Consider the following 72,089-nt stretch of genomic DNA (forward strand, 5'->3'; position numbering starts at 1 on the left):
CCTGCTAAATACCAAGAAAGAAAGAAATGATAAATGAATAACAATGTTAATAACCTATAAGAATTTGAAGAAAGCCAATTCTAATCATCCTATAAATAAACATTTAAAAGGAAGATTTATTAAGCAACAGATTCAATATTGAATTACATTTTTGGAAGATGATCCTATTAATAGAAGATTATCACTGGGGTGCCTGGGTGGCTCAGCCGGTTAAGCGTTTGACTTTGGCTCAGGTCAGGATCTCGGCTGGGATCTTGGGATCAAGCCCCACGTCAGACATCAGGCTCCCTGCTCAGTGGGGAATCAGCTTGTCCCTCTCCCTCTGTTTCTGCTCTCTCTCTCTCTCTCTCTCACTGAAGAACATTTAAAGGAACTGAATGGGGACAAAGGGATTAAGAAACCATGATTGGAAAAAAGAACCTCCTTGGTTTAAGTGCTTTTCAATTGTTTCAGTCTGAGGAGAGGCATGGTATCAAAGAGAAAATGTAAATTGATGAAAGGTTAAATTGCTGTGATAGCACCAGAGAGTGGAGCTTTCACTGAGATTATATTATCTGTGAAAGGAACAGGAGCGAAAAGTGAAAATCTTGCACTAATATCCCCTTTACCTGTGGGTCTGGAAAGCCATAATAAGTGGAGAAGGCTGGAGGGGCAAGGAGTCTGAAACATGGAAGCTTTACTCTACAGACAATACACAAAGGTTTTGTATTTAGTATAATATTGCATTTTATTTACTTCACATTATTTAAACATTGATTTCCAGCTTTGCTTCCTAATTACTAGTGGTGCTTTAAATTAAAAACAGCGTTGTTATGAATTTTTTTTCTTAATGATAATATGTACTGAAAGGAAGTGAATTTGAAAAAAAATGTTTTTAAATGTGGTTAGCATTTGTGTGGGTAATCTACTGAAAAATAAACGGAAATTTTCTTTGTTACTGCAATCCCTCCTATAAAGGAAAATGTGCCCTTTAGAAGACATAACACATCTATTTGATGTGGTGCTCATTTGAGATTTAAAATATATGAGTTTAGCCTCTTTTAGGCTATTTAACTTTCTTCATATTTCAATTCCCTGCTAGTAAACCAAGCAGGATAATATTTTCACCTCTTGGAAACATTGTAAGGCACATTTTTTTTTGACCCAACTTAACACAAAATGTTCTGAGGAAGAATTTTTTTTTAATTTAAAAAATGTTCCAGCAGTTACTATTTGATTATTCTTTTTTTTTTTTTTTTACACTTCAAATGCATTTAAATTCTTTAATCTACTGGGAATATGGTAGACTTCTTTCTTTCCCATTACAGGCCTCAAATTCATTCCTTTTCCGTTGTGTTTTTCTTGTTTGCCAAGCCAGCTGAATGTTCCCTCTTTATCATTCAAAGCTCAAAACTGAATTATCCTTTCATGAAGGATATACTTCATGCAAAGCTTTTGAACATATATGTAGAACAGGACTCTGATTTATGGACAGTTCTTTAGCTTTACTTTAATTTTCGTTTTATTTTCATTGACAGCAAAATTTTCTGGAGAGTACAATCAAGATAGTGTATTCATAGAAATAACATTAATAGAAGCTTGGTCATAAATGAAAACAGTCATAATAAAGATCTCCTTTACGGAAGCATTCCACACAGAGAGATAACAGCACAATAATTAAAGAATTTGTTGTTTGTCACACAACAAATACAACAGAATTGCAATAACAAAATCATAATTTTATAAATGGTCTTATACTAAAAATAAAAGCAAAATACGAGATCATGCACTGGAGACAAAAGCTAAAAGTGAATAGTTAGAGCAAAAACATTGCAAAAGATAAAAATGTTCAAGTATTGTGAGAGGAGAGGGAAGATTCAAATAGAACAGTTTCAGAATAAATCAATTACATTTACGACCCTAGGAGGGACACCGACATAATGGTTTTCATCCACTAATACTTTCTGCTGTTAGAATACATACTGTTACTCCTTTAAAGGACAGATTCCATTTCCTTGGAGCATGTTTACTGTTACAAGGATGGAATGAAATTCATTGTTTACCTTGATTACAAATAGACAATAATACTTCAGGAGAAATATTCTCAAGAAAGGGCCAGTGTGATGCCCCAGAATAGTAGGGCCCTGGGGGTTAGGAAGCATTGACTCTAGCCCTAGTTTCATCATTGTCTATGAAAGGTACTTCCCAGTCCTAAAATGAAATTTCACCTCATGTTTCAATTTTGCTGTAATTGAACTATCAGAACTAGCAGAGAGCAGTAAAAATGATAATAAAATAGTTTAATATTTTTATTGATGCTTAATTTTATTTTTTAAGCATTGGAAAAAGAAACTGGATCACTTAACGAAACTAAGAATCATATAATACTTTAGTGGGGTTGTTCCTACAGCATAGCAATTTCTTCCCCAACACAACTAATCTACACAGTGCCTTTATACTTTGTGGTTGACTACTATATCCTATTTGAACAGTGGCTAGTTTCTACATGATTAGGAAAGACATGTTTGTCATGGGAGTAAAAAAATAAAATTTGTCTGTTAAATTACACATAAATATAAGGTACAAATGTATTTTTAAAATACAGATTAAAATAATCACACTTGCATTGTGTACATACGAAAATACAGTATTTAATATTCAATATACACAGACACATTTATGATAAATGCAACTATTTGGCAATGCCAGTTCTTTCAGGGTTTTCTCTGTTCCCTATTTCCATATATATGGAAACAAAAATGCTTCGCTACAATCTCCTAGCTCTGGCGGACATCTTGAAGCAGTTTGTTAATCTCAGCCACTAGCTCACTAGCATCCATGAGTTCATGTTTCCCGTCGTTGAGGTGGTTGAGCACGTTGTCAAAATCATCTTCTTCATAATTTTCGGGGATCTCCTCCATGGCTGGCAGCCATTTCGAAGAAGGCTGCACGCTGGAGTGAGTTCCAAGTGGGGGACCAGAGTTGTTGGTGGGATTCTGAAAATGTGTACTGGCTGCCCAGGCAGCCACACCTTGCGGGTAACCCACCGTCTTGGCTGGCAAAGGTCCCTTGCGGCGTTCCAGGGAGTTGGACCGATCCACCTCGCTGCACTCAGCATAGGTGTCCAGGGAAGGGGGCAAGAGGCGCTGGAAGACGCTGCTCATTTCCGAGAGCAGAGAGGATGTGCTGGTATCCCCGGAGTCCTCCTCGTTTGGGGAGTCCTTCCCAAAGGTGGAAAAACTCTTCTTCTTCTCACCTGAATCTGCAGGCTGGGTGTCCTCCTCAGGACTCTGATGCGGATGCTGCTGCTGGGGTTGCGCTGGGAATTCCTCCCCCGGAATGAACATGTTACTCCGATAGTCGGAGGATGGCGAGGGCAGCGGTGGCATCCAGCACTGGTCAGAGTGTCCCAGGACCCTGCACTCCTCCGTGCAAAGCCTCATAGCTACCCCAACGGAAACAACAGGGATTCACGATCATACTTAGCATAACTCAAAATGATAGGAAAATATGTAATTTCATTTAAAAAAAATAGAACGAGACAGTTTTAAACTACCACCACGATACTCACCCGTTATTTTACACAGTAAATGGACTACACTTATGGATTTAATCTGAATATCAGTTTTATGGACTTTTTTTTCCTGTTTATCAAATAAGGAAAGGAGGGTTATGACTCACACACTTCTCAGGAATATTATTTCTGTTACTCAGGTAATAAGAAAATGGATTTATAACTTATACATGAGGACGACTGAAAAAGAGCAAAGGTATGGGTGATGAAATATTTGCTGAACATAAATTCTCAAAAACCCAGGGCTGTAAGGTGAAATCCATAATTTTAGAATGCCACCAGATAATTTTTGAGTAATACCTATGAGTAGCTTTCTAGATATTGAGGTCTACCTAACTTTACCTTTAATGGAAGCATTGGGAATATAATAAGCTATCAGGTCATTATCCTTATTATTCTCTTTCCGAAGTATTCTGGATTTATTGATTTGTTACTTAAAATAGCAGTGCAAATTATCCTCAACTACCAGGCATCCATAGTTAGTTTGTTAAGAAGTCTTCTTTTTAAAGGTTTGAAATTCAAATAGATGGAAAAGTCATCAAAAGCTGAGGAATATAAAAAAATCCATTGGTTATCTCTTCCAGTTGTTATAATGCCCTATTGGAATGTGAGTGGCCACACTCATAGAAAATAATAGATGATATTAGAAAAGCAGAAAATAAAGAGGAGAAAAATTTCTAAATTTGCCAAATACATAACTAAACTACATAACAACAAAGGAATGCAAAAATGTAAAATATACTCCACAAACCATCTATCTCTTTCAGTGACAATATGGTCTGTTTGGTATAATGATTTTATTTTAGAGCAAGTGATAGAATGCAGAAAATGCAAAGTAATTATCTTACATTTGAATGAAAACTGGATTGATATCAACCATTCCTCTCTGTTCAGAGCTAATTCTCTAGATCTGGCCACTGAGGAAAGAGTTCTCTTCTTCCCAAATTATTGCGAAAAAGGATGATTCTTGAACAATGTCAAATCCTTTATAAGGGGAAGCAAGTAGTCTATTGTGTTTATTGCTGTATCCCCAGCACCAGGTAAAGTGTCTGCATAGAATAAGCATTCACTATATATTTTCTTTTTTCTTTTTTTCTTTTTTCTTTTTTTAAAGATTTATTTATTTATTTATTTGAGAGAGAGAGAACGAGAGATAGAGAGCATGAGAGGGAAGAGGGCCAGAGGGAGAAGCAGACTCCCTGCTGAGCAGGGAGCCCGATGTGGGACTCGATCCCAGGACTCCAGGATCATGATCTGAGCCGAAGGCAGTCGCTTAACCAACTGAGCCACCCAGGTGCCCCCCCTTTTTTTTTAAAGATTTTATTTATTTATTAGAGAGAGAGAGACACAGCGAGAGAGGGAACACAAGCAGGGGGAGTGGGAGAGGGAGAAGCAGGCTCCCCGCTGAGCAGGGAGCCCGATGTGGGGCTCGATTCCAGGACCCTGGGATCATGACCTGAGCCGAAGGCAGATGCTTAACGACTGAGCCACCCAGGCGCCCCCACTATATATTTTCTAATGATCAGAAAAATGCAAATCAAAACCATAATGAGATATCACTTCAAATCTGTCAGGATGGCTGTTAAAAAAAAAAAAAACAAGTGTTGGCAAATGTGGAGAAATTAGAATACTTGTACACTGTTGCTAAGAACACAAAGTGGTGCAGCCACTATGGAAAACAATATGGAAGTTCCCCCCAAAATAAAAATATAACTACCATAGGGGCACCTGGGTGGCTCAGTCGGTTAAGCAGCTGCCTTCAGCTCAGGTCATGATCCCAGGGTCCTGGGTTTCAGCCCCATGTCGGGCTCCTTGCTCGGCGGAGAGCCTGCTTCTCCCTCTCCCTCTGCCTGCCTGCAACTCCCCCTGCTTGTGCTCTCTCTCTCTCTCACTATCTCTCTCTCTGTGTCAAATAAATAAAATCTTAAAAATATATATATATAACTACCATATTATCCAGCAATGCCACTTCTGGGTATTTATCCAAAAGAATTTAAATCAGGATCTCAAAGAGATATTAGCACTCCCCTGTCCCCTGCAGCACTATTCACAATAGCCAGATTTGAAAACAACCTGAATGCCCATCAACAGATGAATGGTAGAGAAAATGTAGTATATGCATACAATGGAATATTATTTAGCCTTAAAATAGGAAGAAAAGTCTACATTGTGTGAAAATATGGATGAACCTTGAGGACATTATACTTAGTGAAATAAGCCAAGACAAATACTGCATGATCCTATGTATATAAGGTATGTAAAATGAACAAGCTCATAGAATCCAAGAGTGGAATGGTGGTTGCTAGAAGGTGTGTGTGTGTGTGTGTGTGTGTGTGCGAGGGGTTGAGGAAATGGGGCACTGCTCATCAATGGGCATCAAGTTTTGGTTAAGCAAGATGAGTTAGTTCTGGAGATCTGCTATACAACATTGTACCTATAGTTAACAATACTGTATTGCACAATTAAAAATCTGTTAAGAGAGTAGATCTCATGTTCAGTGTTCTTATGCAATAAAATAACATTTTAAAAAAGATTTAGATACAAAAATAGGAAAGTGAAGAGTAGCTGTTTCCTTTCAGAAAAAGAAAAATGGGGCACCTGGGTGGCTCAGTCTAAGTGTCCAACTCTTGATTTCAGCTCAGGTCATGATCTCAGGGTTCTGAGATTGAGCCCCGGGTCAGGTTCCATGCCCAGCTTAAGATTCTCTCTCCCTCACTGCTTCTCCCTCTACCCCCACCCTCCCTCTCTCTCTTTAAAAAAAAAAAAAAAAAAGGAGAAATGGAGGACTTTATTGAAAGGAAGGGGTGGAAGTCACTGCCCTTCACTTAAACTTTGAAGATAGTTCAGCTTTATACGTCATCAACTCTGGACCTCAGTTCTTAATAGAGAAGGGGTTAATCTGAGGAACAAAAATGATAGCAAGTATACTGGGTGAGAACAAAAGTCTGATTGGCAGGAAAGCTAAAAATACAAAGTAGGGAAAATGCAGAGATAGCGTGAGTGCTAACTGTGGGTAAGACAAAGGGCAAATACTGGGAATCCTTGTGTACTTTTGCTGTGAAGAAAGGCTAAGTTTAAATAAGGATGGATGATTTAAGAATAAAAGCATGTTTAGATGTACTGACTTCATGCATTATTACTGCTTGGAAATATTTACCAACTATTGCTCATCATTTAATGTGGACAAAACCAAAAGGAGTTGAAAGTAACTAGAATGCCTTAATAGCAATGAGGTTTTCTCAGCAGTGAAATCATTCTCAAAGTGGTAATGAAGTTTTTTCCCTAATTCCCTGGGTCTCCGAAAATGGAAAAGAGATCTGTCTATCTTGTCTTACACACATCCTGTTAGAAGGAAGGGAAACAGATCTGGTGACACCTTTCATTTGTTTTCCGGCCTTCAACTCTGTGGGAAGGACTTAATTGTTTGATTGATTATTTGATTGGCTTTGTTTTCTTTTAATATTTAATGACGGGGGGGAAAAAGGAAAGATTACATAAGCTTCTAAGAATCCTGCATATGATCAATTTTCTAGAGACCTAAATACAATGAACATATAACCAAAAATACAATCTGGATGATTAAAATGACAGTCCATATTCAAAAGTAATTTGGTTACAGGAATTTTTAAAACAAGGAATGCCATTTTACAACTTTGCAGTAAATAAGTGGAGCTTTAATTATAAAATAATAAATTAACATACAATTTTTCAAATTCATAAAGTAGGAAATATTGAAGAAAAGCTAATGGAGAGAAGGTTGGGAAAAATTAATAGAGATGGGGGGCAGTGGCACAGAATAGGGCATTTCTGTTTCATTGATATTTTCAAACTTTTCCCTGGAGACTCAACTATTTAAAAACATTCTCAGTGTACCCGTAATTCAGTGCCACAGAGGTTTCATACCACATCCAATAAGTTAGAACTTATTGGCAAGTGGTGCCTGTGGTTAATCTTTCTGTCTCTTCTTGAAAGTGGCCAGGGGGTTAAATTTCCTCTGGGAAGGGGAGGATATGAGGAAGCCGAGACCTCTTCTTTCCAACCATATGACTATCAATTTTGTGACTGTACTGTATTTTATAGGTAGATCCTAACGTAAGAAGAAATAAAAAACCTGGGCCTAACGTCTATCAAGCCATTAGTTACAGAGTAACCAATTGGTTATGTCTTCAGAGCCTGTCATATGTCAAGTGAGATGATGGCTCCCTGTCCTCAAATGGTTTCCGATCCAGTTCTGAGTCAAGTGTAACAAATGAAGCCCTAAATGCCCAGTTAAAATGCCAGGCTATATGATGGTGAAGGCATGTCAAGAAAAGAAAAAAAGAGGGAAAGTCGAGGCTGCAGTAGGTAAAGGAAGAGAAACTTGAAACAAATTTTGAGAGATGAACGGGACTCAGATAGACACAGTGATGAGAAGCCAGATTTTTTCAGGAAGAAAGGCAACATAAGCAAAGGACTGGTGTGTTATGTAAAGAGATGGCTCTGCCTATTGCAAAAGACATACACAAAAAAAGCCAAAATGGAGATTTAATAAGCTAGGAGTGGATTTTATTGGCCTTGGAATGCCAAGGGAAGTAGTTTTATTAGGTGTTGCTGGGCAGCAAAAGTCAATTACTGATTTTGAACCAAAAAAATGTAAATTAAAATGTTCTGAAAAAGTTGTTCTAGCTGCATAAAAGAAATACTTGACAAAGGGAGGAGGTGTTAGAGAGTGAATATCAGCTTGTGTGCGGGTACAGTAAACCAGCCATGGAAGAAAGGCCAGAACTGGGATACCAGCCATGACAATGGACAGAACATGGAATTGAAGAGAAATGTTTGAGTTAAGTAATCACAGATGGCAGATTAATGAAAAGTGGAATGAGCTCAATAAAAGAGTATCACAAGAATCAAAATCAAAAGCCTTTATAAATCATTCTGGTGTGTCTGATAGATTGGGAAAATGGAAATTTTGCAGGAATATGTGTAGCACTGTAGTTCAAAGTTGAATGAGTAAGGAAGAAAGTATGTTGACAAACATGAGCTAACAGACAAAAATCCTTGCTGATTTTACTGCTCAGAATGCAGGATATTTCTGTGGGAATTAATAGAATGAATGACCAGAAACGACCTTGTTGGCAGGCAATGCAACATAACATAATCTATATTTGATCACAGTTTAGTGCAGAAAAATAGTTGGAATAAGACACTTAAGTCCTAAAAATATACATGCTTTTGAAAACTGCACTGATTCTGTTAATGGAATTCAGATGTGGACTTGCATTTTTTTTTCTACTTGGGCTATTTCCTGGGAATATAAGTTTACAAAGCACAAGTTTTATACCCTAACATGCTGGCAGAAGCTGCCAGAATGAATAATAATGAAAATGGTTGAAGTATCATCAGAATGATGGTCATAATTAAAGGATGGTTATCTCTGTTTAGATACTCAATATGCACATTTCTTTCCATACTAGCCAGACATGAATAAAGCTTAAAATACTTTATAAATCACTGGTAATATCCCGGTGCTCTATGCCACCAGAATGCTTTCCCCACATGGAGGCAAGTAGCCAGTAAGAAAGAAATGTATCTATTGTAAAACAACACCATAAACCTACAATATAGCTCTCCTGCTACACACCTAGATTAAGTATGATTGTGTAAATACAGAATTTTTTCAAGGACTATCTATATATTAAGTGGTGCTATTACTGATAATATAAAAGTGAACCTCTAACTTTGAAAAGAAATGTTAACTTATAAGGAATCTAAAGCCACTCACTAAGCAAGACTCACTATTACCTAGACTTTATATCTACCCATTGTTTCCTCAATGGCTTTACTAGCATTTTCTAAAGCAATCATTTGATAAGTCTTCTGCCATGAACATATCTGGTCTTGGTAGCTTTGAAAGAGTGAAAGAGAAGTCTTGCCTTTTTCTAAAACAGGTTAGCTGTTACAATTATGCAATTTCAGAATTAAAAAGGATTTTAGGCATCATTTAGGCCCCCAAATGGAAGGGTTATCTAAATAGGGAAAGTTCTTTTCCCTTTAACTATGCCAATGAATTCAAATTTCAATGAATAGACTTTGTACAATTTAAAAAGTAACTTATACATTATAATATTGTTGTTATGCCCATTATACTACTTTTCTGTTTTATGAAATAATGTTATTTAGGAAATCACATTATCCAAAATTGGGGACCAATCTTCCAAATTAGAGTTCCACCAGTATCACTGAATCATAGAAATTTAGCCAGACGGTTCTTTCATTTCATTGGTAAAAATAATAAAAGTGAGTCTCTTTGAGCAAGTTTTCTGAGGTTGTATATATCCCACTAGATTTTCAGAGATTTATTTTCTTCCTTTAAATAGGGAGTCTATGAATAAAACAAAGAAACAAAGACACTACTGTGCAAATATTGGTTCTCGTGTACACTGTAGCCCTCAATGTTACTAGAAGTCCTTTCCACAGGTTCATCCTGCCAGAGATGCAGTATCTAGTACTGTCATATCATAAGGAAATAGGCAGCATTCAATCATTTCATAGACGGTAGTGAGACTTAAAGAACGTAACAACAAATACATTACTAAACTTATCTTAAAAAAAAAAAAACTGTTGCTTCGTATTACTCTTACTAGGTTAGTGTTTAAGAGTGTGGGGATTGATTCAAATCCCACCTCTACCATCTATAAACTGCCTGATTTGGGACATGTTTTTTAACCTTTATAAGCTTCAGTTTTCAAACCTAAACAAAAACAAAAACAAAAAAAAAAACAAGAACACTACCCTTACTTCCACCCCTTACTAATTCCTATGTCTGTCGAAGTGTTAGGAGACAGAATGCAGGTACCGACGTCCTCATGGGGCCTGGGTAAGTGTCAGGACCCTGTTGGTTACTACCATTGGCAACTACTAGAACTTTCTATGCAGTGCTTTCACCTGCATTTCCGTGGCTCTCTGAAGCTGCCCCGCAACTATTTCCTAAACTCTCTTACTTATCTATGTTTAGAAAATGGATGTTTGATGGAACTCAAATGGGTCATAGTTTTGTTCTGCCTTTCTTTCATTTATGGCAGTCATTGGATCAACATTCCCTGGAATTTAGAAACATAAGTAGCCAAAGCAACATTACGTGTTCCTCCGAGTCGATTTAATATTACAGTCTCTAGTAACAGGGTTGCTACAGTGATGTAGTCAGGATTTATCCAGTTGGTTCATAGAGTTTCTACTGCACAACTAGAGACGGGGGACTCTAAGGAAAATGTGGCTCATAACTTACTAGGATCTCCTCCATGTAGCTATGTACTTATAAACTCCCCTCTTAAACTGCTTTCCTTTTCCACTACAGTGCAGATAGAAAATGAAAGGTGGCAAAAATATCCTATGCTTACCACGTACAAAGACGCATTCTTTGTCCTATTTTTGGTGATAGAAGTGGACCATTTTCTGGTGTATTTTAATCTCTGATTCTCTGAGTTGGTTCCCATCACAGGAAATTTGCGTCCTCCAAATTATAGTCTAGTTCACCACGAGGCACCAAAACAGGCTGTTTGAATAACAACAACCACCCAGTAATTTCATAAAGAGTTGCTCAAGAGTGTCCTGTGGCAGTCCTGTGGATGGGGCAGGAAGAGGAAAGAAGTGGTGTGGTTTTCTATCCTCCTTTCCCCACTCCTTTCTTGTCCTGCTAGGCTCTTTTGCTTACTCCTTCTCTACCACCTGCTTCATATGAGTTCTACAAAAATGATTCTGAAGTGTGCCAGGTTATATTCATTGCTAATAGCAATGATGACAGATAACTTCCATGCAAAAGACAAAGAAGAATCGAAGCATGGGAGAGACTGTTCACTTCATTGGTGGAGTAGATCTGAAAATAAGGATTTACCATCTATCACTACTCTCTTACCTGCTGGAATTCTTCCATCTGTAAGAAACAGGTCACTGAATCCTTCACCCAGCAGCCTATCTATTGGTGAATCTCGCCCCAAATCATAATCACTGTCTCCTGCTTCACTGTCACCACGGCCACTGTCTTTCAAGCTAAATTTGTCCATGTCTTGGAGGGCATATCTAGAAAGATGAATCAGAGAAAGTATGGTTTTTACTCATCAGCATTTGTGTCGGTGGGACTCAATAGGTAGCAGGAGGATAATTCATACCTATAGCTCCTGGAATATTTGTTTCCTCGAAAACTTGGCCTTGGCTGATATTGCCCCTGGTGAAGCATTGAAAGAAGCTGGGAAACCTGCTGGAAACCAAATAGACAGAACTGATTTCTGGAAACAAACCCCCAAATACTCACAAGCTTTAAGCAAGGAAAAACAGTTGCTCACTATTTCATCCTAATTAATTGAACATGTTATCTCTGGTTTAAAGATTTATACATGCTGGAATGTGGCAGACTACGCAGCCAGCCACCACACATAACTGAATCTACCCCAGAGAGATTTGAATGATCTCATACACTGACTTTTTCTTTTGGAAAGAGAACTCCTTGATAAATAACAGATTGATTTCCTTTATTTTTTAGTTCAGATTAAAGTGATCAGTTATAAAGATGTGTGGAAAATGTTGTAAATTACAACAGTTGAACACATGCAGCTAAAATTATGTCAGGAAAATGTCAAAAGTTGAACAAATATGACATGCATTCAGATGGCATTCTGGAGGCCTCAGTTATTTGTTTGTTTTGTTTTGTTGTTGTTTTGTTTTGTTTTTGGGGTAAGAACCACAACTATGAGAATAAAACAAGTCCTTTTATTTTTGGCTTCCAGTATCTCAATCTGGGAAGTAAGGGTATTCTAATTAGATAGTCATTTTGGGAGCTTCACATTTATTTTTCAATATTATACATAATACATGCAAGCAAATTCTTTAAGAAAAACAAAACAGCCTGCTAAGGTATGAATACTTGCTACGTACACAGAAGGCAACTTGCATCCTATTTAATTTGAATATTGTTAATCGTGTTTACTTCTTAATGGAAACATTTAAGAACTAACACATACACCACTGCTGAACACTCACAGCTGACTTGCTCAGTGAACTGGTGCAGGGTATGATCTTACCTCAACAGCAGGAGTGGCATGGGTGAGTTCTAATGAGAAACTCTCTGGCACGTGGTTGGATGAGATCGTCACCAAACTGTTGAGGGACTGGTGACTGTGGTGACTCTGCCGGCTGCCCATCTGCCCTCTCTCCAAGGTGGGAGACGAAGACGGAGACGATCTGTGATGAGATCTGATGGGCAGAGTGCCATTCATGGTCGGCACCAATGTAATGTCCCCTTTGTGAATCTGCCTGGATGGCCTTTTGGGGTGGTGCTGGTACGTGGACTCTGCTACCCTGCAGTTGTAGGATCTAGTGTCTTTCTTTTCTCGGTTACACCTAGTTGCAAACAGCACCATAATAACCAACAACACTGCACAAATTGCTCCCAAGGAAATAATTATAATCATGGAGACATCCAAAGATGCCTGGCTTACTGAGGTCATTGCTGTACTCGTCACTGACTCTGCATATTCAAAGATCATACACTTCAGAAGGACTTTGGTATGAAGCTGAGGATTGCCTTTGTCCTGGATGATGACTGAGAGCTCCCATTCTGTGTAGGAAACAGATTCCATGCTCACATTGGTATGGATGTCACATGATCGTGGATCAATTAAAAAGATATTCTCTTCATTACCTGCTACGATGGAGCAACTGAGTTCAGCATTCACACCAGAGTCTCTGTCAATTGCCCTTATTCTCGTGACATGAAAGCCACTTTCGGCCCCTTTGGGTATGGAGATTTCTGCAGTATTATTGCGCAGTGCAGGCCCTATAACCACAGGGACGTTGTCATTTTCATCAATGATGGTGAGCACAACTGTGGTATTGCTTGCTAGTTGCTTTGGACTTCCTCCATCTCTCGCTTCAACCACAAAAGTGATCTGACTCACTTCCTCATGATCAAAGATTCTGAGGGCATAGATGGCTCCATTAGATGGGTCAATGGTTACATATGTAGTTATGGAACTTCCCAGGATAAAACTCTCCAAAATGGTATATGTAACCTGGCCGTTTTCTCCAAGATCGGGATCTGTGGCTGTAACAGTGGTGATATACGCCCCTGGTGAGTTATTCTCTGAGATTGCAAATTCATATCGACTTCTCTGGAAGTGGGGTGGATTGTCATTTATATCGTTGATCTGAACAGTAAAATGTTTTACTGTAGAAAGACTGGGTGTCCCCTTGTCCTCAGCGATTACGGTCAAACTGTATTCAGATCTCTTTTCTCTATCCAGTGTGGCATTCGTCAAGATTAAATAATTGTTTTCGTAAGTCTTCTGAAGTTTAAAGTGACCATGTCCATGAAGCTTACAAACTATTTCTCCATTCAGCCCAGAATCCTTGTCCTGAACCCTGACCAAAGCAACAAATGTGTCAATAGGATCCCCTTCAAAGATATAAGATATTTCTTCTTTTCCGGGGGACATGAGGTTTATGTTAATTTCAGGCTTATTGTCATTAATATCCACAACCTTAATTATAATTTTGCAATGAGCTGGGATTGAATTTGGACCCAAATCTTGAGCCTGAACATCAATCTCATAGGATTTGGTGATTTCATAATCCACTTGCTTGAAAAGAGTCAAATGTCCTCTTTCTGAATCGATTTTAAAAGTCTCTATAATTTTGGGAGACACATGACTGCTGAAGGAATATACAATTTTCCCATTAGCGCCCTCATCTGGATCAGTGGCATTCAGATCAAGGAGCAAAGTGCCAACAGGGGAGTTTTCTAAGAGTTGTATTATATAAGACTGCTGCTCAAAAGCAGGGCTGTTGTCATTGGAGTCGGAAATGCTTATTTTTAGTAGGGATGAGCCAGACCTCTGAGGCACCCCCATGTCTGAGGCAGTGAGCTGAAGCTCATAGCTTGACTTCAGCTCCCGATCCAGCTCTCTGACCACTATGAGTTCTGCATACTTGGCTCCATCGGTCCTGGTTCGAACCTCAATATTAAAAAAATCATTGGCAGAGAGAGAGTAGGTGTGGAGGGAATTTTCCCCAACATCTGGATCAAATGCACTGTCCAGGGGGATGCGAGTCCCAACTGCTGCACTCTCAGATATTTCAATAGGTATGACAGATCTTGAAAACTGGGGAGAATTGTCATTAATATCCAGCACTTCGACTTCAATATGGAAAAGCTGCAGATGCTCAGTGGGTAGAGTGATCACATCAAACTCTATGGAACAGTTCAAGTTTTTCTGGCATAGTTGTTCACGGTCGATTTTAGCCCCTATGCTGATTTCTCCGTTATCCTCATTTACTACCAGGAGAGGAGAATTTCCCCTTTGCATGGCTCGAAAGCGAACAGTGGAAGGATTAGGTAGCTTAACTAAAACATCAGCCACATCCTCTGATAGTCTTGCAATTACGGATCCAACCCTCTGCTCCTCATAAATCCTGTATTTCAAATTCTTGCCCAGTACATCATAGCTGAAAGATACCATCAGGAGTGCAAAAACAAATCTAAAGTGCATTTTAGCATTCATTTGGCACATCGGTCAGTTTAGGAGATTCCTCACACAGACCAAGTTAAAACAGCAAAGCAATTCCCTCAACTTCCTTTGGCAACTTAAAGCTAAGCTACATTTGGTACTTGAAACTTGAAAGCGTCTCTTAATAATACAGCACAGCAATTAACAGCTCGCAAACTTTTGTTTTATACACACCGTGTCACGACTTCCAGATATTATTGGCGTTGAGTCCGATCCTTGCATTTGTTTGGCTGTCCTCTCCGCAGGCAGAGAAGAGTGTCACCTCCGCGTCTCCCCCCTCGTGTAGTCGGAATCCATCTATTGCAGGGTGCTGGAGGAGTCTGCAGTGAATCTTTCTCGAGCGATTCTTTCCCCTTTCTCTGCTCGGCTGCAGACTAAACACACCCGTGATTGCTGACTCCAGTCTAAAATCTGTACAACTTCACTTCAACTCAGACAAAGCTCTCTTGCCCGGCGTGTGTTGAATCGCTTCCAGCCAATCAGCGTCCTTCCAAATCAAAAGCTGATGGAGTCCCCAAAGCGAGGGCGGTCGAGAGTGGAGGGTGGAGAGGGAGAAAGACCAGCTCGGAGGAAGGCGGGGGCTGGGGGCGCGGCGGGGAGAGCAGGGAGGAGGGCTGGGGGGGGCTGGGGGAGGAGGCTGGGAGCCGCTCCTTCCCTGCTCCTCCCTTCCTCCTCCCTCCTCCCCCTCCTCCTTTCAATCTACAGCATTCACTTTCCTTGAGCGTGCCACGACAAAGGGGAGACAAATTACAGAAGAAAAACTTTAAATCAACTTCTGGTCGCCTTTATTTATATGGCATTTTAAATTGTTCTGGTTTTCTTAATTGCCCTTTCTTCTTCCACAAACATGCAATCATCTTGCTTTTCATAGTCTTTAAGTACTGGTTTAACTTAAAACACCTCTAAGTGCATTTTGTTGGTGAAGGAATTTAATAACATTTGAAAACTTGCTTCTAATTATGCTTCTCAGACCGCTTCCTTCCCCTCCCCCTCTGTAAATACTTGGGTCTTTCTCCTGTGAGCACAAGCAGATTTTCTTGGAGCCCTGTTTGAAAGAACAGAACAAGTAAGGAGGTTTCATTTTCTGCTTTTCTTTCATCTTTATTCTTTGAAGATAAGAAAAGGGCTATTTTCCACTCTTGATTTCTCTTAATTAGCAAGATTTAAAGGAGCACCTTAGGATTTGAAACTAATTACCAATATAATTCTGCCATATAGCCCTTCTTTCTTTGAGTTGGGGCAAAATTGGCTATGATATTTCTTTGTTTTATCCTTCAAAAAATCCTGTTTACCTTGAGTAAAAGATGTTTCATGCTTTAGCGTGCCAGTTTCTACCAAAAGGTATTATCTATACATGGTGAGTCTTCACAACGAATACTGGGGGGACATGGACTCAAGAGTTTACAAGTCAAATTTTTATAACATATGTATTATTTATGAAAGCACTTTTCAGATATGTATTTTAAGAACCCAAAGCTTGTTTACATTGAAGAATAAAATGCCTGAGCTGAAAATTGCATTTTGTGTGCATCAAAATGCTAGGAAATATCATGGGAGGCTTGTGCCCTATCCAGGTCACAGAAACTGATATGGTATTCTTATTTGAAAATATGATTATTTATGATGTTCTTTCTGCTCTGCAATTCCTTTTAAGTTTATCATCATGGCTCTATTGCTGCCTTTTTTTTTTTTTTTTTTGGTACCTCTTGCATTATTCCTCAGCTGTCTTCATCCACTTGCAGATTTGCTGTTTCACATAATCTCACTGTCACTATTTTCCATTTATTTTCTCCCACTCTCTATTTTGCCCCACCCCAGAAACATATAAAAAAGGTAATTTTCTGATTTTTCCACTTTGCTTACTCTCAGCAGAGCTCAGCTAAAGTCACTAAAGAAGGTTCCTTCCAAGAAAAAAAGCAGAGTAGTCTCAGCGTGAACTCTCCTTCTTTTTAGGCATTCAAAAGCATTTTATAAGCCATTGTCTTCCCCTCCCCCCCCCCCGCCCCAGAAACCAGCGCTGTGTGGCAAATTGTGCAGAATAGAAATGCCTATAATGAATGTATTTAGCACTGGGTCACGCTGATGAACATTCTGCCCCCATGAATAATACTGTTTTACAAGGTTGTAGACCTTTCAAATTGCTGATCCCCAAACCCTATAGGCAAACTAGGGAAACTACCACAAGCAACAGGGACTTTAGAAATCCATAGCCATCTGGCCTAGATCTCTAACAATCTGAGCCAATAATTATATCAATTCAGGCTTTAGCGAACCCCTTTGCAAACACCAAAAGAGCAAAGAAAGGAATTAGTGACTATTCAAAGTTGGGGTGAGAATTCAAAGGTAATCTAATTCCACAAGTTCTAGGCGAGTCTTCCTTGTGGATTTGATAAGTCTACCCCCAAAATCTCTAAGAGCAATGGACTTGATTACTTTAACGTAGAGGACATTTTTCTCTAATGCTTAAAAAGAAAAAATAAATTTAAAAATCTTTCTTTTACTTCTGACATGAGTTTGAACAGACTGAATCATTGTCAAAATAGTTTCAGACTACCTTACTGATATTTAGAAGAGCTGTAAATTAATATATACTCATAAAGAATGTGTTCCTGTGAATAAGTCTTTAAATAATTTGGAATTCTTTAATGGAGAATGGCTTGTTTTCACTTGTGATATCATCCTTATCAAATACCATTTCATGTTCAGCTTGTCAGTCCCTCCCTGAGAAATTATATGTACCTACTTAATAGTATTGGGCTTTTGATTTCTCCTTAGTGTGCACTACTCTGTTTTTTAAACTTGTTTTCAGAAAGTACAAAGTAGAAAATAAATCTTTCCTTTGCACTTTTGATTAGCTCCAGCAATTCAAAATGTCCTTATTTGGTAGCCCTGCAAAGAAAACACCAAAACAGACAAACAAAAACCCTCTCTCATATCATATGCCATGTGTGAAATGATTTGTATTAGGGGAGAATAACTGATAAATGTCTGTTAATTGTCATCTAATGGTGATTTGATTGAACTTGCTCTGTCTTCTAGAATTTTACAAAGTCATGAATAAGTAGTCATGAAGAAGTTTAGACCCTCTAAAATTACTTTCAGCTACCCAGTGAAGGAGGATTGAATGCTCCTTAAAGTCTATCTCCCTTTCGTAGGGCAGCCTTTGTTGACAAAGAAAGAGATGGCTGCACCTCTTGAGGCCTTCATTCTGAGTGATGTTATGCAGGAGAGCAACATGCTCCTAGCCACCTGGAAGAGAATCTTGGCTATTTCCATCCTGTAGTGTGTATTTTATCCACAAAGCTCCTTTTAATGCTTTAGCCTAAATTGGTTGAAAATTGCTAAACTAGAGAAAAGATACTCGTTGACATTTGCAATACATCCTGTCACCTCTAATAATAGTTTTATTATGCCATTTATTTTGATTACTTTTGTTTTAAAGAAAATGAAGCTTGGTAATTCTAAATCTTTAATGTTTTCCTTCTTACTGAAGAGGAACGGGAATGTTAAGTTTCAACTACAGAGCTCAAATGTCTTTCCATTACATGAATAGCGTCTTTTTTGATACTGAAATAGAAAATTAAAGTCACTAAAATTTCTTATAAGCAGATATGGATTTCTTAAAAAAATTCTTAAGTTATTTGTATGGTATTAGAGCATATGAAATGCAAAAAAAAAAACTAAGTAGGTGGATAAATATTCACTTCTGTATGACCATATCATATCTTTTCCATCATCAAAAGAATAATAGGAATCTCAACAATCTTCTTGTAGATTGAGATAACATTATAATCTTTCCTCATAGCATTTATTGTGAAATGCTTTGTAGGAGAAATTCCTGGTCCTATTTGATACCACATGTCCTTAACAAGCCTAAAAAATTACTCTACTGTGTATCTTGGGAAATTAGATAAGACCCAAAGTTTTACCAGACAAAAATTAGTAGAGTTAAGGAATCCCAGTAATTTGGAACTGTTTGGGATAAAGAGTTTGACTTTTATATGAGCCCAATATATGTGTGAATGCAGGTACTACCAATTGGTAGCTGTATAATCCTGAACAAATTATTTAACTTCCCTGAGTCTGTCTAAACCTCTGGGAATAATAATGATAATATGCCATAAAAAATTCCTGTAAGAATTAAATAATCAGAGCTTCCCACAGAGGCTGTCCAAGAGTAAATATACAACAAAGATGAGTTTCTTTTTCTTAGACTATGTGGGCCTGTTTTCTTCCTAACATGCACTGAAGGAAAAAAAAGTGGATTATATTCACAGTCCTTGTTGCTTTTAAACTTGGTTTAGATGCTTATATAATTTTATGCTGGAAAGGTGAAGCTCTCTCCATTTTTGATTTATGAATGTCACCTTTGAAACATAATCAACAAAACTAATAGTTTTTGAAAACTTGCTGGCTCACTGAAGAAAATTTTGAAAGATCTATCGAATATACCGAAGCGTACCTCCAGAACTTGACTATAGAAATATATCTAATAATACGGTTGAAAGAATGCTATCAGGTGCTTAATTATCTCCTTTATTTGGCAGGATACACATCTAGTATTTGCCTGTTCTCACATAGTTTGAAATGAACACTTGTTTGTTTGTTTTTTTTTTAAATCATATCGCACTATACTGGGAAGGCAAAAGAATATAATTTGATATGATATCTTGGCAATGACAAGGAAAGATAAAACTTATCAAATAAGATTTTCATTTAGAAAGCACCATTAGACCTTCTATCAATCATATTACATCTCTTTATGTTGTTTTCCTTGTATTCCATTTACTAATCTGTTCAATATTATACTAATAAAAAAATCACTGAACAATATGACCTCTTTATTGGAACAAAGTTATCAACGTAAGATCAAGGGTTGGGAAATGAGAATGGGCCCTAACCTCACATTAGACTTGTAGAATAGAAATAGACTTCATAGAATTTTGATCAAAACTGAATGGATTAAATGCCCACAGGAGGGTCACACACCTGGAGGCATAGCCCTGCAAGTGCCAAGAGCGGGCCATCAGCTGAGGGCCAGGGAGAGTTGGAGTCCATGAAATGCAGTGACAGATGCTAGGTCAGTTTTGTCTGAGTAGGCAATCAGTACTTGGGACGTCCTGCCAAAGGCAGCATGCCAAGTTCCAGCAAGTGACTTAGGGCCTGGCCACAGGTCATCAACTAAGTCTGGACATGAGCTCACGTAGGTGAGCTACTGCTTGTCTTCGGACGTCAGGCCTTCCCAGCCAGACAGGTTCCAGAATTAGAGATTAAAATGAGAGAATAAGACAGGCACCCAAGATCCAGTGTTCTGAAAATGGGCACATACTAGGAGCCAAGTCAAAATCCAAGACCAGATCACAAAGTTAAACGAGATGGCAGCAAGGTTGATTTTAGAATTAACCATGTGAGCTGTTACAGTCTCTTAAATTCCTTCTCCTCAGGGCAGAATCCTGAGGCAGAAAACTAAGCCTATAAATTGTGTTCCAAAATCTGCTGCTGATGTGAGGGACTTCGCAGGGAGGTGGGTTAAGCCCTTAAGTGAGCTGAGTCTCAGTTCCTAGTGGAAAGCATTGCCACACACTGTAGGGTCCATAGAGCTGCAGCATGGGCGTTATCCCAAAGTTTGTTAGAAATGCAGAATCTCAGGGGTGCCTGGGTGGCTCAGTCGTTAAGCGTCTGCCTTTGGCTCAGGTCATGATCTCAGAGTCCTGGGATTGAGCCCCACATCGGGCTCCCTGCTCCGCAGTAAGCCTGCCTCTCCCACTCCCCCTGCCTGTGTTCCCTCTCTCGCTGTGTCTCTCTCTGTCAAATAAATAAATAAAATCTTTAAAAAAGAAAAAGAAAAAAGAAATGCAGAATCTCAGACAGCACCCCAGACCTACTCAACCAGATTCTGCATATTTGTAAGATCCTCTGCTGATTCCTATGCACATTAAAGTTTGACACACATTGTTACAAAGAGTAATTTATTGTCTCAAGTGGTAGAAATCCTGAGGTACAAGATGGTACTCCCATCCTATGTGCTGCGAGGTTTTGCTGCTCCAGAGAGTTTGAGCAATTAGCGTACGGTGAAGATTACCACAGAAAAGGCCAGGTTTAAATACCAGTTATTCAAGAACATGAGTGGAAGTGATATAAGAAAACTTCTTTATCTGGCTAAATTCATAGAGAAGGGAAATGAAGCTTTCCTCTGGATCCAGTGTTTTATATCACTTATCACCCTGTCCTCAACAATTTAGGCAGGAAATACTCAGAAAAAGAGATCTAGTTCTTTTTGAAGAGTTATTCCTGAAGGCAAAAATATTTCCAATGCCATTACATACATGTGCATTTTTTTTTGTGTATATATATATATGTGTGTGTGTGTGTGTGTGTGTGTGTGTGTGTGTGTGTGTGTATATGCTTAGGCATCACGGGTTGTGTGTTTTTGCATCGAGCAAGTACATATGAATGACAAGTTTACATTACATTTTCTTCATGCCAGTATTCCTTCACCCTTCAGTGGTGTGGGAAAACAAATCTTGGCACACCCATTTATTTATCCTTAAGTATTTCTAGCTCAGAATTAAGAAAAGAAATTGAAGCGTGACAAAAAGTTTCTTTCCAGTGCTTCCATTTCATGTACAGTACTTCTGGACGCCTCCAATAAATATCAAATATATCCAACTTGTTTTTCAACTAGAAGCATCCCACTATCCATAGACTGGTGTCTACTCTTAAGACAAAATTTCTGAAAGGGTAAAGGAGAACTAATCTGACTTAGAAATATAAGCATCCATGTAAGTGATGCAAATCAAATGAATGCCATTTTGGATATATAGATTAGATTAAAACTTTTTGAAAGGAGGCTTTAGTATAGTATATTTAGCCTAAATAAATGTCTATTGAATATTAGCTTCAATTATGTACAAAAATGTACTGTTAGTAAATTCAGCTAGGTTAAGTGTGACTTTGGTGTCCAATTGTTTATTTACATAGAAGTTGTGGGAAATTATTTAGTTTCCGGTTACTATCCACCAGTTGAGCCACTTTCAGTGAGGATTTGTAGTGTATGAGGAGCAATATTTATCACATTGTGGGATGCTTAATTTTACTAGGAAAAAGAAAGTTTCCAGGTATTCTCTCAAATAGCAACTTTTATCAAGAATAATTAAAATTTTACAAAATGAAGGAAACACTTGATTTATAGATTTAGAACATAGATGCCTAGCTATACTATACTATCATCTCAACAATGAAATGTTTGTAATTGAAACATATGCGATACAAGTTTACTAGCACCTAAAGTGTCAACAAGGAGTTTATCACCCCAAAACACAAATCCACAAAGATAGGACATTTCTGACACAGAATAATTAAGCAGCTCAGTAATGCCATCATGAACCTGGTTTCTCGCATCCTTCTGCTCTTTTTCCAACGTGCTGCCTTATCCTCCTCACATGGGTTCCTTCACCTTCCCACGATGGTTGTTACAATTCTAGGAACTGTCTCTCCACTCAGCTGAATAGAATTACAAAAAGGCAGTATTTTCTTCATAGATCTTGTTTCATCAAGAAAAAAAGGATAGACCTAGAAGGTATTATGTTAAGTGAAATAAGTCAGACTGAGAAAGATAAATACCATAGGAGTCCACTCTAAAGTGGAATCTTAAGAAAAGAAAGAAAAAAAGAATAAACAAGCAAAAAGCAGAATTGGACCTATAAATACAGAGAACAGACTGATGGTTTGGCACAGTGGAGGGAGGTGAGTGGGAGGGTGGACAAAATGGGTGAAGGGGAGGGGGAGATAAGGCTTCCAGTTATGGAATGAGTAAGTCACGGGAGTAAAAGGCACAGCATAAGGACTACAGTCAATGATACTGTAACAGCTTCTATGGTGACAGACAGCAGCCCCACTGGCGGTGAGCACAGCATAATGTACAAACTTGTCAAATCATTAAGTTGTACACCTGAAACTAATGTACCATTGTGTGTCAACGATACTCAAATTAAAAAAAAAAAAAGAAGAAGACAAAAATAAATATGTTCTAGGAACCTTCCACTGATACCCTTTTGATGCTCATTGGTCAGATTTGTATCACATGACCATTCTTTAACCTCCAGCAAGGAGAGTGGAATTGCTGTGAGTGGCCTAGATTAATAAAGCTTTAGGCCTGGGTTATAGGAATAGTTCCTTCACACAAAATGCTAAAATATTGGGGTTCAGTTAACAAAGTACAGTGGAGAGTGGATACTGAGTGGAAAGCAGAGGAAGCATTTTCTGCCACAGCAATCCTAGAACAATTTTATGATAAAGAAATCAAGACTCACAAGTTTAAGTAAATTTTCCCAAAGCTAAAATATAGTTGATATTGAATTATATATCTATATCTGCCTCCAAAATCTTCCTGTACAGTAATAACTACTTTTTGGGTATTAAAAGAGAAAGGCTGTCCCATTTTAGAATTCTTTCTTTTTTCAAAACTATGGAAAAGGTATCAGTACACATCAAGGTGAGTTGCCTCATGGAAAACTATTTTCACCCATGCAACAACAACAAAAAAAATGATCACTGCTTTGTCCTTTGGATATTATCCTTAAAAATGATCAATGCTACAAGATTAATTGAAGCAATTCTTAGGGGAGGCTGGGGAAAACAGAGGAAGCAAAGGCAGAGGTGATATTTTTCTGACTCTAAAAATTTCAGATCCCTTAGGGCATTTTCACCTACCAGGTGATATTTCTTTAAGACCAGGCTCGGCTAGAAGGAAACACAGTTGAATTATCTGTAGATTAAAAGGTATAAATAGAAAGTCTGGGAAACTGAGAAAAGGAAAGTAGACATTCAGAATCACATATGTTGTAGTCAGAAACATTCCAGTGTTTGAGCAAAAGCTAACCAGGGGACTGACACAAGGGAGTAGCATAATGCAGTACAAGAGATACTGAACTGAGATCAAAGAAACCCACTTCCCACTCAACAGCTCTTTGATGTTGCATCATTGTTCATACAATCACCAGTCTTCCTAGCGATAAGTCTCCACAAATTTCTTTCCTTTTTTTTTTTTTTTGGTATAAAGTAATGAATCCTAAATTTGGGAGGAAGACATAAAAGGTGCACCTGGGTATCCTGCTTACATTGAGTACTCAAGAGTATATTTTTTATTTTGACAAACTTTTCTAGAAACTCTGCTTTCTGTTGTGAGGCTAAATGAAAGACACTAACATTCCTGGCAAAGAAAATAACATAATTTAAGGCAAGCAAATGTGCTTTATGTTGCTTGGCCAAAAGCATTGAATTTAACCATCCAAATAAACAACAATAAAAAAATCTTTCTTTAAATTGTAAGAAGCATATATGGTCTGCACATCAATTCTATACATCAGATTTCTGAATTTCTAACATTAACTTAAGGAAATAATAAAATAATATTCACTTTCTTCATGACCTCCACTACAAACTTTCTTAGACAAAATGGCTGTACATTTCTTTTTAATGGATTCTTCCAGTAATAGGAATATAGAAAAGCAAATCTCATCTCCCCCCATATTTATCCATCCAAAACACAATGAAGTTGTTTGAAAGTGATTTTTCTGGAGAGTGTTAAACTTATAGAAATCCTTGATGTACAAAAAAGTAAACATATTTGAGCTTTTTCACAAATAATCAGCAACTACAACACTTGCTGTGGTTCTTTCTGTTTTGCTGTAACTCTACAATGTTTTAAATTCAAGAGGTTTCTGCTAGAATTGGATTATGATTATTATGCAGGAGCATATCCCAGTATAAACAGCTTGCTTGGCATTTACATATTGCTCCCACATGCTTCCATATCCTACTCCTCAGTAAGTCAGAAGCACATATTTTATTGTTATGAAAAGAACACAGTTTTTTTTTTTTTTATTTACTATAGAACCTTGGGTTTTTACAAACAGAATAGTTCAGCACCATAGAGTTTATAGAGCTAAAACCTGAACTGATAATAATGATACAAATGTACAGAGCATGCAAATATTTCAATCTAAAATCTGTATTGTTAATGCAAGATCAACAAAGTTTATCCACAATGAATGCAGACATTCCAGCCTAACTGCTTTTATAGTAATGAGGGTCAACCAGCTGAACAAAAAGTGAGAACCTAAGCAGCTTTTGTTGAACCTCCACAGAGATATTGAGCCCCTCTCGTCCGGCAGTATAAACGTGACAAATCTACCAGATCTGCAGTCTCAATTGAAACAAACCCTATGTCCCACTACTGGAAATAAATCCACTTTTTCCTAGAAGGAATATAATACCAATAGTATAGGTATATATATCTTCAAAAATGAAAGCAACTAATGCATAATAGAGTTTCTTACTGTTTTATGCTGTTCTGCTGTCCTCATGGAGAATTCTAAACGGCCATATGGAAAATACTGCCACACAAACCTAAAAGCATAGGATGTGAGAGTCCCTTCTAATTTTGCTTGCCTCCATTCTGATCGTTTATTTTCCTAAGAAAGGGCATGCTGGCCTTCCTTGTCTTAGATATCTAACAACAACAACAAAATTACTCAATGACTGGTGAACGACCACGCTAACTCAATAAAAAAACAGAACATGTTGGCTAAGGCTATTCAAAAGGTCAAGTGTTTTTATTTTTATTAAGAAATGAATATTTATAAAAATGCTACTTCCTAACCTTTTTCTCTTTTGATTGTTCTGTAGGGACAAAAATGGCTCCTTTTCTTAATGTCATCAAAAACCAAGTGGCCTTGTAAATCTGCTGCAGAATTAATCGCCTAGGGGGGTTGCAGGAGGAAAAGGCAGGCAGGGTTTATCAGAAGAATATGTATCATATACTGACCATCGGTCTTTCCATGTGAGTCCTTAAACTGTTTGGGGTGCAAATGTTTCCCTGTAAAGAATCAGATGTTCCTTTTCCTTCCACCCCTCCAGCATGGTAAAACCAGTGCCACAAAGTCATTGCAAAAGACAGCAAACAACTTTGTTATTGTAATGGGCCTTTATTTTTTTTTTTTTAACAATAGGTCTAGCAGGTGGCATGTGGCTTTGGCTGGGTCTATCTCCATCTCCAGGGTGCCAAGATGTCCCTCAAAGTTTCTGTGGGAGGAATTTGTTGGTGGGATTTGGATTGTAAAGGCACGCGAGCATCTGCTGCCTCCCTGGTCTCATTACCATTCACACAATTAACTCCTGTGGCTCTGGGCTCAGCAGCCAGAACCAAGGACTCAATTTTACTGCCTCTTTGACAATGCTCATTATCATTCATCTGAACTTAAGAGTTCTCAGGCTTTGAGCTCCCTGGAAAGTTTTCTCAGGAAAATAGATCACACAGGAAAGCATTAGGAATGGAGAGTGAAGGAGCAGAGAAATGGCTAAGGACCCAAAGAAACACCTGGAAGGAGCTGAGGTTCTGGAATGTGGAATTTTATTTCACTTCATAACAGCATGTCACATCTTTCAAGACTGTATCGTATTTCAAAGGCCTATGTTTGATCTAATATTTTCAGTTAAAGAACTGTGATTAGTTAACAACAGTTGTGTCAACTGCTCTCACTGATCCCAGCTCCAATTTTGCATCCTGCAGAAGCTGTGGTCAAGACTAAAACTCTGTCTCCAGAAGGGTTTTGAGGAATTTTCAGTAGAGATTAAACAGAGTGTCTTGAAATGCAAGGAGGGAAAGATTCACAAAAGACATGACAAAATCAGGCCTGCCCATCTTTTTAAAGCCTCAGTCAATCTGATTAATCAGTGTTAAGTCGCATAATTATCAAGAATGCTACCTGAAAATTAAAACTGTACTGTCTCTTTAACCACTTGTCTCACGATAAATATTCGTAAACTGCAGTTATTAACAAGTTTATGTTGGGCCAGATCGAGGTGATAATGTATGACTTTTTTTTCTAGCTTAAATAGCAGAAATCTGTCATTTATTGACATGTAGACTACAAAGAGGTTAAAAGAAAATCTCCTTCCTTGTTACTAAATAAGTGATATAAAACCTGCACTTTCTCTTAAAGATAAAACTTAATTTTGAAGAAGAAGCATTAAAACAATCTGGCTCAAATGGAATAAGGCTCCTTTGTTTGAAACAACAAAAGAATGATAAGGCTGTTAAAAGCGAGCGAAGCTATGTTGTGTGGTGAAAGCTGTGAAGCTTTATTTGTAATTTTATTAAAAAATTAACTTGTGAGAGAGAAAGTTTACAAGGCGGTCTTCCTGCAACAAGTAAAACTTTATTCCAGTGACTACAATTGGGAATAATCATAATATTCGTGATATCACTAAAAAATTTTGCTTTTATTGAGGTTTATATTGTCTTAGAAATGGGAAACCATCTTATTGATCCTGATTATACTGCTTTTCCCTTTGAATTTCATAAGTCAAAACATACAATTTCATCTCTCTCTGTATATATATTTAATTTGGCCTTAGAAATAAAGACATTTCCTTTAAGATTATAAATTTATTGTTATAAATTTAAGTTACCTAACATGACATACCATTTTATATTGTCTCCAAAATACCCATTTTCTCAAGTAAAACACAGGAGAAAATAAATGTTTAGGGTGTGATATAATTCAAACTCACCATCATGTGAATGGAGAAAAAAACCCTCACTTTAGGAATTCTAATGCTTACTGTTTGTTATGAATCAGTCATGTTTGGGGGATAGGTAATATATAGTGGAATCTGAAGAAAATGCATTGCCCCCAGGCTGCTTAGACAAAATAAAAGTGAGTATCTGAATTCCTTCTGTCTTGTCTTGATATAAGTGATAAAACTCTACAAAGAAACTTCATGCACCTAGAATTTCTTCACAGCTTAGAATAAAATACTTGAAGTTATTTCTGTATGCTAGGGGTCTAGCATAAATCTCTGGTACTTACAGAGTCCACATAGGCTCTCACAGTAAGGCTGTAGACTCAAATCCCGACTCTATTCTGTAGAAGCCTGGTTGCAGATTGTTTTAAAACTTGCATCTATGGGAATGAAATTTATGTTATTTGTTTATTGAATTCTGGTACCCATATGAAATGTTGTTTGGTTCACAACTTTTGTATTTCTCTTGTTCCGCATCCCCACCATTTGATCTCTGTCCTTGTTCCCCCCCCAGAGCTCTGCCCCAGTGTATCTGGAACCAATCTTGTCCTGAGTCAGGATGGATGTATGAATGTTGGTGTCCACCAATAACTGATGCTCTCTTGAGTCTGACCCTAAGTCTGCTCTCTTGAGTCCGACCCTGGTCCCTGGCTCTGACTAAACTTTTTTATACCTGATGTGTCCTCTACACTTACTGCTCCAATTCTGAAGCTGACCTTCGGATGCTTCTTAGTTTTATTCTCGTGCCATTCCAAATCCATATTACTCCTTCTTGCTCCAAACTTTTTTGGTTGTTGCCTTTTTATCAGCTGGTAAAATTCTGTGACACTGACATTCCTTCGGGAATCTTCCCTGAAATCCTCATTGTTTGCACCACCTACCCATGAAAGTACTAACGATCTCATTGATGCTGCCAAGTGCTCATACAATGGCAGTTTGTGGGCCACTGCCAGGCCGACTGATGTTCTGCCCACTGCACTGGATCTTTGTGCTCTGGATGAGACTCCGGGAATTTGCTATGCTCCAGTAAGAGGTTCTGTATATAGATTCTCTCCCCTCATGGTCTTGGGCTGTGTGGTTAACCAAGCCTCAGTTGTCATGCTTGCCTATGTCCATAACATCGATGAGATTTTAGTCATATTTCTATTTGTTAATGCATTACAGAAAATGTGAACTTTAGAGAAACTGAACACATGCCAACTACTTATATTCTATTTTAGGTATTACAGAAGTCTATAGTATAGAATATTGTTAAGAATAATGGAACACAGGCATGAATTAATTCAAAATTAATTCAAAATTCAAAAGCAACAAATTACACCTTATCTTTGTGAATCATGTTAGTGAATTTCAGGTATCATTTTCTTATTGTAACTCAAATAAAACAAATGTATATCAGTAGGCCAAGGTATATCAATTAGGTCAATTTCAGTAGTTGGTTAAATTTTTGTGCTAAAGGAAAAAAGAATCAGGTGTCACCGTAATAGCAAAAATACCATATTTTCGTAAAGGATTTTAATATGAGTGTAAACTTACACATATAGATATGTGTGTATACACATATATTTTTATAATTTACTTTTATAATTGTCATATATCAGCATAGCTCTTAAAGGAAATATAATGACATACAGCCACATACTAAAATATAATTAAAATAATAGAGTGCACTTTCTCTCCAGAGTTATAAGTATGACAACATCCAAATGTTTACTAAAATGTTTTCGAAAAAGCATATGCTCCTAGGCACATGAGTTAAATCCCTGAGCAGATACAAGGCATAATGAAGCAGCTGGTATCACCTCTCACAAATTAAAAATATACAAATTTTAAAAGTTTCATAATGAGAATTGAAGTAACCAAATTTTCAAATTCTAGCACATATACAAATATAAACAAATGTTACCTTTTCTTTATGTGTGAAAAAATCACTTTCCTTATAAAAAACAAAATATTAACATTTACTTGGGAAAAATCTGTGTACTCCACTAACAAAATTGATGTGCTGAATTTCGTTTTTACATGGAATATCTACATTATACTCATGTTGCTAATCAGTGTTGAAATGTCATATTCACATTTTGCCTTTGAGTGCCCTTTTAAAACTATCATGTTATTAAGATATTGTTTGACTGTTTTGCCCTTACAAAAGTCCCCTTAAATCATGGAATAAGGCTGTTAAGCAAATGTAAAACAAGTCAACCGTGCATTGTATGGCATATGGGCAATTTCCTTTAAAGATGTTTGTATGAAAAAAAAGACGTTTGTATGTGGATTAAAGCAAAACTCTATAAAATGGGATATCTGGGTATAAATGGATTTCGAGGATAACTATTATAAATGCTACACTAGTCAAGTTCCTTGAGTAAGCTGCATATTATTCCTAAAGTTTGTATTTTGTATCTTGAAGATGTAGTTTAAATATTAGCACTTAACTCTTTTTTTTAAATCACAACATAGAGATATTTTATATTTTACTCTTCAAAATAGTATTTTACCATAGCTATTTTTAAGTATAAATAGAAGATTAGTCAATGGAGGTTTTCGATGAATGTTGTTTTGTAGAATGGATAACATTGATTCACACAACTTTTTCTCCTCAGAGTCATGACAACCTTCCTTATTTACCTTGGTTTTTCAACTGTGATTGTATGAACCTCCGAGTGGGCATCTGGTGAGCGGTTCTCTTGTTGGTTCGACCTAAAGAGCTTTACAAACTACTGATGCCTGGATCTCACCCTCAGAGATCGTGATTTAATTGGTTTGCCTGGCTTCCTTGGTATTTTGAAAAATGTCCCAGCTAATAGTAACTGCATACAGTCAAAGTTGAAAGATTTCATTCCACTTTTTCTAATAACAAGCAATTTGACTATAAAAAAGATTATGTCTGTATTATGCATGAAATATTGAAACAAGTAAACTTATTCTTGACTTGATGGCAAATTTGTGTTCCTTATCTCTCTGCGGATTTGAGTATAGCAATGGAGGAAGCACACGAGGGATGCTGGTCCTGGTAAGGAAACAGGGGAAGAGGCATGAGCATCTTTGGGAGCAGAAAGGGAAAGCGAGCAGGTGTGTAATGCAGGGAGACAGATATGGGGAAGTAAAGCATTTCTCTCAAACTTTTTCTACCTTACAATTCTCTGTCTCCTTACGATTCACATAAGAGTACAAATTATGTATAAATGATCGTATACTGAAAAGAGAAAAACAACAAAACACCAGTATTAAACGTCTATAGAAAAAAAAAGGCTAAATTGGAAACAGATCCTGGCTTCAGTGATTCTCTAGAAATGAGTTGCTTTTTTGACTGAGGAGAAGTCAGGACTCACAGATTCATAGCTATGTCGCACATTTCCACGCAAGCCTTCTTGCAGTATGAAAATCAGATCCTTGAATCTGGCTTAAAAGTCACCTTCACTCTCCCTGAAAAATGAACTGTCAATTCAGAGGCAATCCTGGAGAGGAATGGTGATAAATGTGTTACAATACAAATGTTACACTTTAAATAATTTAAAATGTTATGAAATGGGGACAAATAAAAACTCTCTGAGACAAATTGGGAAGCCACATGTCCCTATCAAACATGTGCAAACAAGTGCAGTGGTTTTCTGAGGAAACTGAATTAGGCAGTCCGTGCAAGGGAGATAGAATATCTAGTTAGGCCAGGTGAACGGGGTGGGGTGGCAGAGGGTAGAGTTTTAAAGAGTTAAAGAGATTTCATTTTTCCCATCACTATGGGGAAGTGCCTGGAAGACTATTTAGTACATTTAATGTGTGCCAGGTTACTTGAGTAATGTGAAATTGATACTTCACTCTAAGAGCTCAAGTACTAAAATTATTAAACATTAATTTTTCTCTTAAATGATGTATTATAGACAACAATTGACAGAAAAGAGAAAGGGCAAGTGTTTAAAAAAGGAAAAAAAATAGATGAACACAATGAAAGTAGAGGCATGGTTTGAGAGAACTAGAGACGAGAGTCTGAGCAGGGAAGACTTCTGATAGACACCGTGCTGAGGGTGGTCTGAGTTACCACAGGCTTTGCCACTGATTGGAGATAAGACCTTCAGGCAAATTAAATGTGGAGAGATCTTGCTTTCTTTCTGTCCTAATTTTTTTTACCAGGATGTGTTACAATTATTTGACTAGATCAGTCAAGCTATCAATTGGTCAGTCAATTCTTAGCACTTTGTTTTCTGGCCAATAGTTATCTTTCTTTATTAAATGAGGTAATTACCTACTTTAAAAAATTATTATAAAAATCAGGGCGCCTGGGTGGCTCAGTTGGTTAAGCGACTGCCTTCGGCTCAGATCATGATCCTGGAGTCCCAGGATCGGGTCCCGCATCGGGCTCCTTGCTCGGCAGGGAGTCTGCTTCTCCCTCTGACCCTCTCCCCTCTCATTCTCTCTCTCTATCTCATTCTCTCTCAAATAAGTAAATAAAATCTTTAAAAAAAATTATTATAAAAATCAAGTCATTAAATGACAATAATACAAAATAAATTATTTGGACAAAGCCATTTATTGTAGCACTATTATAATCACACATACACACAAAAATCAATTTAAAGAAGAAATAACACAAATACCTACGAATAGTGTGCTGTTTGAGTAATCTGTGGAAAAAAATCCATCTTGTGTGAGACTATATAGCTGGAATAAGTAGCCATTCTTTGAAGAGACCATGAGGATATGGAGAAAACTAGATAGACTATGTTGCAGGTCATTTTATAGGTATAATCCACAGAATTTTAGAAAGCTTAGTGATGGAGGAGGGAGAGATGAGGGTGAAGGTGAGAAGGATATCAGCTGAATTTCTTTGCATTCATCCTTTTTATTTATTAAACTTTAAATCTTGTAAATGTGCTTTATCATTATAAAACAGAAGTAAATTTTTAAAATATTTTAAAATAAAAATAACATGAAACAGATGACATAAATATATATTTACTATTACCAAAATTACACACATTCATACATATATTTCTGATTTCTTTTTTTTTTTTAAGATTTCATTTACTTATTTGAGAGAGAGAGAGAGTGCGTGAGCAGGGTGGAGGGGCAGAGGGAGAGAGGCTGAGCAGGGAGCCTGATGCAGGGCTTGCTCTCAGGACCCTGGGATCATGACCTGAGCCAAAGGCAGATGCTTAACCCACTGAGCCACCCAGGCGCCCCATATTTCCTATTTCTTGTCACTGAAAAGACCCAGAATCACTGACCAATCCAATAGGGATGAATTCCTTTAGTTCCCTAATTGTGATCTTTAATTAGTGTTTTTCTATTGAAACAATCTAGGCTTCCTTGAAGAAATGGCTACTTCTTGGACTGAGAAGTGTGTAGGATGAGCCTGGCCATCTTACCATAACAGGAAGTAAAAGGGTCAGCAAAGCCTAGAAGGATAATGTCTTTACCACTCAGGAGCAAACTGGAAGAGACGCCCACTAGCCAAAGATGGAATCATTTGAGCATTATTAAGGATAATAATTTTGATATATTGAAATACATGGAAAATGCTAAACCCATAAATTCATAATGACAATTAAAAAAAAACTTTATTGGTCACCTTTTAAACATGCTAAGGAACCAAATAGCTTGTACCTAAAAGGAAACAATTGGGATTTTTTCCTCCTTTTTCTAAATAACCTCTCATTCTTATTAATCAGAATTGATTTAGGAACTGTTTTAAGGAGCTATTCTATCTGGTAAGAGAAGATAAATGTGAAAACTAGAATATCATCATTTTTCAATCTATAATGAAATAAGGATCTAGGCAATAATCATCAATGACCAATAATAGTACAAAGAGACAACCAGAGCCATTATGTCCTTCTTGATGGGAATATACACCACCGCCTAGGAAACAGACTTGCCAAAAACACCTAAAAGGAATCTGATCAATCCTCTGGATTATCAAATTACAGGAAATACAGGAAAGACACTAAAGACACTGTTGGGATGCAATCAACAAATCCCAGGATGTGGGAAACCATAGAAAAGAGAACCTGGACCTTCAACGAAATATTTGGTAAAATTAAAGAGACGAGGTGGTGAACTTCATATTACAAGACATTTCAATTAATCATAAAATGTGGCCCTTCTTTTTATTCACATTTCAAGGAAACAGATTAAATGTAGAAAAAAAGAGAGAGAGAAAACAATTGGAAAAATTTTATAATACTAAGCAATTTTTTTAATATGTGATAATAGTATTGTGGCTAAGTTTGATTAAAGAATCCTCATGAAAAAAAGTCAATTCAGTAAAAAAACATCACTTCAGCCCTTAGTTTTTTTTTTTTTGATAAGCACCCTAAAAGATAATTTCTACAAAGTTAATTAAGTGCATGGTAATAATTTTATATTTAAAAAAACTACTTGCACAATTAGTAGCACAAAAAATCACTCGCTTATTTCGGATGCCACTTAAGCTTGTAGATTATCATTGTTGTTTCAATCAATAAATCAATATGGCAATATGCAGTGCCAGTAATTCAGAATTTGTTCCAAGCAGTGTGGCTTTCTGGCAACTGTCCTTCCTGAATCCGACATACAATCTGAAAGTACTAAGGATTTATAATCTCTTATTGATTTATATGCCAACAAGTGATTTTTATGCTGTTGGTACTAATATTTGTGTTTTGGTTGGTAGAAGTACAAACATTTGATACTATGTAATTAATAGGTGGGAAATAGATCCCAGAATAATTAGAATACAAGAAAGTAAAATGGTAAATGATCGCTGAAGCATAATCATTATCAATTAAGTTCCTTCTTCTTTTTTTTAAGATTTTATTTATTTATTTGACAGAGAGAGAGAGTGAGAGAGAGAGAGAGAGCACAAGCAGGGGGACTGGGAGAGGGAGAAGCAGGCTTCCCGCGGAGCAGGGAGCCCGATGCAGGGCTTGATCCCAGGAACCTGGGATCATGACCTGAGCCAAAGGCAGACGCTTAATGACTGAGCCACCCAGGTGTCCCAATTAAGTTCTTTCTTTAAGTCGTTCATTGAATCACCCAAGGTCATGAGTTTATAGGATCTGTTTTTTATGTTATTTCCAGGTATTTATACTTTTATAAATACCTATATGAATATGTCTATACATATTTATATATGTATGTGTGTACATGAGTTTGTAGAAATATGTGTGTGAGAGACAGAGAGAGAGGAGAAGCATCTCACAATGGTAAAGAGCACAAATACTAAGAAGTTAGATTTTCCTGGGTTTCATTCCAGTTCTGGCCCTCAACTACTCATGTAGACTTGACCAAATTACTGATATTTATTGATTCTCAACTATCTCATTTTAAGATTGGGATACTAAAATCCCATACTCAAAGTTTTACAGTGAATACTAAGGTAATGAATTTGTAGAATTTAGCACAGTATCTGGCACCTAGTCAGCGCTCCGCAAGTAATGAACCAGGTAAACTAAGATGAGTAAATTACACCCCAGTTTTTTTAAATAAATTATTACAGAGCACAATATAGAGAGAGACTATGAATGCATGGAGGAAAGGGTTAAATTCAGAAGTGAGTCTTGTCAGTATTGTTACTTTCTGTGTGTGCTTGGGTTATCTTTATGGAGACTGAAAAACTCTATTTCAAACCACTAGTCCTGAAAGAAGAGTCTAGAATCTGTGAACACTCCCTCCATCCCCAACTAACAGTAGCTACTTATGCTGACCCTTGCTCTTTGGGTTTGTCATAAACCAGGACCCTCAGATTAGAACTCCCTCAAATATTTCCATAGGAATATACTTGTTATGCAACAAAATGTCTCTGAGAACACAAAGATCAATATCTGGTCCTATATCTCATACATCATAAGATAAACAAGATTTTTAAAAAATATAGACATTCTATGTTTTCAAATGATTTAAAAATATTTTAAAATGGTGTCAGCATTCCTGCTATTATTTGTTTTATTTTCCTTAGGCAAATTTGATTGATTATAATGAAAATTCCAAATTTAATGATAAGCAATCTCTAAAAAGCTTAATCTTTCCTTAAAAGAAAAACGAACATGTTAGACTAAAGCAATGTTTCATAAATTGTGGTCTCCCTGCATCACCTGTAGGTTTTTATCCTATCTTAGCACTACCTATATTATTTTCTTCAAACTGACTAAATATTTTCACTTAAAAATTTTAAAAAGGAAAATTTATATTATTACTCTAAAGAGTGATAAAAGAAAACAAATGGAAAACCAAATCATTTGCCACGTGAAAAAGTCTATCCAATGAAAATAATCCATTATTTTAAAATAAAAGTAAGATAATGATTAAATCAATATCCTTTCATTATGGACTTTTATAAGGCCTTGTATACTTCCATACCTTAGTTACCCTTCTAGCTTCTCTTATCATACTTACCCTCACTCTCTTTTGAAGGATACTAAATGTCATTGAATCCATTGTACTCTTCATGATTCCTTGTCATAGGGCCTTTACTTATCATTACCTCTACCCAGATACTCTTCCCTCTTCTGTATATCTAGTTCATGGTGGTTTATTCTTTACACTGTAGTCAGAGGCTTGCTTTTTGAAGTCTTTTCTAACCTTTATGATCAAGTCAAATTACCCTATTAGCTTCACATCCTATGTTAGCTCTTGTCAAAATAGTGATTATTTTTGTTTTTGTGACTATTTGACTAATCTCTGTCCTATTAGCTTCAAAATTTTAAGAGGTCTGTGATTATGAATGGCTTTGCATCTCATTTTGCCTCTAGCAAGTAGTACCATGCCCAGCCCACAAAACAGAATTTTATTTTGTTAAATAAATGTATTTCTACCATATTTTTGAAGACATAAGGAAGCAAAATTATATATATTCAAAATTATATATTATATAATACATATATTTAAAAATAACCACCCCCTTTACCCCTCTTACTCTCTATTTTTTTTCACTCCTAACCATATTGAGTTTGGATTTGATTGCCAAATGACAATTAGATATGGCTCTTGAGATATTGCTGTATTTTTCCAGTGGAAGGCTGTGTTTGCTGTCTCAGGTAAGAGGAATTGTCAAGCTGGTTTTGTTATTCAGCATTTCGATTTTCAGAATTCTCAAGTCTGCCAAATCCTCCCAGGCAGTGCCATTTCAATACTAGTGAACCATTATTTTCAGATTAGAACTCTAATTTTGACATAAAATGTCTAGTTTATGCATTCAACACATAAATCACATAATCATTGATTTAAAAATCAAAGCTCCTCCATGGACCACCTAAAATCATATACTTCTACGATGGTGACTATTGGACTAAAGGATAGTATTCAAAGTCATATTACTTTATATTCTTGAGGATTTCATGGTGTACAAGGTGTTTTCACATGTTATGTGTTTTGATCGTCCCACAAGTACTAAAATTTGGGAAGAACAAATATCCATATTCCCATTTAATAAATGCGAAGCCTTAGTGAAATGGCCGAGATCTTACTGATATTTTATGGTAAGTGGTCTGGTTCTAAGAATTATAACTATCTTAGAGTTAGAAGAAAAAGAAGAAGATAGCAGGAGAGGAAGAATGAAGGGGAGTAAGTCAGAGGGGGAGACGAACCAGGAGAGATGTTGGACTCTGAAAAACAAACTGAGGTTTCTGGAGGGGAGGAGGGTGGGGGGATGGGTTAGCCTGGTGATGGGTATTGAGGAGGGCACATTCTGCATGGAGCACTGGGTGTTATGAACAAACAATGAATCATGGAACAGTACACCAAAACAAATTATGTAATATATGGTGATTAACATAACAATAAAAAATTTTTAAAAAAATAAAAAATAAAAACAGCAAAAAAAAAAAAGAAGGGACTGGTTATTAAATGGAATAGCTATTAATGAAAGTCAAGGAACTTTGAAGTTGATATTGGGAGGACCTCCATATAGACAAAAATTTTGTGTAGTAGTGGAAGGAGTTTGGTTACAAAAGAATTCAAAGTTCAGTGTACCAAAGCTTTCAGTGAATGATAAAGAGTGATTGGAATATTTTTAGATAGAAACAAAGAAGAGAGACAATAATATAATAATTAATAATATAATCAAATGAAGTAAGCTTCAAAGAGGAAAAGGTTTCTCAGAAGAGGGAGATTAGTGATGAGGAAGTGTCCGTAGGATCTAAAGGAATATCGAGATTACATCCTAATCAAATGTACATGAGACACGGGAAAATTATGATTCTAGACTCATGGGACTTATAAAGATATCAAAATTTTAAGGGAAAAGCCAGTATTAGTTATGCCAAGAGAGTTCAGGGATTATCCAATGAGATACCTGAGGCTATTTCCCTGTGAACTGGGAAAGGACTAGAATAAAGAGGGTCATAGAGAAAACAGCTTCCAGCCATCGGAAAGATGTGGAGGAGTGCGTGGGGGATGAGGATGTCCACAACATAAAGTGACGAGATTGAGAAAGCTGGTTTGAGAGACATGCATCATGTGGGGAGAAGGACTCTGTTGACTTAGCAGGAGCCTGTAGCTTTTGCAGAATGTCTTCAAATCTGTAGAGGAAGAAAAACCCAGAAATTTGGAGATAGCACATGTAGAAATACATAGTTGGAAAAAAGACCTTCCGTGTCATCTTTGTGGCCAGGAAAGTGATAGGAAAGTAACAAATGGTGAGAACCTCTGCACTTTTTTTTTTTTTTTTGTATTTTCACATCTATTGAGATTCTGAAATAAAATCAACAAAACCATACTGGCATGTTTGATTTTGTAATTATATATTTGAATTCAGGGAATAAAAAATATTGCCAAATGTTAAGTTTCTATGAAATAAATTACTGTGTTGTTCCATACGAGATACTAGAAGATAGAAGAAAGTAATGGAATTCAACAAAATTTGCTCTCCAATACTATCACTGAAAGGAGAAAGTAGCAGAATGGAAAAAAAAGAAAAAAGTAATTCCCGGATGAAGACAGAAAAAAAAAATGAGAAAGGAGGGTAAACAAGGATTGCTCAGGTTAAATGGTCATTTTACTCCTTTTCTTCCTCTGACTTCATCATGGGATGTATGGAAAGTGAATGGTTTGAAATAAACTGGGAACACAACTTGAATTCTCTCAATATGTGTTCAAAGCTCAGGATCAGACTTTTGAAGATACAAAGTAAACAAGGCTCCATAAGCAGTCACTGTATAGCAAAGGGAGATGAGATGTGCATAAGAGAGAAACACAAACCAGGAATGCTGAATTGGGCCATGGTTGGATGAGGCCATAGGAGCATAGAGGTTTAATTTTTCCTAGGAATGTCACAGACTAATGGGGGAGATTGTACATAAATTGGGCCAGGAGGATTGTATAGAGTATTTAAAGTTGGAGATAGAGCAGAAGGGAATCGGCAGAAGCCCAGGAATATTAAGATGGGGGACAACTTCCAGGGAGGGTGCCTTTTGTGGAGGATAAAACTGGCAATTCAGGTCAAAGAGAAAATATGGAAGGTCTTAAAACCTTCTAAAGGTCCAGTTAAAAGACATTTGCTTTATATTGGTCACAAACTTCTTTGCAGATCCATTGAAAACTTTCACTTCTCAGGTACATGTGCCCATTCAAGTGACAGTTTGCACACGGTTTCAGGGTTTCACAGGGGCCTTGAGCCATTAATAAGTTCTGATTTTAGGCAACGGGAACTAAATGAGAATACGAAAGTAAGATGATAAAACGCCAACAATTTCTGTGTTCCATGTGAATCCCATCATCACCAATTAGAACTCTGAATACAATGTGGACTTACAATTCTGATGGTACTGCCTAGGTATGGAAGGATTAAAACCCTTCTCTGAAAAGGGCTATGCAACTCCCAGATGCTTTCAGGAGGTAAACGTCACCTATGTGAGCATATATCCTTGATTGTGTGTATGTAGAAATAGCCCCCCTTCCCCCCACCCCCCGACAAGTATACTGCTTAAAACAAAAGAATATATCTATTTTGAAAGCTGAGAAAAATGGCTGGGTTTTGTTCCTCCCATGTTATTTGCATAAAGGGATTTTTATCACTCAGACATTTCTTGAATTAGAAAACAGCTTTCACAGATTTTACCCTTTGAAAATGACAATATCTAATCTCTTTGCTTTCATGAGCCAGGCCTGCATTGCCAAATACCTCAAAAGGGGAATAGTAAACTATTTTTCACAGATCCTCCATAATAGATGAGATATGAAATGAATTTCATGGAAGTTGAACACCCTGGAGGTTATTAGTTTGCCATGATATATAACATTATTCTGGCATCATATCATTATCATTATTATTTTCTTGTGCAACCAACCTAAAACATTTGAAAAATTTATCAATTTTATCATTTATGGATCTTAATAAAGAATGTGTGTCCTTTTCTTAAAACCATTAAGCTATGAAAGACATTTATATTTTATTTTAGGTTATACATACATGCACTGAATATTTAACATATCAGCTTAAAATATATTGGAAAACTAATTTACCAATATTTAGTTACAAGACACAATTTTCTTAAAGGACAACATGTATTCAATTAAGACACTAAATCACTGATATATAAAAGTGTTTAATAATATATATCTGTGGTATTAAGGGTTTAAAAAATGAGTAGAACTTTAAAGTCAAATGTAATAATAACTAGTGATCATTTTCTAAGTATTATGTTGCAATGTCACTAACATATATTTTCATGTTAGTATGCATTTTTACATTTTTCTTCACCCCAGTTCTCTGAGAGGACTGCTTATGTATATTCAGTCTCTTAAAGGCAATTTTGAAATTCTCTTAAGCATTTTGAGCAAGCTTTAGTCAATTTTTAAAAGTTGGGAATTTAGGATCTCATCTTTTATTGACAATTTTCTCCCCCAAAGACTCTAGAAATCGGTATTAAAATGTTAATAAAACACAACTGTACATGCTTGTTAAAAGCATAGAACTATGCACATAAAAGGGTGAAAGTAGTATCAATTGACTTTACAAAATACTGTGCATAAGAAAAGGGCTAATGTAAAACTTTTCATGTATTTTATTTTAAAATAGATAATAATATTGTTTATAGGTGACAGTATAACCATGAACTTAAGACACTTTTCTCATTTAAAAAGCATCTTTCCTAAAGAGTACCATTAGAAAAACCTCAAAGTTCTCCATTGTTTGTAATATTTTTCTTATTCTTTTTTTAAATGTTAACTTAGTGTTAATCTCACTACAAAAGCAAAAACCCCCAGCACATTAAAAATTAAACAAATACCTCTTCTTAGGTTTCTGGTAGGAGATGTCAGAGTTTTCTTGATATAGGTACTACATTTTCTTGTTTTTATCATTTAAAAGATTGATGGTTATTTGTCTATTTAGCTAGCAGATGGGAAGTGATTTTGTGATGTTCTATATTCATCACGGAGTGACTGCTCATTCCTAGTTTCCTTCTATTTCAGAGGAAACCAAAAGAAAAATAACTTCCATTATATTGGTGCTAGTTTCATTACTGTGCTGTTGTCAGAACTTTTACGCTAATCCTCGATCTGAGTCTCAGCACTAGGTAGCCCCTAAAATAAAATACATAGCCTCATATGGTATCCCGTAGTCTGGTTCCGTGATCCTATGCTCTTACTTCAGCGAGCCGGCTACCCACAACTCCTGCCCTTGCTGACCCAATCTTCCCTCTCAGTACTTTCAATCAATTGTGGGCTTTTTCTGCTAATCTCCTATTGTTCCCGCTGCTAGCCACTTTTCTTGTCTTTGAATTTTTAGATAAGACCTTACTCTCCAATTACCAGTGGCTAAACCAAGACCAAATAGTCATCGCTCTGTAATGGGTCCAAGGAATGTTGTTCTTTTCAAAAGGAAAATAATGAGTTCTCTCTCTTTCTCCAAACTTGTCATAAAAAGGATGTGCATGATCCAGGCATCTAAATCTGATTGTGAGATGTTCACAAACTTTCCATGCCCCTCTCTAACTATGGAGAGAGTAAGAGAGATAACTACCAGCATTTAAATAACTAAATATCCAATTCCCCCAGTTCAGCTAGGAATAGCATGAAATTGCTCCCCAACTCACGAATAGACATGAGAGCCTGATTTTCTCCATCTCATGTGTGTTTCTTGGCTTGAGCTCCAGGAGACAATTCTCCCACATTTCTCTTCTCCCGAGTCCAAAGCATAACCTATCCCACCTTTAAGCGAAGAAGGTCCTATTCCTTTCCAAAAAGCATCTCATGAAATATTAGTACTCAGGCAAATTCATGTGCTCTATTTAAAGGAAGAAAGGAAGAAAAACTCTTCACAGTGTATGTAAGGACAGTATACAAAGGAAGAGCCCAAATTAGAGTGTGCCATTGTTCAGGTTTGCCTGTTTCATCATTCTTTTTAAGGGCCATGCATTTCATATTAGTTGAGACTATACTACCTTTGGTCCTGCAAGTAACCTTTATATCAGTTCCAAAACAAGTATTATTTAATGGTATTCTTTTTTGTTCCATGTGTTAGAGAATATTTTCTAGTTGCATTGTTAATAAATATATTGTTAAATCCCAGCAGGTTCTGTTTAGCTATTCTTTTTTTTAAGATGTTATTTATTTCGGGGGGGATGGAGAGCCGGAGCAGGGGTGGCGGGGGCAGAGGGAGAAGGAAAAGCAGACTCCCCGCTGAGCAGGGAGCCCAGCACAGGGCTGGATCCCAGGACCCTGAGACCATGACCTGAGCTGAAGGCAGACGCTTAACGGACTGAGCCACCCAGGCACTCCTCTGTTTAGCTATTCTTAAAATAATATATTCAATAGCTTTAATTTGAATTTAATTTGAATCCATATGAAAAGACATGTTTTGAGTATGTGATCTCACAATGGAATAAATCACAATATACCAGTTTTTCATTAGCTCACCATTCATTCCAGTGTAAAGATAACACTTCTAAAAATATGTTAGACCTTCATCTAGTAACTTTACATGTATTATATTACTTGTTCCTTACCAAAACTTTATTTTTTTATTTATTTATTTATTTTTGTTATGTTATATTAATCACCATACATTACATCATTAGTTTTTGATGTAGTGTTCCATGATTCATTGTTTGCATATAACACCCAGTGCTCCATGCAGTACATGCCCTCTTTAATACCCATCACCAGGCTAACCCATCCCCCACCCCCCTCCCCTCTAGAACCCTGTTTGTTTCTCAGAGTCCATAGTCTCTCATGGTTCGACTCCCCCTCCAATTTCCCGCCCTTCATTTTTCCCTTCCTACTATCTTTTCTCTTTAAACATACAATATATTATTTGTTTCAGAGGTACAGGTCTGTGATTTCACAGTCTTACCAAAACTTTATGAAGTAAGTACTATTGTTCATGTCCATTTTAGCATTCAAGAGAATGAGGTGGAGTTCTATTAAGTTACTTGCTCAAGGACAAGCAGATAGTAAATACAGATAATACTTGGATTTGAATCCAGAGCTCTTGCTCTTAACCATACCCGAATTCACTTTAGCATATGTCCATTTTAACTGAGGCTCTTTCTACTTTTTGTTAGACACCGGAGCAGATGGTTATGACTCACAGTTTTAGCGGAGCCAACCAACTCTTGCTACCCATCCCATTGTCATCTTCCTCGCGCATGAGGTTTGAAATAAATAGATCCCACCAAAAAATTTCCTGCCAAAATGTAAGGGCATAGAGAATTTATCAATTATTGGATGGCCAGAAAACTGACAAAGACTCACTGCAGGATAGAAACAAGATTTTGAATTATTAAATTTTTCAAATTCCCAATCAGAAGCATGTACATCAGTAAGATTTAATATAGGCCTTCTGAATTTTTGTCCCTCATTCCTGAAAGAGAGCTCATTGATCTTTCAGCTACTTGTCATCACATACTTCAAAAATTATACATAAGAACTGCGAGTTTGCAAAATATCTAGGTTTTAAAACTTATTACCTTCCTCCATATTACAACTTCTGAAAAGCAATATCATATTTCCAAAGGTGACTTACATCAAAAAGCAGTTATTTATAGAGACCATCCCTCATGCCATTCTTACAGATTACAGCTTCCAGAGAAAGTAAAAGCTTTTATCCCTTGGGGTTTGGGAAATTACTCTCTGTATATTCCTGAATCTTTTTATTTGATCCCTTTCAGAATTCTTGTAATTTGTTGTTGTTGTTGTTGTTGTTTTATACACCACCCCCTCCATCATCAATAGGATATGTATCTCTTCATTATCTTAATCCTGGGTTTGAACAGGATAATTCTTTGTCAAAGGAGCCTGTCCTCAGTATTATAGGATGTTTAGCAGTATCCCTAGCCTCTGTCATCCAGAGGCTAATAGCAACTCTTTCTTGCCTTACACCTGCTCTGACAACTAAGCATGTTTCTACATATTGCCACGTGTCCCCTGGGAGACCGCTTCATGCTCCTATCCTAGGTTGTAAACTTCTGTCTTAGAGCATGAAAAAACGTTCTAAGTTTCCTACATGAATACAGAGTCATCTACATAGTTTTTAGCTTTAAATTTTACACAAGGGGAATGTAATGGATTAAGATACACCAGCAATGGGGGGCAGTTATATAATCTATCATGGACTTTGGATCCAGAATCTGCCTCTAGTACTTGGTAATTATATGAAATCTCTTACCACAGTGTCCTCATCTATAAACCTGAGCTAATGACCTTCTTCTTTCCCTCCAGATTGTCTCTAATCCCGAGAACAGAAGAGCAGCCTGGACACACAAGGTTCTCCCACAGTTTTAGCATATGTTTTATCTTTGAAATTTCTCTCAGCATTGACCATCCCCTCCCCCACACCCCCAACCATTTGTCAGTTTTCATTATACCATTTTCCAAGACATATAGTTAATCCGATTACTTATTAGAATATCCATTGCTACCTTACTCTGTGCAGTATCTTTCTTTGCCATGTCACAACATGGTATCCTTGTCAGTCTTCTTGCTTCACTCTTTCTTTTCTTGATAGAGTCTCCATAGAACAGTTATTAGTAGGAATTAAAAAGAAAATACTATAACATTGTGTTATTGGAAATGTTCCAACCATTTTCCTTCAAAATTAGAATATGAACTCATGAGAATAGCCAAAAACACCCTAGCCCCCAGCGTCATTGCCTACTGCTCTCCACCTCATTCACTGCATCTCAATGTACTGACCTTCTTTAAGTCTCTTTTCTTTATTCTCCTCTATTATTGTGTGTTAGAATGCCTCATCATTAAAGGTTCTATTCAGAGAAGCTTTCCCTAACTCCCCATTTCTTAATAGCCCATAGACATTGATATTTTTTTTCCTGTGTAGCATTTATTACTATTTGAAATTATTTATGTGTTTAATGTATACCACTCCACACTAAAGGTTTCAGAATCTTTATCTGAGGGATAACTGTACTTGCATTTCCTAGAACAGCATCTGGCCCAATGGAGACACTCAATTAAAAAAAAAAAAAGTTGAATAAATGAATACATACCAGATGATACTCATTATGGACTTGCAGAGGACTTTTAGAGTAACAGCTCAGTATCATGTTCCCTTTTCTTCTTATCACTGAATATTCCTAAGAAAAACTCAAACTAAATCTAATATGCTTGCCAAAAGGTAGTTTTTCAACTGCAAATGGCCTATACTCAACTCAAACTACCTTAGACTGAAATGTAATTTGTTAACTTCTGTATCTGAGAAAGGGACAGTGTTCAAGCTAGAACCTCAGTTCAAAATACTACTGGATGCTTTCTCTCTCTCTGCTTTTCATTTTCTGTTGGCTTCATTTTCAGAAAGTATCTTTATAATTTATACCGGTATGACTCCAGTCACACCAGGCTTACAATTACTGATCTCAGGAGGGGAAAAAAAAGGTAGCCCTCTGTTTCACAGTGTATATATAAGCCTTTTCAAATTATTTTTTTGTCCCACCCCAGGATATGAACCCACCATGGTAGTGGGGAAGAAGGTATATCTTTATGTTACAATCCCATGAACCACATGGAGTGAAAGAGGAGGAATAACCCTCAAAAATCAAAGCTCAGAAAAGAAGAAAGAGCCCTTAATGGCCACCATGCCACAATATGCCCTTTTAGTGAAATAGAATTACTGAGGGAGATATGCCCCTCATTCAAAGACACTCAGAGTAAGCAGATCTGCATTTAAAACAATCCCAGGATAGATCCAGGTTTATTTGGCCTTCCTTTTGAACGTGGATGGTGATATAATTGGTCCAGTCTTTAGAACATCTTTTCATTTGGGTGAAATTAGCCATGAGACAAAAAAGTATGGGAATTTTCTCTCTTGATACATTCTTCATAAAACAGGTGTGCTCTATTACTCAGTGATGCTAAATGAAAGGTTAAAGATAATGCATTTATTTCTTCATTAAACCATTGCTATTTTTAACTTATATAGGTTATGGTGCTTCTTTATGCATGTGAATACTTGCATATTGTTTCTGATATTGGCATGGAATAACTAAATAACCCTAATAGTGAAGATATGTTTCTTCATTTAAATATATCAATCACTTATTTATGTACCTTGGATCAACACCGAGTTTGCCAACATTTACTGGAGCAATTTTTAAAGAATTCTAATAATTTGGGAACAAGCACAGCTGGAAATATCATATTCCTAATGTTTAATGTTCCCATATAAACCAAAGGATTATAGTTAAAATAACCATAATTTTGCAAAATGCTTAGCAGAAAAACTATTTCTCTAAACTGCTTATCTGAACTATCCCTCAAGTGTTAATAACATGGTGGGGCAAATTAAAAGCAATAACTTCCTGAAAGAAACCATGTTTGGGGGACTCTTTTGGAAGATTTGTGTTTTTTTGTTTTGTTTTGTTTTGTTTTTCTTTTGGAATATTTGTAAAACTTAAGTATCATGAGAAAAAAAAAAATCCTCCAAGCAACCGAAGCAATAGAGTAGAATGAAATAATTTTAATAATTGACTAAGTTTATATAAACCTTGAGTCTTTAACAACAAGAAAAAAAAAGCTTATATTGGATGCCATGTTTAACTATGAGGAGTTGTATTAAACGTTCAAGTGACTATTATTTTAACGATGACTAACACTGTAATTGTAACAGTGTTTCTCCTGATTTTGAGTTGTCTTACTACTCTTTTTTTTCTATTTTAAGGTATTATGTTGAAAAAACTATCATAAAAATAGGATTCAATCCATAATAAATTAATATAAAAATACCAGTGGATTCACACTAACAAAGTTATTATTCTATATATGTAAAATATCCTTCTCCCTGAAGTTTTCCTAAAGTTCCTGGAAGTTAGATTAATGAAAGTAAGTCGGATGCGCTCTAATAATCCCTCTCTACTTAGGAAACGTATTTTAAAAAGCCTCTAATAAAGATGATTATTTACTCTTGCTATTTGCAAACATCACTGAATCTCCCTCATATTGATATGTTTAATAATTTAAACTGTATGAGGTAAGCAGCGAAAACTGAGTACCATATAATGAACAAAAATACATTGCCAAATCCAACAGTGCTTCTTTTACTTTTTAACTTCTTAGAATTCTCTAGTCTTTAATTAACCTTAATAACAATCCTTTCTTTTTGACCCTTCCTTCCTTTATTCTTTCTTTTTCTTATTACTCCTCTCTTTCTCTTTTGCTGGCTTCTCTTTATGCTTCTTTGTTCAGAGTACAAATATTCCTCCAGTTTAGATCCTATCTTCAGTTTTTAAAATCTATCTACTTATTTATTATCTACCCTCATGTCTATCTATCTACCTCTCAATCAGTCATCTATTTCTCCCATGGGACTCCCATTTAGCACGTAACCATTTTTCAAGCAGCATTAAAATTTTTATTTCTAGATCAAACTCCAGATGGGCTTTTTGTAAATTTACATCATTTATCTCATGCGGATAGTCCAGCATGTACAGAATTAAGCTCAGCATCCTCCCTAAAACCTCTCATCTTCTCAGTTCCTCTCTCCATTAATGATTCCACCATTTTTCTTATTCTCAGGTACAAAACCTCAACCATATTTCATTCCTTATTCTCTCAAATCAACCACAATGAATTAGCATTTAAATAATGTAATTCTAAATTCCAAAATATCTTTCCCACCCTTCCGCTATCATTTCTTTTCAATACTACCCTAGTATTACACACTCTACTAGATTATCAGCTCACTGACGGATTTATGTCTTGGGGAACCTTGTACAGTGCTCTATACCAATTAGGCATGACACATATAGTTGGTGAATAAATGGTAGACAGAGTCTGTATAGTTTATAATGTGTGTCCTTTGTTTTCTAAAGAAATATAAGCTAAAATTGGAGCTTCCCTTCAAATAAATCACATAACTAGAAATCAATATTAAAGTTAAATTTTACATATTATAAAAGAAATACCTCTACATGATGTATCTTCTACCACCCCAAATTTAGACTTTATATTAATGATGGTATAGATTGAAGAAACCTGCTTTTCAGGTTGATATAACAAAATAGTAGCCACTCAAGAAAAGTAATAGCTTCAATTCAGAAATCGGACAAGGGAAAGGATAGTAACATTTATTGATGCTCAATATCGGCAGGTACTGTGTTAGAGACCATACATAGGAGATTCAATTTAAACCTTACAATAAGCTGGTGGAGAGATATTTTATGGCATTTTACACATGGGGAAACTTTCATATTTTTATTTCTCCATGATCACACATCTAATAAATATCTCCCCTGAAACTCAAAACTAACTTTTTACTTTTAAATCACATTTGTGGAAGATATCAAATAATATGTAACAGCCTTCTGTCTTACCTGCACTGTAGATAAAATTTAAGAGGAAAAAATGTGTTGTATTACATTTGGGAATTTTTAAATAGGAAATAAAAGTTTTGGTTAAGCTAAAGCACTTTTAGATCTCTAAAAGCATCAATCATGCTTTACCTAGCCTCCAGGCATTTATATAAATGCCATTTTCTCTGCCTAGTAAAATAAAAACATAATATAGCAATAAATGAATGGCATTGGAATCATTCATGCATTAATTAATTTGATGATAAAAATTGAGTGCATACTGTTTATGGCAGTTCCCTCATTTCTGGAAATTATATTCCAACAAATAACAAAGGTATTCATCAGATGGATAATCTACTTATTAGCTGTGTGATTATGGATATTCCGCTTATAACTCTGAGCCTTGGTTTCCTTACCTGTAAACTGTAAGAATTCTTACTATATTGGCGTGTTGTGATGAATAAATGCAGAAACATTGCAATTTGCTTAGCGCAGTTACAGAACAGTCATGTTAGATTTGAGTTTTGGTCACTTTTTTGGCTCTTTTTTTTGCGATACCCCTTCACTTTCCTAATCCTTGCTCATCACTTAGTGATCTGATTGTGCATCATTCTTTCCAGGAAAGCTTCTCAGAAACGCCAGCACAAAATAAGGTATCATTTTCATGTATATTCACATATCCATCTGTATATATCATTATCATATTACATTATTTTGTAATAACCTACATATATTTTGCATCCCAAATTAGACTATAAGTTTCCTAAAGGTAAGGTAAGCTCTGTGCTGTTCACTGGTGTGTTCCTAGCACCTACAACACTCTGGGACCTCAGCGGACTTCTTTTTTTTTTTTTAAGATTTTATTTATTTATTTATGAGAGAGAGAGAGAGAGAGAGAGAAACAGCATGAGAGGGCAGAGGGTCAGAGGGAAAGCAAGCTCCCCGCTGAGCCGGGAGCCCGATGTGGGACTCAATCCCAGGACTCTGGGATCATGACCTGAGCCAAAGGCAGTAGCCCAACCAACTGAGCCACCCAGGCATCACAGCGGACTTCTAATAAGTGTTTCAGAATGAGGAGTACAGGAACTAGTGAGGAGGTGGGATGGGGGAAACTTTGTATCAGTGTTTCAGTATTTCAGCATGACCTGAGTCTACAATGGATATCACATGAAGGCCATTATCAACCCAGTAGCCGTTAGAATGCTTTAACTGTGGCTGCCTTTCAGTTTGATAGTTCTGTTGTGGGAATGCCAAAACAAGTTACAAAGACTGTCTTACTGGGCTGTTCTTAAAAAGGTCCATATATTAGAGGGACTGTTGTTGGACTCAAGAAAATTCATAGATACCAAATTGAAATTTATTGGGGTTTGATCTTGCTTAGGAAAATTCCATTGCTGGTAAATAAAACCTGAAGACATACCATTTATTGTGTCATTATATATATAAAACTTGAATAACCTTAATACTTGGCCAGAACTTTTGAACGCAGGTAATATTAGTTACAATGTGTCATGAGTCACATTATTGCATTAATCTGGCTATAAAGATTAACAACTTAAAGCTACTAAACTTGTTTTCATATCTTCCAAATAACTGAATAAATTCATTTGGGGGATGATTTTTTCAAAGCATTTTTATTCTAACAGTGGCCCCTTTATGATAAACTGAGAGAGCTTCATCCTTCATTGATGGATGTGGGCTGCTCTGCTGAGGTGACAGATTTATTTTTTTGTAAAGTTTTCCTTTTAGAATAGTTGCTGCTCCTGTTTTAACAATTAGGCATAGACTGTAAGAGGAGAAACTATCATTTATAATCCTCTTCCCAACACAGCAATCTAGAAAGGGTGTTCCTTATTCAGAGGAAAGAAAAACAAAACAAAACAAAACAAGGAAAGTAAAAAGAACAGCAACAAAAACAACAAAAGAAAGAGGTTGAGAAAGCTTTCAAAACTTGTAAAGCTTTAATACACTGTATTTGACATATCTCAGTGGAGTGTGCATCAGAGGGGAAAAAAAGCATGTCATTGCTCTGAAACTGTCTTTTCTAATTCAGTGCATCCATGTATTGTTATAAATCTGTTTCCCAATCTTGCTTTTTCAATGAAAGATGTAGACACAAGGGAACAAGCTTCACTGCTATCTATCAGCTCAGATAAGGAAAAGTTCCTTTCAGCCTGACTCTGACAGCTTAATGAAATGGAGGCCGAGATGCATGCAAATGAGAGAAAGACTGGTAAGGTTATGACCACACGTGGTACTTAAAATACTCAAGAGGTAGAAGGACTTGTACCTATGTTTTTATTCCGTTAGGCAAGGGCAATGAGACTAAGGTAAAAAGTCTGCTTTCTGTGTGAATGGTTAAAGGAAAGTACTTCTTCAATTTTATATACACAACTTAAATATAGCTTAGCAAAGTAACTGAAGCTATAGAACTTTTAAGAAAAAAAAAGCTACAGTTTTTTTTTTCCATTTGATAAATGAAGAAGATAATAGAATCTCAGATCTCATCCTGTAAATTTGTGCTGTGTGTTGTGATTCCATAGCATTCCTTGCAGTTGAATTATTTAAAGCTAAGGATCAGTGGGACTTGTGTATAATGAACTAAAAATTGACCCAATTCTTTACTCAGAACATAGCAAATATTTATTAGCATTCATTTCCCCATAAGTTTTGTTCTGTTTTGTTTCCCACAAGTTTTTGTTTTCACATGCCTCCGCCCTTCCTTAGCTTTTACAAGAGGTGGAGAATAAGAGGAAAACACTGGGAAGAACTTCCTATTACACACTCCAGATTAAAACTGTGAGCAGGAAATACTCAAAATCTCATGAGAAGATCAAACTGTGAGTGAATGACAGCTTGACTTTGGTAAAAGGAGTGATGGTTGTGGTGAAAATGTTTTGAATAAGAATAAAATATTTAGTCTTTAATCATCTTGAACCCAATCACTAATCCTTAAAAGGATAACCTATCAGTGATTTCATTCTTGATTTGTAGGCATTTACCCTGACTATTTGGGAACTGTGTTTCTGTATTTGTTTTAAGTCACTAGTATCCTTGAAATGCGCCAGTCAGCTTGTAAAACTTATGTTAGACAAGAGTAACATAAAGATATTGCTGTTTCCAGGATTTCTACTCATTATTTAAATGTCTGTAATACCATTAGGATTGCTAGTAGTAGAAAAAACTGATTTTTCACCAATTACTAGCTAGATTTGTACTTAATGTCACTCTATATCCTCAGGGCATTTCAGAGCTTACACCAAAGATACAGTTGAAATCAGAATTAGCAGAAAGATTAATGCTACAGCTTTAAAGTATAGGGAAAACATTCCTGAAATTATGCTCTTAAATCAGTTTGAACAGGTGTTTCATCTTCATATGTGGGAGGTTTTTGACCTCCATTCTATTCTTCATCATTTTTCTCTTGTGGCTTTGGTGAAGAGAAATAAATTAATTTATGCTTTTATTTAAGCTGAAGGAGCACCCAGTACCTCATGGCCATTGAATATTTATCAAAAGCCAAGACGAGAGACATAATGCCAAAAGAAGATTACTATAAAAATAGTCCATGAAATCTTCCCTACATTTAAAAGTATATTCTTCAATTGTACTGGATCACTAGAAATCTCGGTACCTACTAATTTCATTGGTGCTTCAGGAACAAAAACTGCACTTTATTTTACCATTACCTATGGTAAAAGTTATTATAAAAGCAAAAATCCTGGGGATCCTGGGTGGTTCAGTTGGTTAAGCGTCTGCCTTCGGCTCAGGTCATGATCCCAAGGTCCTGGGATCAAGCCCCTGCATCAGGCTCCCTGCTCAGTGGGGAGTCTGCTTCCGCCTCTTCCCTGGCTTGTGCATGTGCTCTCTCTTTCTCAAATAAATAAACAACAAGTCTTAAAAATATATATATATCCTAAGGAACCCATTGAAAGATCTACTTTGACAATTTTTTTTTTATCTAGAATTGGCTAATGGCTACAAGATTTAAAAACACAGACACACACACACACACACACACACACACAATTTTTAGCTACTAAACACCATAAAAGCTCATTTATGTCCTCCATCTCAGTCTAGTTGGGTAGCCTTCTGTCTGGTAAATTGAGATACTTGGAGTCATTCTAGTGGCTTTCTCACTGTGAGGTCCTCAAGGTCTCCCACTGAGTATTCCCCATCTGGACTAGAGAGGACAGAGGAGAATAGGCATGAGATACGTCATCAGAGGGATCTTAGAGGCCATGTCTGAATTGGATAAACTTTAATTCTTTCCATATTACATTGAACAGAACTCAGATGGTTCCATCTAATTGCTGTGCAATATAGAATAGCTGGGGTTCTATTAAACTTAGCATAGGTTTTCAACAATGGTATTGAAGATGGCATTCTTTATTAATTTCAGTATTTCTGAGCTCCAGGAGAATTTTTACTGAGCAATTTGATAATATTGATTTTCTTATGGACAATGTCTAGTGTGTAAAGAACAAATCATAATATAGGTATATAAGTCATTATGGTAGGTTCAGTAAAGTCTAACTTTCCTTGTTTATTCCCTTTTACATAGCTGATAAATTTATTATATGTATTTTATGTAATTATATGAACTAATTGATGCTTACTATAATAGGTCCAGGGACATATAAATAAAGAACTGCACAAATAAATAAGTGCATAGACAATTACATAAGTAAATGGATAGATAAGTAACTAGGTAATGATAGAGAGACAAAATCAGTGTACAGTCCTTATGAATAATACAGTGTGCTAGGTGCTGAGGATGTAGAGATAAAAGGCTTTTCTTTCCAACTTTCTTAAAGAAAATTACAATATGATGTGAAAGATGTTAAAATGGGGTATATATAATGATAGATATAAGAATAAGCAGCATTAAAGGCATTAAACTCATACAAGGATAGAAAAGGAGAGATGGGAGTTGATGGTCAATGGAAACTTCTGGAAGCAGCAGAATCTTGAAAAATTAATTAAATAAAGGTGGAAATATTCCAGGTTTCTGGAGAGTTATATACAGAGGCAATACAATATGATACAATGTTTCAGCTTGGGAAACGGTAATTCTCATGCAAATAATTAGGGAAGACTTTTTAGACCACTGCTTGGTAATAGGAATCCCTTGAAAGCATCAACCAGGTGGTAATCGGGGACAGTTTCTTTTAAAAATAATAAACTCTCTGGTAATTGGGTGTCAAAATGGGTTAGAATAAGTTTCTAGTAGACTATAATACAAAGTAGGAGGTTGTTGCATGATCTAGGTGAGAGATGATGAAAGTCTGATTTACAGCACTGGAGGGAGTGGATACAAAATCTGGGAAAAGATAAAGAAGAATCAACTGGACAATACAAAAGCTGTCACTTTTGTATACAAAATTCCTTACATAATTTAAATAATTCAGTCTAGTCTTCACATATCCATACAGAGAATGTGTTATCTCCTTTTATAGATGTAAAAACTTTCAAAGCCAGCTTAAACAAACAACTTGCCCAATGTCATATAGCAAGAAAGATTCTAGCCCACACTAACCTCAAGGCTCATTATTGTCCAACCCCATGAGGGACTGCCTTTTTTGTAAATCACAGAATATGAACTCTAGTTTGGAAAAGTTTGCCTGGGAATGGAGGGAAAGAGACCGGCCTATAACTAGAGTGAAAATTGTAGACTGGAGAGGTATTTCTGTGCTTGTTGCTGTGCTTTTTAAGAGGAAGTGACTCTAAGAATGTTTATTTGCGAAGGGTAATATGTTGGTAGAGATGGAGATAGGGAAGAGCAGGAAAATTTATGTGACACCATTATGGAGAAGCAGGAGGAGACGGCACCTAAAGCATAGTTGGGAAACGGCCTGTAAACCTCAGATGGATGCATCCTCTTTGGGTCAGAAGAGCAACATGTAAGGATGGGTCTAAAGAAACCAAATGTCAAAATTGGGGGAAAGGATAGAATCATGGAGAAGAAAGCTGACTTTCCTGATAGCCTCTATTCTCTGTGGCATAATTATGTTTGGAATGAGAGATCATAGCATCTAAGCTACAGAGGAAAAACAAGAACTTCATAAAGGGTTGGTAAGTGGAATAAAATAAGGGCATCAAGATGTAGAGTCTCCATGAGCTCAAAGAAGAATTACATTAGATATAAAGCTATAACTGATTGAGAGCTGTAGAGAATGGTTAAGATGGATACAGTACATTTTTTGAAGGCAGAGGAGTTTCAGGTAATGAAAACTTCCAGGATGGGGCCATACATGTAGGTGAATGGCCTCACATCCATTTTAACTTAGCACTCTAGGCAACCACATTTACTATTATTTGATATGTGGTAAATAGCTTACATTGACAATTTTATAATAATAGCATTGCTCACTTGATTCCACTGGCTTATGGTTTCCAAACAGTGTCATTAATATAAAATATGCTGATGATTAGAATTATTTTTAAGGTTATTTGGACATCATCCTAATTATGAAGGCTATTTAAAGGATACAAAAAACTATTGAATAATTAAAATTTATGTCAGATTTAATTAGTTAATATTTAATATTATGTCAGATTATTTTCTGTATATATCTCAATATAGTTTTAATTGGCCTATTAGAGTATTTGGAAATATGTAGAATAGAAAAGAATTAGGAAAATTAGAAAAATCATGAGATTACTTAATATACAGAAAAAACCCTGCATTTTTAAAAGTGCTTTTACTTTGTAAGTTTCCTGATATTTCGAATCTCTTTGAACTCTTATTTCCAGCTGCAAAAATGGATCAATTTGTTCTGTAAACACGCTATTGTGAAGACATATTGTGCTCCATGCTCTCCATTAAGTTTTCATTTTGCTAAACTTGAGTCAACTAAGTCAGGAGAAATATATTTTGAGAACAAGACAGGGAAAAAAAAAAAAAACATTTCATAGAACAAATTTTAACTGGTTTTCAACAGATTCTTGTGTTATCAGTTTTATCTTTTCTGTACATAAAACTTAATTAATGACTCCTGGAGAATGATGGATCCTAAGACTGAAAGAGAAAGAAGTTTCCAATTTCTGATGAGTCATTAAAATGCTCTTATGGCCTAGATTAGTAGCTTCTCTCCTCTCTTACATGGTCTTGCTTATTCTTTCCCTTCAATAAATGTCTTGGTGAGTATGTCCCCTCAATACAAAAGAAACACATGATTTAATATTTTAAAATCCCCATCTATCTATATAACCCATAATTGAAAATGTCAAGTAAATCTAGGTAAAGAAGAAGAAGATACATCCACGGACACATGAAAACCCCCACATTTGAATAGCAATATAATCATTTTAAGGATTGTCAATGTTCAACTTTGGAAAAACTAGAATAGATAAAAACCAAATAAAGCTGGAGACTATTGTAAAGAAATGAAGGAAGGTGGGTGTCATCATATCTGAAAGAATAAACAATGAGACTGTGTATTAGTCTGTTTTCTTTTTAATAAGATAATTTCATGTAAATCGGTCCCTTTAGCTTTTTCCTTTGACCTTAAGTTGTTCAAGCCTAGGGGAATTGGCAAAATTCCTCTTCTTTCATTGAACTCTATGTGAACATAGATGTTTTGTAGTTCACACAGCTCACAGATTTTTGATCTAAATATATGAAGAACAGAGAAGAGAGAGTCAGGAATTTCTAATAGAAATGTAAGATGACATCCTCAGAGGAAAGGTCCCATTTAGATATATTTGTAGATAGTATTATAAAAACTAGCGCTTCAGAGTATAAATCTGTGCTTTTGAGTATTCCTTCTGTGTTATTTCTGCCACTTCCCACTTAATAATCTTCATTACTTCACTCCCATTATCATATCAGACCACACAACATTTTTTCTTTTTCTTTTTCTTTCAAAACAGGGTCGGGGCTCCTGGGTGGCTCAGTCGTTAAGCATCTGCCCTTGGCTCAGGTCATGAATGCAGGGTCCCGGGATCGAGCCCCGCATCAGGCTCCCTGCTCAGCAGGAATTCTGCTTCTCCCTCTCCCTCTCCCCTTGCTGTGTTCCCTCTCTTGCTGTGTCTCTCTCTCTCTGTCAAATAAATAAATAAAATCTTAAAAAAAAAAAACACAGGGTCATACATAATATATCTGCATATCAAACAAATTGATGCCAGGTTCTACCTGTGCAATGTGATCATATCACTCTGTGATGAAACTGTAGTTTCTACTCAGGTTATAGTCATTTGCCATCAGGGTTATTTCTCTGTGTCAGTGGCAAAAAGACCACTTCAAAATGGTTATTGAGCTGTCTTGCCTCTACATCACTGTATAGACCAAACATTCACTGGTCTGTGGTGAAATTTAGAAAAGTAAGAACAATGTGTGTCATTTTAAATTAAGTTACATGCATTCATTTTTGAAATCACTATATCGTCTATCTATCTATCTATCTATCTACCTATCTATCTATCTTCCTACTCATTTTGCAAAAATGTCCCTCTTTTAGGATAAGAGTGTATGATAAGAATTCAGTTTTGCTCCTTGTGCTCTCATCTGACAACCTCCCCCCACATACTCATGCACACAAACTCACAAAGACAGGCAACATAGCATAATGGTAGCTCCCTCATCCACCCTCACCAATTTTTAAAATAATTTTAATTAGTCATTGCAAAGAAAATCTGGGCATTTTTGCCATTATGATTAAGAAGGTCAACCAAGCCCAAATTTCATCTAAAACTATTAAGCCATGTCTTATTATGGTTCTCTTTGGTCAACTCTTGTATGAGACCATTTAGAAATAAGGTGGGATTAAACAATAGTATATCAACAGGTCTTGAGCATTTGAAAGTATGGAAATCCAGAACTTGAAATATCCAACAACTGAGATCATATCCAAGATGATAAATACACAAGAAAACACGGATCTTGAGGAGATCTTTTATGTGATGATGTAATGGTGTTTCACTTAACTTCATGACCATATATGTAACTAGGCAAAACCAAACTTCCCAGCATGCCCACTGTTGAAACTAATTCGTGTCAAGTTCAGATGTATTTTAAGCAAAATTGAGATTTGTGTTATACTCTGATCTCAGAAGTAAAAATAAAACTTATTACAATTTTCCACTTTGTTTTATATTTTATATTAAACTTTATGTATTTCTTACTTGAATTTTGATGGTTGGAGAGGTGTCCCAGGTTATCTGTTACTTCTTAACGCTGCTCAGTTCATGTGACTAAATAATGGACTATTTTCTCTTGTATATATATTCCATATCCATGAATTATTGTCAACTCAGATGAGTCCTGTTTCCTTTTAATTCTTTCAATTTCAGTAACAGGAGTTATTGGTTCTGCATTTTCATATATACTCAGACCTAATTTGGGGTGAATATCAATATGAGTTCTTATGAATGCCATTCTTCAACATTTTTGCAACAAAAGAAGAAGAATATTTTCAATTCTGCCTTTGATGTATATAGAATTACATATAGCAATAGGGATTATCTTTTATTTTCTCTCAATACAAATAATATATATGTTAGTTGAATTCAGGCATCCACTAAAACTTACAGGAGTAAGGATGTCATTAAACATCTAACAAAGGAAATTAATATTCATGGTCCTTTACATTGCTTTCACAGGAAGTCACAGGTTAGCAGATACATTGCGAAATAGTGCAGTCAGTCCCATTGCTTTGTTTCTCTTTTTGTAACTAGGCAATAACAAATCGCAAAGTGTTATTTGTGGAAGATCATTGGCCATTTTAAGAATTTATACAAGATCAATTTGAATAATTTGGACTACCAAATATGGATAAGTTAAAGATGAGAGAGATTGGAAGTGGTTTTTAATACATAGATACATATATGCACATGGGGCCTGGGGCTCACAATGTGATTGGAAATGGGTGAGGGTGGACAGAGAAATCACTCTTTCTATTCCACAATGTCTATGTGAGGTCTTAGGGAGGAAATGTGAACCATGGAGATTAGCTGATTTGTCATGAACTTGTACGTTCCAGTGCTTACTGAGATTGAAGCCTTCTTTATGTGTTTGAGGGGGACTGAAGGAAATTGTGGGGCTGATAAACTTGAAGTTGTTAATACATTCTCATAAAATGCAGAATCACTAAACATTTTTATCCTCGCTTAATGACTGTGTTGTTAGCTTACTTATCTCTTGTTGTAATGTCTGTTTCACATAGAAGGAGAAAAGGATTTACTTTAAATGATAATCTTTGCTCCGTCAAAGTACAGTGATTTACTTGGGCACATTTACATCACACTATACTTAAAAGTTTTAACCTCTAGTTAAATGAGACTTTGAAACTTAACTTTGTTTTTTTAAATGATACATTTGAATTTCCAGTCATGTATTTTCTTCCCATATACTCCTCAGATAAAGGAAAAAGTTCTATTTTTACAATCTTTAAAGAAGTATTTTCCTTGGATAACAGCTATAATCCGTGCATTCATGTACAAACACCAGCTTATTAATTCAGAATCAGATATTTCAGAATATGTAATACTGAAATTAGAGTCTAGGCTAAAATTTACTTTTGCATGGGGAACTTTTTCTTTGTAAGATTTCTGCATAAATCCAGGCCCCCAAAATTTGGCAATTCTCACACCAAAAAATACTTTATACACACTCATGATATAAATAAATAAATAAATAAATATATATATATATATATATATATATATATATATATATCATTATGCAGACAGATTCTTACTGCCAGAGAGTACCTTATGCACAGAACTATCCTTGGATCTGGTATTCTTTGAATCCTCTGTAACTGAGTAGTATAACAGTATGAAGTAATTTTAGAAAGTCAGTTATAGCCTTATAAACACAATATGTGAAAGTGAAAAGTTCTCAAGGAAATAAGTTTGAAGATGGTGACCTTTAGTAGCATGGATCGTAAGTTAAAACAATCAAATGAAACCAGTTGTCTAAGGAAGAAAAAATAAGACAAAGGCTAGGAAAGTTCACAGAAACAATATTCTTGAAAATAAAGATTTCCTGGTATGCTCTCCTCAAAAGACATCCACGTGAAATTCTAAATTTACAAAAACAAATAAAAATCCAAATGAAAAGAATCCCGTCTTCCATGGGAAATGTCCAAAAATGATAAAACCTATTTATTTACAACATAGCTAAACACTGCCGGGAATAGAAAACAAAGTGGAGTTAATGTTGGCAAGGTAGAAAAGACAGTGAACCCTTAGTTCACAGAAATCATCTCTCAGGATTTTCAAAAGTTATTCTAAAACTTTGCTACTACACTATGTTGAGACCTGGGGAGAAAAAGGGGAGATTTATGTGCCTTTTACTGAGTCACTTTTACTCAGGCTCAGCCTTGACATTATTCTTCTTCTTTCAGCTGCATGGATATATCTTGGGATGAATAAATAATTTGCAAGTATATGAGTCAACAAAGAAAGAAATGCAGAGTTGCAGACTGATAATGGAAATCACAGGGGTTATAAAATATCATATATTGTGTTGCCATTAAGACAAAAGGAATACGGGAAGTTATAAATAACCCACATCATTTTTTAAAGGACTGCTTTTTAAATATTCTTTGTGGAAGCATAACTGATAAAAGTCCAGTCATTTTTCATGTGAAACCATTCTTCTCAATAAGCAACTTGCTAAAGTGAAAAACCAGAAATAGACTATGGTGGCATTGTTTCGTTCAGTACTTCTGAATGAAATCTCATATCCTGGAGTCTCATACATGAGTAACATGTTGAATAGCTTTTAATATACAGGTGTTGCATGACAAAAGCGTGAAACTCTATAAAAAATAATGCTTACATCATGGAATAAAAAGAAACTGCTAAGGTAAGAAACATTTATGATATTGATCTTTACAATTTATATTTGCAAGTACATTTCTTAATTGCACTGTTACCCTAAGAACTCTGTAATCTAGCCATACTCAGTCTCTTTTACTGATCAAGATACCTAGTGTCATTAAATGACTTGTCTAAAGTCTCACAGATTGTTAGATCTTTCAATTTTTTTAATCCGGTGGTAGAGAAGTGAAAAGTTTAGGAAAAGGCAAAACAAGATGTGGGAGAAAATAGTATCTGCTATTTGCAAGAATGACTTAGGTTTACAATTACTAAGCGACTTTACTTGCTGTACTTACTGTGAGATAGAAAGGAACAAGATGTGAGAGAACAAAAAAGATATACTTTATCGAAAGAACCTCATACTAATCCTCAGGTTTGAAAAAACAGTTTAATATTATTCCTGACTATAAATTACTTACACATAACATTCTGCCAAGTTAAAGGGCCCAACTTATTCAAATTCCACACTGAGCCAGTAAGAAAGATGGGACAAATAGGGTCTTCTAACTTCTACTGCAAACTGATGGTGACAGGGAGCAAGGTTGAGGAGTGGGATGAATTTGCAGTAGCTAGAGCATGGGTAAGAGTAGTTTATTTATTTAATGCAAACTTACTAAACCATCCAATCAATACTCAGGAATGTTACCTTGATGAGAGACAATTATGAGAATCATAGGGGATATGCACAGTCCATTTTAATGACAAAGATATGATTTCGGCAAGATCTTAAAATATTAGATCCCAACATCATCATTAGTGTATCACTTGTATACTGAAATATTTATAGTTGGTTTCAAAGAGGCTAAAATCTCTTATAATTGGTTTTAAAGTGGAAGACGTAGTCTGAGGAACAAGTATGTTAAAAAGTGACACATGGAAATACTCTGATTCACTAGTCTCTCCACGTATTTTCTGATTTCAGGAAAATATTTGTCAAAACACTTTCTCTGTGGATAGAGATGACTAATAATTGTATATCTTCTAAGCATGTAAATGAACTAAACATCTCAAATAATCTGTCTGTCCCAGAATCAACTTTATACTTCTCTCAAACCTAATTTTCTTCAGTTAGCTGTGCTTGCAAAAATGGTTTAGCTCTGAAAATAAAATCTACTAAATGTAATAATTTTAGAAGCTCTCTTCCATTACAATGATTTCATTTATATTAAGTCAGTTCTTTGAAATGTATTTGTGGTTTTGTTTCTAATAATCTTTTCATGAGAAAAATTGATCATTCAAACCTGCTTAAAAAACTCGCCTACCAGTACACATTTACCTAAGTAAGCCTGCATGTGTGTGAAAAAGCAAGCTTTTAAAATTACTTCCATTTTCATTATCAATGTGTTGAAGAATATGAATTTTCAAAAAAGAATACCCATCCATCATTTTTTTTATTTTAAACCACACTAATGGACACATTGGAAAAACCCAGAAGCATACACATTTTTGAGACAAGATGCTCCTATATCACAAAACACTTTTTTTAAAGGAGATTAGATTTTATTTTTATTTATTTTTTATTTTTTTATTATGTTATGTTAATCACCATACATTACATCATTAGTTTTTTTCTTCCTGCTCTTTTTTTAAAATTTTTTATTGTTATGTTAATCACCATACATTGCATCATTAGTTTTTGATGTAGTGTTCCATGATTCATTGTTTGCGTATAACACCCAGTGGCCCATGCAGCACGCGGCCTCCTTAATACCCACCACGAGGCTAATCCATCCCCCCAGCCCCCTCCCCTCTAGAACCCTCAGGTTGCTTCTCAGAGTCCATAGTCTCTCATAGTTTGTCTCCCCCTCTGACTCTCCCCTCTTCATTTTTCCCTTCTTGCTATCTTCTTCTTCTTTTAACATATAATGTAATATTTGTTTCAGAGATACAGGTCTGTGATTCAACAGTCTTACACAATTCACAGCGCTCACGATAGCACATACCTTCCCCATGTCTATCGCAAAACATTTTAACAGCGCAAAAAGTCGTTTTCCTCAAAATCCTTGAGCAAAATGACATTCCAGGAAGATGAACCATTTTATTCTGTGGTTTAAAGGATCACTGCCTCATAGATGAAACATAGTGAACATTATTTTGTTACTTTTCAGCTACCATATTGAGATTATTTGGTCTGGAGCAGAACTGCTGTGTTCTGACCCAGATGATTTTATCTAGAAAGGCTATTGACAAAACATTTTTTATCCTTATTTAATGGAAATGCTTTTATTTTCAACTAAATATAAGTTGCCACAAAAAGTATTGAAAACAAAGAAAAATATAATGAAGACGTATGTCTCATCAGTCTAGTTTTGGTGTTGATTTATCTGCTTCCTCTCTTTTTCTTGCCCTCTCTCCCTCTCTCCTTTACAATTTCTCTGCCTTATTTCTTTCTTTCTGTGTGTGTGTGTGTCTGTGTGTGTGTGTGTGTGTGTGTGTGTGTGTGTGTTTAAAGAGATATTACAGTTATGTAACCTGCACTGCATATTTAATATTAAATCATGCATTGTTTTCCATGCCAATTAATATAGATTTACATTATTATTTTAAAGATTCACAGATATTTCATTGTATATTTTTCAATATATTTAATCAATCTTATTATGAAGTATTCTTATTTTGTTTGCATCTTTTTAAATTTTATTTTATTATGTTATGTTAATCACCATACATTTCATGATTAGTTTTTGATGTAGTGTTCCATGATTCATTGTTTGTGTATAACACCCAGTGCTCCACGCAGAACGTGCCCTCTTTAATACCCATCACCAGGCTAACCCATCCCCCCACCCCCCTCCCCTCTAGAACCCTCAGTTTGTTTCTCAGAGTCCATAGTCTCTCATGGTTGGTCTCTCCCTCCGATTCCCCCGCTTCATTTTTCCCTTCTTACTATCTTTTTTTTTTTTAACATATAATGTATTATTTGTTTCAGAGGTACAGGTCTGTGATTCAACAATCCTACACAATTCACAGCACTCACCACAGCACATACCCTCCCCAGTGTCTATCACCCAGCCACCCCATCCCTCCCACCCCCCACCACTCCAGCAGCACTCAGGTTGTTTCCTGAGATTAAAAATTCCTCATCTCGGGTGCCTGGGTGGCTCAGTTGGTTAAGCAACTGCCTTCGGCTCAGGTCATGATCCTGGAGTCCCGGGATCGAGTCCCGCATCGGGCTCCCTGCTCAGCAAGGAGTCTGCTTCTCCCTCTGACCTTCTTCCTTCTCATGCTCTCTCTCTACCATTCTCTCTCTCTCTCAATAAATAAATAAAAATCTTTAAAAAAAAACAAAAAAAACCTTTAAAAAAAATAATTCCTCATATCAGTGTTTGCATTTTTTTAAGCTATAAACATGCTAATGAACATTGTATATCTGGTAATTTTCTAACTTTAAATCTTAACAGTAGAATACATGGTAACATACTATGCACATTTGGGGATTTTTTTATTATTTATTTATTTTTTATTTTTTAAAGATTTTATTTATTTATTTGACAAAGAGAGCGAGAGAGTGCAAGCAGGGGGAACAGTAGAGGGAGAGGGAGAAGCAGGCTCCCCCGCCAAGCAGGGAGCCCGATGGGGGCTTGATTCCAGGACCCTGGGATCATGACCTGAGCTGAAGGCAGACGCTTAACCAACCGAGCCACCCAGGTGCCCCACATTTTGGGATTTTTGATCTATTTTACCATGTTGATATTTAGAGAGTGCATGTCAGTTCTACATGCCTACCAACAGGTTGTGAGAGCGTCTTATTTGCTCCTTTCTGCTGGCTTTGTCTTAAAATTCTGCCATTTGTAATGATCAGTAATGTTTTCTTTTTTAAAAAAGATTTTATTTATTAGAGAGAGAGTGAGTGCCGAGCAGGGGGAGGGACATGGGGAGAGGGAGAAGCAGACTCCTCGCTGAGTGGGGAGCCCAATGTGGGACTTGACGTGGGGCTCGATCCTGGGCTCTGTGATCATGATCTGAGCCTAAGGCAGACGCTTTACCTACTGCGCCACCCAGGAGCCCCAATAACACCTTCTTATAGTGATTTTATTGTTCACCTTTAGTTTATGATAAAGTTGAAAATATTTTATATCATTTTGTCACTACTATATCATTCGTAGTCCAGATTTTATGAAGTACCTATTCATCTTATTTTTCTCTTAACTGACTTATATGTATTTTATATACACAGCATATTCAAACTTCCTTGAACATATATGGTTTATTTTAGCCATTCATATTTAGTTCTATATCTTCAAATCCATTTTTCTCTTTATACTTTCTGATATTAGTATACCCTTTGAAATGCATTTGGTGCAATCCAGTAGATGGTTTTCTATGTTGCTCTGCAGACAAGTGAGGCATTACTGAGGGAACATCAGGAATACCAGCTGCTTACAGCTGCTTTGCTAATTTGACTATCCCCAGAGTGTGACGTAGCCTGAAAATATTTTTATTGGTGGGGCCCAAGTAAATGATCTATTTTCTTTCACTCTATTAACACATGAATTGTTCACCATATCCCTGTGATATTGGTTGTTATTCATTCCTATCTTACATATGGAGAAAGTAGGAAACAAGAGGTTAAGACATTTTATTAAGTTTACATGCTACAAACTGACAGAGCTGAGCTTTGAACCCAATCTGTCTTATTTCCGATTTCTCACTCTTAACCCCTTCACTATTACTCCTTCTTAAATGAGTCTTGGCACTCTCTTTAATGAGCTTTCCCCCCAGGTCCCCTGTGTGACTGTGTGGCCAAGATGCATCCCTTTTGGAAGCTCAAACTATTTATTTTAAGCTTCACTTACATGAACCTCATTTATGACCTTTTCCTGCAGAGAATGATTGCCTATTAAAACTGCACTAATTTCCATGTTTTTAGCTTCCGTTATAGACTCATTTTAAGCTTTTTGTCTGTCCTTGGGCCACTGGGAATTGCTAGAAGGAAATTTTCTTTGAGCTCCCTAGTGTAGGTACTCTAAATGCTGGCTTTAAATAGAATGACATTCTTTGATGCCTTCAAACTATTTATATAGAAATGGAGCTTTCCCCTTAAACTTTAACTTTATTGTACATTTATCATGCCTTTCAATGAACCAGGATTAACTAATTAATAACTGCGAGCAAATCCTTGGGTATATTTATCATTACTTCTGTTTCTTTCAGATATGGCATTTTCATGGACTTCAAAGACTTCTCTGTGCTGCATAGCCCGGGAACATGCCACACGATGTTATGGCTGGTAGTCACTGATTGTTTTCATTGATGGCTGCCGTAGAAAATGCTTCTCTAACAGCTTCGAGTTTTCAAAGGAATATTGACTATTTAGAAGATGTATTTAATTAAGGTATAGACAGGGAAGACCTAGGGTAATAAGACCCCAAAATATAAAGTCGAAGGACTAGGTGATATTTTATTTTTCTCACTTCATAACTTCATAATTTCAAATGTTAAGCTTTCAAAACTGGTTTCCCCAACTGTAAAATGTAAGGACTAAAATATGCCACTTATACATTGACAGATATTGAGATAATTGGAATGGAAATGAAGAAATGAACTAATGGCAGATGAATGTCATTTGTTAATAGCACCCTGTGCAAATATGAAGGCTCGTATTATCTAACATAGAATCTTCACTAAAAATTATAGCAAAACCAGAAAATGTATATAAATAATGATAAAGTATATACTCAAAAATGTAATGAATTATTTTTTACTTAAATTTGAAAATAATATCCAATATTACTATTATTACAATTCTATATAGTCATTTGGGAATAGATTATTAATTAAAAATTGAATCAGTCTCTGTTTGGTGAGCAAGTATTGGCCATTATACAGCAAGCAAATCATTCTGAAATATGTTTTTGAATTGCAACTTCTTGTTAAAATTAAATAACTTAAAAGTTGTGTGTGTGTATTTTATATGTGTCAATTACATTAGATTTAACTTGTAATTTCTTTGTATGTTAAACAATTTGTCATTTGTCTCTTCCTCATTTTATGTTCTTAATGGATTTCATTAGTTTTGGAGGAAACAATACAGTCTGAGTGAATTCAGTAATTTGGAATTAAGATTTATTTACACAAATCATTGTGTTTCATAAAAAATATTTCTAAAAGTGATTGTTAATCATTCTCAGAGACAAAAAGACTTGTCTTTTTAATACCAGGAATGGCTTGCCATGTTTTGCTCTAAATATAACACCTGGGGAATATCATCTGAGGGTGACTTTGGTTATGATGCTTTTTAAGACTGCCTTTAATTTCTTTTGCATCAAGCTGTATTCATGAATGTGCATTCATCAAAGAATGAAGAGCAATTGACATTTTTAAGTTTTACTAAGTCAACTAGCATCCGTTGCCATAGTACTCAGAAATGAGGAAACCAGGAAAAGGCAGAGTTGTTTTTCATTATGTGTTGAAAGATATCACAGGATTAAAGTGTCAGAGCAAAAAGAAAAAGGAAAAAAAATAATGAAGAGAAAGTGAATTACTTTATAAATGGTTATTAATGAAAATAAAATTAAATATAACAGCCAACATTTTTTTGAACGAGGGCAAGATATTAAAAAGATGTTTTTAAAGGAGGAGTGACTTTATTCTTTTTTAAAAACCATATAGAATGTCTGAACTTGCCCCTTCCTCTGTAAAAAGAAAAGTATCTCCATATACCTAATGTCTCCTAATTTGGGAAACTTGTCTCCTCTTTAAGGGAATGATTTCAGGCTGGTTTTCTGCCTTAAATAGAAAAAGAAAAAAGATGTCTGAAAATAATTTTGTGCCCTTAAAATATCCTTTGAGTGAAATTAATATTCAAGAATGCACTTGATAATTAGGTCTGGGACTTTGTAAATTGTGTATAACATTTAAAAATAAAGATCCGAACTTATTTAAATACGGTAGCTTCATGACCTGCTCTTATAATTCCTTGAATTCTCAGTGTTTGTGAATTTCAATAATGATACAATTTTTATGGTATAAATAGGCCACATATTTGGAGTCATCATTATCCCAATCTCTCCCTCTTTGAAGATCATGATTTCTGAAATAATCGTTTTTTGATTTCTACTTATTAACCTAAGATCTCTTATTTTCTCATAAACTGAATTTTGTCCTCAACCTATTGACAATCCAGAGACTTAATCTCCTTCTATACTTCTGCTTAATTCCAGAAGCTCCATGTTCTCGACTTTCTGTCATAACTGCCCCTTAATCCCTCCAGCCTCTTCCTAATCTCTGAGCAGTGCCACATGTGGAAAAGAACCAAAAAGAAGTTGATTGGATGCACTACAAATCCAAGCTACCAAATCTCATGTAGCCCTGCATCACAGCTAAGTAAACTGGGATTTCACAATTCCAATATTTTCTCTTTCAAATATTTTCAAGTCTCTTGAGTAAACTCCCATACACATTTGAAATGATTCTACTCTATATTTATGATGAACCTTAAATATAAAGTTGTCCCTCAACTTCTCTGTTTCACCTAAAAAATGTATCTTGGTTGTCATTCACTTTTTTTTCTGTTTTCCATCTCTCTGAATGAACACCAGACCCTCCACCCAGGCTCTTAATCACATCTTTTTTCTATTCCAATTTGGAACTAGCAATCATGATGGGTTAAATTGGACCCTAATCCAACAGTTATGCAAGGCCAAGGAAAATCCTCCATAGTTTACATGTGTAGAAAATCCACTCAACATTATTCTAAGACTTTTTTTTCAGGAAATCTTAGCCTTTAAAATCAGCCCTTTAATATTACAGTTCCGACTGGAACCAAAGATTAATAGCTACTCAAAGGAAAGAGCTTTTTTAGTAAAGACTGAGTTAAAATAAACAATAAGGGAGCAAACAAACCTCTCCTCAGCACAGGCACTACTTTGAATGGTGTTCCTACATTTTTTGTCCTTTATAATTAACAAGATTCTGCAAATAGTAGCTCGTATGAAGGGTTCACAACTTTTTACTGACATAATAAATCAGAACATTGTTCACAAAAAACTTTCATGATAGAAATATGCTTTTTTTCTTCCTGCAATTAGAAAAATTGAGATTGAGGAAGGAGTTTCCCTAGACTACAGGGGAAAAACATGTGCCTCCAAATAGATTAAAATAAGCTTCCATCTTGTAATTTAGTGTTAATCTCAGTAAAGCATGTTGTGTATAATAAAATTTTTTTAAATGCAGCAAACGTGGTTATGGGATGATGACACAGCCAAGTCTTTATTTGCCATGTCAACATTAAGGTAGCAGAACTTCTGAGATGAAAATATCAGACTCAGATGAAAGGGTGACTCAGAAGGCAGAAATTCAAAAAATGGACTCCTAGTAAATTTTGCCAAACTGCCTGAGGCACTTCCCCATCTGTATGTGTAACATGCATTCAGCTATTGTAAAGTTTCTCTAACAGTCTTGGGAAGTGCTATGACAGTAACAAGGAAGATTGATAGCAGATTCCATGCCTCTTTGTTAATCACATTAAGAACGCTGCTTTGTACTCTCTCATGTTGTGTCTGGAAATATATGTGCCCACCACACCATATTGAAAACTTTCATCCTATTACCCATCTGCTGCCAGTAAATGATCAGTTTAAATGCAAAAATGGGTGATGCGGGTGTGAAACTCCAGGATTTACCAAGCACACCATTTTTCTAGCCCTATTCTTTTAATCACCTTTGGGAAATGCAAGAACCTAACGCATACTACATTTTTGAAATGTTTCCATAGAGGATTTGAATCATATTTTATGTAACTCAGGTTAATGTGATAATGACAAGCATGTCTCCAAACATTAAAACTAGTAACTTTAAACACACAGATTTGGCATACTAACTGTTTCTTGTTTTTTATCATAGAGTTCATGACGAAACTCAGTACGAGAATCTGGGGTTTATGAAAACATATTTCCTTCCATTTAGGTGGAGGAGTTTCCCAAATCCTTTGATCAGTTCCCAACCCCTATGGTCAGATAAATAAAAAGCCCTTAACAGTTGTAGCAAGGGGAGCAACTAGTGGTGAATACATTTCATCTGTTGGGGAGATAAAATTTATTTCTTCAATTACTTTGTGAACATCTGCAGGTTATAAAGAGGAATGTGCATTGATACAATCAACTGTTTATTTTGTCTTTCAATTGCATTCACTGATTAATTTCTAAGTATTATAATCAGTTTTCCTCTGGTGTCAGAAATTAAGGGCAATGCCAAACTTATTTTCCTGTGTAAAGAGATTATTTGGACAATAGATTTTTTTCAAGGCTTTTGAAAACAGTAAATAATGATAAAATAATTCTATAACAAAGATACTAATTCAATAACAATTAGTCATGTTAATAAATTGTTCATCAGAAATACTTCACAAAGACTAGATCTATATTTAGGTTGGAGACAAAATCATCCAGTTCGATAGAAGAGTTGCAACTCAGTTACATAGTGGAATGGAACTAGTAAACAGTACAGCTCAGTTGTCAAGTGCAAGGGATCAGTAAGTAAAGTGACTGGGTCAAATCCTGACTGTACCACTTTCCAGCTGTGTGGTCTTGAGCAAGTTTCTTCATTGGTAAAATTATGTTAAAAGCTATACCGGACTCTTAGAATTGTTGTAAATATAAAATTCACGAATCAGAAATATTTTACTATTGTATGTACCATCACGTTGTTTTAAAAATTTTATGAGTAAAATTGTACAACCCTTTAGGTGCGTCATGAATGAGACCTAAGAATACAGACTACTGTGTAGAATGATGGGCTATTCTGGAGAAGCACAACTTAAGAAAGAACCTATGTCAAGGAGAATCAAACCCAATTGGATCTTGTTGGATGTAAATGTCTCATTGACTACATTACTGGTGAGCATTTTTTTATTTGTGGTGCATTTTTTCAGTAGAAACTACAACCAGGTTTCATTCCTTCTAACAGAGATGTATGTACTATCAGAAAATTTAATTAATTTAAACTGACCTTATTTAAACTTGGATGGAAGGAAAACATCAGAAAAGTCATAGCTGCATGTTAATAAAAGATCGGTCAATTTCATACATAACAAAACCAAGTATTTTAGATAAGGTACTTCACTCTCTCTTTTAGAATATATAACAAAGAGTTAAGATTACTACTTTCTAAAAATTTAGAAACAGGATCTGTTATATCACCAATGAGATACTTCCAAATAGTTGCCCGAGAGTCAGTAAAATTTAAGTATAGTCTTCAAAGGGGCAGTAATCACTAATCTTTACTTTAGTGTAGAATCTCAACTATTATAATTATAAGTAATCCTCCTTCCTTTTATTATTACTTAGTGCATTGTCCTCTTAATGATTATTTTCATAGTTAAGAAGGAATGTAATATTCTCAAAAACACTTCGTAGGTACATTGAACTACATGCTAATTCCTATGGTAAACTTGGCCTTGCAAATCAGATCAGAAACAAAAACAAAAGTAGAATTACAGTGTTCAGTATGCTAATGGTATTCTTTAGGAAGAGGGAACTTAAATCTGTGTATACTGTGGATTAGAAAAGGCAGAGGCTGCAGACAAGAATAAATGTTAGGATTGTATTGAATGAGTCTAGTCAAAATGAATTAAGAGATAACCAGCGGGAGATGAACCATGAGAGACTATGGACTCTGAGAAACAAACTGAGGGTTGTAGAGGGGAGGGGGTGGGGGGCTGGGTTAGCCTGGTGATGGGTATTAAAGAGGGCACGTATTAAATGGAGCACTGGGTGTTATACGCAAACAATGAATCATGGAACACTACATCAAAAACTAATGATGTAATGTATGGTGATTAACATAACATAATAAAATAAAATTAAAAAAAAAGATAACCAGTAACACAGTATCGTGAGACCTGCAACCTTCCTTTAACAAGACAAAATTTGAACAAAATGAGAGATTGAGAGAGTGAAAGAAAGAGAAGTGGTGGAAGGAAAGGAAAGGAAATGAGGAGAGAACAGAAGAGAAGAAGAAAGAGGTTAAGTTTCTAAAGAAAGAAAACATTCCTAGATGCCAGAAAGAAGGAATTACTCAACAACTGATAAAACCAGCTTTAACCCAGGGCTTATCTGAGACCCATTCAAAAAACCAATACTCTGGAATGAATGTAGCCTCCTTGAATAAAGGACAAGAAAAAATACCCACTGACCCATAAAGCTGTTTCTAATCAGGGCTCCACGTAGAAAAAAATTCTCCTGTGCAAAATGAAAAACAAAATTTTGCATGAGAGTAATCTAAAATTACACAATTGCATGATGTGAAAACTCAAACTCCAGAAATAACCATAAAAGTTGTCTATGAGAGGTCATCTTGAGCTTAGGAGGGAAAAAATGCAAATGACTCTGTAAGGACACTTCCACCATCCAGAAAAATGGTGCTTGCCAGGAGGAAAGGGGATATCTTTCAAAGTAATAGTTCAGTAAAAACATTTGACCACAGAACTGTATCATGAAGTAGATTCAACACAGTAGCAAGATTAGCTTTCTAAGAGTTTGAGCTAATAGAACAAAGATATATTTTTAATATTATTATAATTGTTACAGTAGTACAAGAAGGAAGTTAAATCATAATGCAAAAACACTGAATAAAAAAGAGGCAGATTGTAAAAAGAGAAAATTTACCAAATAAATCTTTCAGAAATGAAAATGTGCAAATGAAAATTATACACTCTAGACTGGCCAAACAGCTGATTAGGAACACAGGAAAGAGCGTTGATAGCTCACATTTAAATCTGGGAAAACTATCTAGAAACTGCTAAAAGAGATAAAGAGATGAGAAATGAAAGACAGAAGTTAAGAGATATAGGGGGTAGAATGGAAGGCCAACATATTACTTTCTCTCTCTTTTTTTTTTTTTGAGAAAGAGAGAGAGCGTGTG

At 36.0% G+C, this 72,089-nt stretch overlaps 1 protein-coding gene and 1 long non-coding RNA gene across 4 annotated transcripts; both read right to left on the reverse strand.

Moving 5' to 3' along the window:
* Nucleotides 1-1,477: 1,477 nt before the first annotated feature.
* On the reverse strand, nt 1,478-15,593 carry PCDH18 (protocadherin 18). Of its 3 annotated transcripts, XR_003520518.2 has the most exons (5): nt 12,607-15,593; nt 11,698-11,786; nt 11,445-11,608; nt 10,930-11,151; nt 3,344-3,424 (listed from the first exon to the last, which is right to left on the reverse strand). XR_003520518.2 is itself a non-coding variant. In XM_027597277.2 (4 exons), the coding sequence occupies exons 1-4, from the start codon at nt 15,091-15,093 to the stop codon at nt 2,757-2,759; spliced, it is 3,405 nt and encodes a 1,134-aa protein (XP_027453078.2). In that variant the 5' UTR covers nt 15,094-15,593; the 3' UTR covers nt 1,478-2,756. The 3 variants fall into 3 exon arrangements, 2 of the variants coding, with proteins under 2 accessions (XP_027453078.2, XP_027453077.2); XM_027597277.2 differs by lacking the exon at nt 10,930-11,151 and having other exon boundaries at nt 1,478-3,424; nt 11,698-11,783; XM_027597276.2 differs by lacking the exon at nt 10,930-11,151 and having other exon boundaries at nt 1,478-3,424.
* A 460-nt stretch (nt 15,594-16,053) lies between these two features.
* Nucleotides 16,054-28,642, reverse strand: LOC113924244. The gene is made up of 3 exons (XR_003520603.1): nt 28,560-28,642; nt 27,966-28,058; nt 16,054-16,135 (listed from the first exon to the last, which is right to left on the reverse strand). It is a non-coding gene; the product is annotated as an uncharacterized LOC113924244 (long non-coding RNA).
* Between the last annotated feature and the right edge of the window lie 43,447 nt (nt 28,643-72,089).

The sequence above is a fragment of the Zalophus californianus genome, chromosome 2, assembly GCF_009762305.2.
Source record: "Zalophus californianus isolate mZalCal1 chromosome 2, mZalCal1.pri.v2, whole genome shotgun sequence".
In the NCBI taxonomy this organism is placed as follows: Eukaryota; Metazoa; Chordata; class Mammalia; order Carnivora; family Otariidae; genus Zalophus; species Zalophus californianus.

What these genes read in the sequence shown, in the direction of transcription:
- PCDH18 (XM_027597276.2), bottom strand. Translation starts at nt 15,093, where the DNA reads ATGTGCCAAATGAATGCTAAAATGCACTTTAGATTTGTTTTTGCACTC. An exon ending in ATGCCACTCCTGCTGTTGAG is followed by an intron (nt 11,787 to 12,606) that starts GTAAGATCATAC and finishes TTTGGTTTCCAG; the next exon opens with CAGGTTTCCCAGCTTCTTTC. An exon ending in AGATGGAAGAATTCCAGCAG is followed by an intron (nt 3,425 to 11,444) that starts GTAAGAGAGTAG and finishes CCGTTGGGGTAG; the next exon opens with CTATGAGGCTTTGCACGGAG.